Raw genomic sequence first — 72,089 nt, forward strand, 5'->3', positions numbered from 1 at the left:
CTAGTTATGCCAGCAGACTTCCTGTATGACTTTGAGCAAATTACCCAATTGCTTTGTGCCTCTCCTCCCACCCCCACCAGTGTGGTGGGAGGTAAACACCTACAGAATCAATCCACTTAAAGACAGTGCTGATTTCTATAAAGAGATGAATTGGGGAGGGACACTTAGGCTTCACCTACACTAGCAAGTTTTACAGCATAACTGTCAGCTAGGAGTGTGGGAGGAGAAGGGATCACACCTCTTGGCTGACATATCTATGCCTGCAAAACTATACTACCACAAGAGTGTTTTTTGGCAACCTAGCTAATGTTGTTCAGGGAGCTGGTTTCGCTATGCCAGCACAATTCTTTCCGTCAGCTTATGCTCTGCCAGCAGCTCTGTTGTGTAGACAAGCCATTAGAAAACCATTATTCCAAACGCCATAGAGTTAGCGCTAGATAGATATAGAATAAGGAATCTACCTTCTTTTTCTTGTTTACAAGTAGTTTACTGTAATTTTTAGACAGTAACTTGCAATTAGTTTGTTATAACTCAAAGTAATTTTATTGGTTATGTTCTACTGAATGTATTCATCCTATTTATATGCATGTATCATTTTTATATCTGAAGTTATAAATGTTGGCTCTGTGCTTGTATTTAAAGCGTTTGCAGTAGAAAGCACCCAAAGCAGTAGAAAGCACCCAAATCAACATAGGGGTTAGTCAAGTAAATGGGAGTACTTGGCTAACAATAGACCTTGATAGATGCCAATCCACATCTGAGCATTCCTGGGAACATTCCTGTAGAGAACTGAGTCATGCATGGACATATGACTCCAAAACTCCATCTTGTAGCTGTGATTCTACACAGGGGCAGAGAGGGGTTTCCAGCCACAAGACAGAAACTATATACGCCCATGGGATACCCCTTCATTTTGTCTTCTGCTGGCTCAAGAGACAGCCTCTCCACCCCAAACAGATGCCTGAAAGAAACTAGAACAAAAGGACAGTAAGTACAGGGGTGTGAGTGATTGCTGGACCCAGACTAGGAGGAAGTCCAGTCTGTAAAAGAAGCTTATTGGAACATCTCTGAGGGTGAACTGGATAGCTGGGTGTTGGAGACAGGAACACATCTTAAGTGGTTTTCAGTTAAGCCTGCAGCTTTTGGGGGTTGTGGTTCAGTTAGGTCTGTGGTTGTAGCAGGCCTGGCACAACCAGGCAAGGCCCTGAAGTCCCAAGCTGCCAGGAAAAACAGGCTCAGAGGTAGACCCAACACATCAGGTGGCAGTTCCCAAGGGGGATTTCTGTGACCTAACCCATTACAATTCTCATCAGCAAGCCAGCCCTTTGTGCTTCTGGCATGGATGACTAGGGCACAGATGATGGAAAGGATGACAGGTTTCACGGGTTACTATCGGACAATTGGGGTTTTCTGGGGCAAGTCTTGATTTCAGGTCTACAGCTACAGATTAAACCAATACTATGAACGAGAGGTTAACTGCTTAAACCAGGACACTGCTGTGAAGGTGACAGCAGCTCTAGCTTGTCTATTAAGAGTCATAGGGGAATTTAAATCTTTCCTCCTCTCTGACAAGTGTGAATTTACTACTGCAAATTAAGCAAATTCAGTGTTTTCCTGCAGCAAATACTTGCAGATAGAACTGCCTACAGTACAAATTTTCGAGACTAAGAAAAATAAGGAAAGGCTTCTTAAATACAAGCGTTTTGTAAATGAGTTAAAACTAGTAACCCTGCTCTCCTGCTGGTAATAGTTCACCTTTCCTGATCACTCTTGTTACAGTCTGTATGGTAACACCCATTGTTTCATGTTCTCTGTGTATATAAAATCTCCCCACTGTATTTTCCACTGAATGCATCCGATGAAGCAAGCTGTAGCTCACAAAAGCTTATGCTCAAATAAATTTGTTAGTCTCTAAGGTACCACAAGTACTCCTTTTCTTTTAAGTTAAAACTAGTAATCTTTCAGTAAACTGAAAATTATAAAACCAAGTGCAGTTTTAAACACCCAAAAGCACTTCAGAGTTAATCTCCTTTTGCCAAACACCACAGAGGACAATACTTCCAAATCAGGTTTTTCAGCTGTTACAAGTCAGTGTCCTCCTATGATGAGATATCGGAAATATGCAGCCCAGTTTCCAGTAGTCAGTCATTTTTTATGTCTCAACTTTTGGCAAACTACTTGGTTCAATGTAGGCAGAGGCTTCCTGGTACTAGGGGTGGGGGTTGTTTTGAATACATTTTCAGTGATGATTGCGAAGTCCTAGACTATAAATTTATTTATTTTAAAGAAAAGTTACGTTACGCAAATGAGAGTGGCTCTCTCAGCTAACAGGCATTAAACAAAATTGACATTATAGCAATATTACACTTATATGGAGAGGTTACTCACCTTGTATTAACTATTGTTTTTTTGAGATGTGTTATCCCTAATGCGTCCCAATGTCAAGTTTCACATACATTCACCCACCTACTGCCAGATAATTTCTGCCTAGGCGCATCCTTGTGCTCTGCCACCCCCTGTCCCCCACCAGACATAAGGGGTAGTTTCGGAAGGGATATTAAACCTCATGCTTAAGGACAAGCCAATCTGTAACTAATAGAAGTTAAGAAGTTTTCTTGAGGGGAACCTAATTCCACAATTGTCGACTGTAGGATTTCTTGCACTTTCTATTGTCACATCAGGTACTAGGCACTGCCCAAGACAGAACGTAGTCCTAGATGGGACCCCTGATGTGATCAGATATAGCAATTCCTCTGTATCCTGTACAGGAAGATTGTAGAAAGTTCATAAAAAAACCAAACTAGTTCACAGGGTGAAGTCAATATTTCTATTTCCAATACATGCAGATGACCTCTAAGCCCCTGAAGAAATGAGAGCCAGAAGAATGTTAAGTTTAATAACAAATATCAATACAGAAATAGTACAGGCCTTTCCAGTAGCAATTCCGAAGTTACCGAAAACTATAAAGGCTAAATGAGGGCAACCTCATTTTTTCCTCTCTAACCACCCTTGGAAAGGGTCTTTTTAAATGTAAAAAACTATGTATGCACAAAAACTTGGTATGTTTATTTAACAAAGTACCAAAAATAGAGCAGACAAATGCAAAACATGCTTCATTACAATGGCAGAACAATTAACTCAGACCTTAAAACAGGCAGCCTTATTAAAGGTAAAGCTTAATTTAACCTTCATGCCAAATCAATCTTTGAACTGTAGGAGTCGAACAGAAAACATTTTGTGGTTTAATACTACAAAGCAGACCATCAAGCACTAAGGTGACAAGCTCATCCATTCCAAAGGAGTGTGAAGTGCACAATAAAAAATTTGTTTTTTAAAAATGTATTGAACTGAAGTAACTGACTGCTTATGACCATGAGTAATAATTGTTACAGCTACAGCTCTTTAAAAGGAAAATTCTCACCCCATATAATAAAAACACAATTACATTTCTAAGAGCAGAATATCAGAACAAACATCAAATACATTAGAAATTCATTGCACAGAAAACGACAAGACAGTCACTGAAAAGACCTCAACTGAACATAGGTCTTCATACGTTTTTCTTCCATCACCTCCAAACCGAAAAACCAGAAGCAGCTGTGTGTAATGCACGAATCTATGCTGCTTGTGCATTGATGTATCTGCAAGGAATTGCTTTAGTGACCTTTCTCTGATCTCATAACCCCAGCCTAAGTATATGACCATTGGTGTGACTTGCTCATGTTTCCATTGACTCCAAGTTTGTTCATAGAACTAAAACTTAATACATAGGTGTGTTATGTGCTGTTCCTGGAGCCATCTATCCAATTTAAAAGGTATTTATAAGTTAAAATTCATGATGGTGAACCATGTTATTTTCACATCAATTTTAGTGGTTTAAAGTTTTCCTCAGGCACACTTGCAGAAGGGAAATCTTAGTTTAAATAATAAAATCCTATCCTCTGAACATCATTACTTCAGGAGAAGATAGGCACTTCATTACGATAGTGTAAGAACTGAAAAGGGAGATTTTCAAAATAATAAAAAGGATGCTAAATGTCCAATTCCCACTGAACGTCAGGGAGTTGGGCAACTAATTGCCTTTGGTGACCTGGAAAAAAAAAAGTCTCTCCCAAATGCATGTTGGCATTGTATAAAACAGTGGTAACTGCTTAAAAAATGCTGACTTTCTGTGAGCTCCCTTTCCAGGGAATAATGGAGTGTAAAGAAAGCATCTTTTCTTCCCTACAGAATCTCAAATTCCTTTTCATTTTTTGTTGCCTCATAAATAAGATGAGGTAACTGCCTTGGATTTACATCACTCTGGTAAATTTGTACATTATTTACAAGTTATTCTTCATAGTTTAAACTTCTCTTATTTAAGTCAGTTTTATATATTTGCATAATGCTTTCAGTAAAGAGAACCAGAATGGTCAACTTCCATACTCTTTAAAATATACTATACTGTGTCAGAGTATGTATCTGTTTCTCTAATCGGATGCAAAACTATGCCATAGAGTAATACGAAGATTGAGATTAGAAAAATAGTTCTTTCCTCAAAAGCATCTCTCCCACCTATTTTAACTCCTCAAGACTAGACTACAAGCTATATAGCAAACCACCGTATTAACATACGATCCCCAAAGCGGTGAATGGTTCATAATTAAACAAATGCATACTGCACAACCCGATTATTAAAACGATATTAGACAATCACCAAAAATGTATAAAGCAACATACAGACATTCCCTCAATTCTTTATACAAATTTTCCAAGTATAACACAGTGAAAAAAGTATTTATGTAAGAAATCACTCTCTTTGGAAAGAAGAAATCCAATGATTTGAGAGGGAGAAGCCAAGAGGCCATTTATATTGGCCCTTATTCACATTGGTCAGTAGTCATTTCTATTCTCTCTGAAACATTAGGGTCAGTGGAACTACTCAGCTCTGATTGATTTTTCTAAGCTCTCTCTCAGTTTATTTGAATACTTTCAGCTAAAATGACTGCACAAGCCTGCCACTATTTTTTTCAGTTTGCTCCCCCCCCAACAAAAATATTTCCTTTGAGTTAAATTTTGTTTTGAAAAAAAGTACTTTTCTTAAAAAGTCAATTTGAATAGAAAAAAAATCAAGAAGTTTTGTTTTGAAAATCTTGAAACCGATTTTTTTCGGACTGACAATTCCACACATTCAACACATTTGCAAAATATTTTGGTCAACGCCAATCTGCATTTTTCCATTAAAAATTTTCCCCCAGCTCTTCCCGCCACTGATGGTCATTTGAAGAGCTAGAGATAGCCTTTTCAGTGTCTTGCTTGTGGACATGGTAGGAACAGAAGTTTTTCCTATAATTTTTCATGGCAGCACATGGTATTCTATCGGTATATTTAAAAAAAACAAACCCACAAATAGATATTGGGACTGGAAGAGTGAGAGGTGTCCAGTGAAAAGGAGATGCTGAAGGTTTCATTCTTCTCACCAAAATTGTGTGTGGAAACTAAAGAAACTAACTCTGGCTGGATAATGTACCACACACCCAACTGCCTCTTCCTTACAGAAGTAAAGTAACCTCAAAGCAGGATCATCATCCACCTCTTCACCCAAACCTTCTTTTCATAGAAATTGATAAAGCCACCTAAAATCCCTAAGGCTGTTTCTTGTTGGAAAGGAAAAACAAATGTGTGCATCACCATAATCTTAAAATTTGTGAGATGCACTCAGATACGAGGCTGATGAGGACCACAGAAATCAAGGACAATATTTAAAAAAAAACAAACAAAAAAAACCCCACACAACACCTTTACAGTTAGTGGACTTGGCTATTTCTAAGCAGAAGCTTCTTCCCTTTTTGTTCTTCAAATGTTCCTGCCTTTCCCCTATATGCACTTCAAATAAGTCTGAGATTCTCAGGTGTTAGGAGGCAGTATGCTGCTCATGTTTTCCCTGGAGCTGGCTAAATATAAGACTTATTAACAGAACAAATGAAAGAAATGCATATGAGTCGAGCACATGGCTTGAAAAATCCACTTATCACTGCTGAGCCAAAAGCCATTGCTAGCCTGAGGGCCTAAACAATTTGTTAAATTTAATTTTTTGTTTAAAGTAAATTGTCACTAGCCTTTGTGCTTAAGATAACCTAGTAATGGAACTGAATGTGTTGACTTTTAGTCTGTAGAAAGACAACTTGTGTGCACGCTTTCTCCAGTAGTTGTGCGGCCCCCACAAATGAACAGTTTCATAGTTGTTACTCAGTTTCACTGCCACCCAGAGTTCTGGACCAGGAGGCAGGCCCTGGAGTTGCACAAAGAACCAACCACCTACCTGAGGAAGCAAAGACTATGAAACACAGACCTGTTTCCTCCTCACATCTCACAGAAGCCAGGAGGCTCTTTGAGTGTCAGTCTCTTCCCCTCCTCAACAATCAGGCAGCTCCAGAGAATGAGGAGATTAAGTTCTCTCCCTATGTTCCCATTAGCTATGATCTGGACTTAATACCAATTTTTCCCTGCATCTCACTAACTCCAACCATTTCCTTACCCAACCCCTAACTTTGGTACCAACCTTCAGCTGGCAGCTTTTAGTCCGCCAGCTACTCCAATGCAATTCTCAAGTCTTGCCCTAGCATGTATCTAATAATCAGCAAACAGCCAGAGAGAAATATTCTACATTTTCTGGCACAAAAGTGCAAAACTAACCAAGTTTTTACAATATTCTGAAGGCAAAATCTTTTGGTATTTGGTTTATTTGTTTTGTTTTAAATGATAGTGTATTTATCTGTTCTTCATTCTTTCTACAGAGTAGATCCCAGAGAGGCTCTTGTAAAACAGCTCTTACAAATCTGAAAATATGTGCTACAACCCACAATAATGCAGTTTATGACCTATAATTATTTCTACAACATCCAAATTTTTCTGCATACACATGACATTTCCAAACATTTTTTAAAATAGTTTAGACAGAAGTAGCTGAAAGGCAATTAATATAATAGAATTCCATTGCAAATAAGAATCAACTTCCAAGTCACAAAATATCAATAATAATACTTTACAGTGATTTTTTTAAACTAGTGTAATTCATTTTGTTCGTACGCATCAAGTACCAAGTAGAATGTTTAAAATGCTATTTTTTAAATTTGTAATTTTATCTTTCCTGATGTTCATATTTTTAACATTGATGATCCCAAACAATGAAAAATTTAGACCTATTACACATAGCAGCTCAGTACGTTGTAGAACAAAGTGTCAAATTCATTTTACTAAGGACTACAGATTCTACTTTATTAACACTCCCTGAGGCAATAAGCCACATTGTTTAGCTTGCCATCCAAACATTTGTATATATTTAATTTTATGTTTTGCAAAAAAAAAAAAAAAAAAAAATATGAAAGACATTTCCATTTGTTAGTTCATGTATCTACGGTTACGCTTGGACAATATTGCCCCAGTCCCTGAAGAAAAAAGTATCACATACGAAAGGAAAGTTTGTTTGACTCGCCCAAATAAAACAGGAATAAAACCCTCAGGAATAGAGCAGTTTTGAGATCATGGGTGTTGTGAAGACCTAGAATTCTATAGAAGTAGACATGCATGATATCAGACAGCTAAGGGTTAACAAGACCACAGAAGTAAATTGTAATGATCTTATTAAAACCAAAATTATTCCTTCCTGACGGCAACTGTTTGCTACAGACCAAAAAAATAAAAAGTCATCCTTGGTCCACGGAAACACACTGAGCAAGTACACAGCGTGTGTTTACATTTTCAATGGACTAAGGAGGATTTTCCTGTTACATTTCAGCTTCTCATTTCAAAACCCAACATATTATCAATGCACTTAACTTAAAGCTTTAGTTTTTAGAAACTTCATTTAGACTTTGTTTATAAAACAAACACACGCGCACACATCCTAGAGTGCAAAATGCTTATTAAATATTTCAACAGAACTCTACGTGTAGTTTTTAAAACATTCATCTTTTTGTTCTAGCAGTCAGCTTTCCCCCTATAATAGCATCCATTGCCGGCAACGGTTGCATCAAAACTGACTACGGTGTATAGTGAATCCAACAGTAGAAATCTGCGTACAGTTTTTTCTCCTTTCCAGAGTATAATGTTCATTTGTACAAGCTCATGGTTGGGCTTTGATACATGCACATGTAAGCATCACAAAGCAGTCTTCGTGCACATCCTTGAATTTTTCTGGAGTCCAGTGAATGTAGTTCTTCTAGAGACATTTTTAGGTACTCTCCAACTTCTGGGCATGGTGTAACTTGTGGAATGTTAAAACCATTCTGGCCTCCTTTTGTGGGGGAAGCAAGAAGAGAAACAAGATTAGGCTAGCATCTTAAACATCCATACTTCCTCTTTCATGCGTACATCTTTGAAACACATCTTGGAGATGTCTCAAATCCAAAGCTGTCACTGTGGGCTACTACATGGTGAACTTCTGTATTAAGTATTAACACTTCCAATGATTGCAACTGCCACAGTAGGCTTTTCTAACCCCATGGGAACCATTTGTAAGCTTATGGGAACTTTGTGAACAAATATAAATTATTTTGGTCTTATCTGTTTAAATGAAACAAGATTAGTGAATTAATTCCCATAGCTAGCATGAGGACTTGACAATGTGTCCGTCAAATAGCATTGCTGTACCACACAAAACCATCATCACCCCAATCTTAACTACTTGCCTAACTAACGGGGTGCTATCAGGTGTGCTGACGCATTCAATAGGAAAGTGCAGTAATAGTCAGAAAAATTACAACTTAATCATCAGATCTGCTGTGTGCATCCAGTCAGATGTGTATTTTACTGGACTTTTACTTTTGCAACTTTTTATTCCTGTTAGCAATACCGCTGTAGGAGAGAGAGAGCTGGAGTCTACTGTGGCTTGCCTATCATCACTGGAGCTACTTATAAACATTCTGCAGTTGGCATTGTATTAAACTATTAATGTGCGAACCACAAAAATATACAATGGTTCTTAGTCGAACTCCTGTTGTATCTATTACTATCTGCTTTTTTAAGGCACTAGCCACAAGTACTGAATGTACTGTCCTCCTCAATTCACCAGTGTTAATTCAGAGAATGTCAGTTAAAGAAAATGTTATCATAGGATAATGGTCTCCCACTGCTACCAAATCAGAGGACACTGATTTTGCAATAGAGAGAGATTTTATTTCTATTAGGCCAAAGACAGCTACTGTTTGAATTGTTTAAGCCTGAGATTTTGGAGAAGTGAGAATGACAGTTACACACGGTAGAGTTATTAAATAGCTACATTCCAGTGGACTTGAACTAAACAAAAACAGATTTCTGTGTCTTGGCATTTAAAACAAAAATTACTTTTCAAGCCTCATGACATATAAAAAGGTATGTGTTCTGGTACTGGAAAACTTTTAAAGTCACAGTATTTAAGAGCTAACATTGTTTAATGTGACAGTCTAACAGAAAAAATTAAGCAAAGATATACCATCCCGATCTGCCATGCTGTCAAAGAAGAGCCAGGCGGAGTCATCCCTCCCATATTTAACAAAAGCTACATAATGGCTTGTTTCTATGCAGAGAACAGCAAATAACTCCATCTTCTGGCAAGGGATACATCCATGTCTCCAATCCCAGTCTGGTAGATCTTTAGGAAGTGACACTGGATTGAATTTATGACTCTGTCTCTTGGGATGTAGGTGAACCTAGAATTAGGTCAATATTTCAGAAAGAGAAAAAACACAAAAAACAAACAAACAAACAAACAAAACCAACCCACCCAAAAAACTCCCAACCAAACCCACTTGAGGGCCAGACTCATGAAGACAATGTAGAAATTGGTCTTGTTTTTGGCTTAATTGGCTTGAGAGTTACTTGTTAGCTAGTTTTTGGCTTGTAGCTTTTTTTTTTTTTGATCAGCTCCGGAAAAGCCCGGGCTGATCAAAGTCAGGGGTGCACAGAGGGCCCACCACAGTCCAGACTGCCTGCAGGGGGGGGTTCTGGTCACAGTGTTGGGGTTCTTAGAGATTGGCTTGTTTTGAAATGGGATTAGCTTGATTTTTGGCTTATTGTGAGTGTTGGAGTGCTTATTTACCACGTGAAAGTTGGCAACTGTATTGGGGGGGGGCGGCACTCTTTTTAAAAGGCTGTGTGGATTTTAGTATTTATGAAAGGGCAGACTGACAGCACTAGAGAATGAAGTCTGTCTTAACCAAAGAACAGGTCTACATGGACAACAGCAGTGCAAGTTCCCCTATGCTGTCTCACCAAACGTAGCTCCAACCCGCCATGGAGAAGTCCACTTTAGAGATGAGAGGAGTTCAGTCTCCAAACCTATTCAAAGTCTTTGCGCCGCTCCTCCCGCAGACTTACAAAAATAATCATCACTATTGACACCTTTAGTGGAAACAGACATCTATCTGTCCACTGGAAACGATATCAAGACCAGATAATTTAACACGTCAAACAGTATGCCAAACCAGACAGCCAAACAGTAACAGTAACCAGACATGCCAAAACAGTAACCAGACAGTACTCTATCACTACTACCCGGAACTGAATTTGAACGAGCAACACAGGAAATGAGTAAAATGCTTTTACTATTAGGTGCACTCCTGTTGACCAAAGTTAAAGGATACCAAGCTCCTGTAACCTGGAATTACTGCATTCTCCTCACAGGTTCACAAGGTTGGACTGTGTAGTTACCAAAGGCTACAGTAAATGCTCAATTGATGTAATCAAGGGTGTGTTAATGAATTAAAATCAAGAGACTGATTTTGTTAATGAGGACTGCACCCTTCATGTTGTGCCCAATTGCTAATATCCCTGCTTCCACGTGTCAGTCTGTGCCTTCTGATACTACTATACTACACCAAGCTGCGAGTACACATTAGTTTAAAAGGACCACAGAATTTAAAAAAAAAAAAAAAAAGTACACTTACTTGTGTGTTGCAGGTTTTACAAAACTGCTTGATTTTTCCAGCAGAAATGTCAGTATCTTCATAACATTCTCTGCATTCATACATTGCAAGTCCTCCACATATACGGCACTGCCTAGGAGCTACATTGTGGTTTAAAAAAAAAAAAATGCTTTGTCTCAGATTTTTGTACAAAAGATCTATTTTGACCTAAAAATATAACCTACATTAAGCCATTTAACATCACTGCTGGCAATTAAAGACAAAAATAAAAAAATTCCATCGTTATTTTCTGTGGGCTTACTTTTGCTCTTCTACTAGTCTACAGCAGAGGGGCTGGGGGGAAAGAGCGACACACACACACACTTATTAGTCTTAAGCTCAAATACTGATGTAGAAAGTGTTTCCGTACGAGTTTACTGGATGTAACCGCACACATGCTTTTTTTTTTTTAAGCCTACTTCACAAGTTATTCTATATTTTCTTAATCTAGTGAGTGTTACACTAGTTAAAATAGCTTAGCATTTAAGCAGAATTTAAGTAAAGAACCACAAACAAACCCTTGACTCAACTACTTGAAAATCCATGATGGGTCATCTAAAAGCCACATTCCAGAAGATTAGGACTTAATAAAAAGTTGCTATTGTTAGATATTTGAAGTAATTTCAACCAATTTTAAACTAGAGATTTACCTACAGGTACAGTACTGAAACACAGATAAGTAGGTATTATATGTGTTTTTGTTCAAAAGTTGACTAGCAGTCCCAGAAATTAAGGTCATTCCAGCCTTTCCAATAAGTGGAATAAACACTACATCACAAATTACAGCTAAAAATACTAAAATTCCCAGTTTTTTCCCTTTCCTCTTTTCAATTTAAAAAAAAAAAAAAAGGTAAAATTGAACTGATTTTTGGCCCAGTTTGGTGAACCGACACCGACAAGGCAAGCTACAGAAAGAGAAGACTGAGGGCTAGTCTACGCTAGAAGCACTACATCAGTGCAGTTGCACGGATGCTGCTGTAGCGCATCTTGTGAAGACACTCCATGCTGATGGGAGAGAGCTCTGACTGGTAGAATTACTCCACCTTCACAAGAGGCAGAAGTGTGCCTGTTGCCGACAAAGCAATGGTGTGGACAGCACCTGGATCACTGTTACCTTGCGTTGCTTAGGGGTGTGTGTCTTTTTCTGAGCAATGTAAGTTAAATAGACTTAAGCGATAGCATAGACTGCCCTAAGTGTGAAATGAACTTTAGGTGTTTTAGGCACTAATCTGGTGGAGCTGGAGCACCGGCAGGTGAAACTTGACTGTCACTGGCTGTTCAAAGTCTTTAACTTAGCTGATCTCAGAGCTACTGCTTGCCTCTAGATGACCACTATTCACCCACAATTCTGATACATATCATACTTGTGCTGTAACACCTCCTACAGCTGCTAACATCTAATTATTCCTTAGAACTAGAAAAACAAAAGAATTCTAAAGAAACACTATTCACACAAGACCTGACAACGACTTGAATTAAGATTTAATTCTATCCCCGAAGTATAAAAAGAGAGAGGAAAGGAGTATATCCAGACACAAATCTACATTCTACAACGTCTTCAAGATGGAGCTTTGAATTATTGTGAAGAGGAGGAGCAATTACTCACCTGGAGTTCTTTGAGATGTGTCCCCCGTCGGTGGTCCACTTCAGGTACGCCCGCATCCTGCGCCCTTGAGCTGACATTTTTGGTAGTAGTGCCCCTTTTCCCATGCTCGTGACCCACACATGCTTGTGCCCCACACCAAGGCTATATGGAGCTGTGCAGGCAAACTGCCCTCAGTTCCTTCTCCACTGGAAAGTCCCACTGAGGGCCACATCTGGGTATGTAAATTGTATGGCGGGCCATGAACGTTCATGAAATTGGGGGTTGGGGTGCGGGAGGGGGTGAGAGCTCTGGCTGGGGGTGGGGCCAGAGATGAGGGGTTTGGGGTACAGGAGGGTGACTCCAGGCTGGGACCAAGAGGTTTGGAGGATGGGAGGGGGACTCACGGTTGGGGAAGGGGGTTGGGGTATGGAAGGAGGTCAGGGGTGCAGGCTCCAGGTAGCACTAACCTCAAGCAGCTCCCGGAAGCAGCGGTATGCGCCCCCTCCAGCTCCATACGTGCAGGTGCAGCAGAGGCCGGCAGCAATGTGTGCTGCCCCGTCTGCAGGCGCTGCTCCCTGTGGTTCCCGGCCAATGGGAGCTGCAGAGCCGGCACTTGGGGCGTGGACAGCATGCAGAGCCCTTTGGCTGCCCCTACGAATAGGAGCATGCTGCTGCTTCTGGGAGCCCCGCTCAACAGAGGGACTTTGAGGGCCGGATTAAAAGGTCTGATGGGCTGGAGGCAGCCCATAGTTTGCCCACCCCTGCACGATACTAAATCTCCTCTTATTAACACGAGCATAAATTTCTCAAGGACTCAAGAGCCATTCTACAATCCTTGAACTATAGAAAAATGCATCTGCCGAGTCTGCAAAGAGTGTGCAATCATCAAAGGGAAAGTCTTCAATGGTCATCTAGACCTCTCTCTTGGGAAGCCCAACAGCTGTAGCCAGGATGCTGTTCCATAACCATTGCAGTGGATATAAACCATGCTAATGTATCAGCACTATCAAAAGGAGGCCTGGAGTGATGTTTTTGCCAGCAGTTGACCCTCTTGTACAATGGCCTTAAATTGTTCATGATGTTCCTCTGGCAAGCGCTCAATAAACTAATTAAATCTGTTATAATTCAAATAGTTGTATTTGGCCGGGAGTGCCTGATGGTTTGCTATTCTGAAATTTCGCTGAAGAATAAAAATTTGTGACAAAAGCTCTGGTTTCTTGTCGTTCAGGGTGGACTCTGAGCTATGCTGTCTGCCCTGTTCATTAACAGCCTCCACTAGTAGGAAATTAGGAGCTGAGTGAGAAAACAGAAATGCTGATTTCTTTGCAGGAACCTAATATTTTTTATCTGGCCTTTTACAGGCGCGGAAGCTAGGATTTGCCAACAGTCTTAGTTGGCTCCATAACAGTTTAATTGACCAGAATGGTGATCCTTATAGATGTCAGAGTACTCAAAATATCTAGGAGTTTATGATGGAGCTCCTGCACCTCTAAGTGAATCTGAAGCGTGTCTGTGATTCATCTCAGTGATTCTTGGAACTGTCTGAAGTCATATGCCATAGAAGGTGGTGGAAACATCACGGCTGCATCCGGTGATGAGGCAGAAATTTTAGTGAGAGGAGTCAGCGCCTTATTCACCCTAGCTTCCTGCTCCTTAAAGGTCTCTTCCTGATATAGGTGGTTTTGGAAAATGGGCCCTTTTCCGCCCCTTCCTGTGGTGTGACAATTCATTGTAAATTTTGACAATAGAATGCACACAAAAGTCCCAGAAAGGCGACTGAGGGGGGGCCAAATGGTATAGGTGGAGGCATACATCTGTGTTCCAGTCACGTGGGTGTCACTTGAGGTCTATCCTTCTGTATTATATCAGTGTAGGAGGGAGAGCAATATGTCCCACGATAGACAGGGGAACCCTGCATGGATATTTGAGAATCTGAAGAATCCTCTTTCATACACTTCAATGGTGAAGAGGGGGGAAGGGAAGAGAGATCGTTGTTCAGCTTGTTCACGTATAGGAAGGGGAGTATGAAACTGTAAACAGAGGGGTCAGTGACCAAGTCTTGATGCTGACACCCCTCCAACCACCAACCTGTTAACAGAGGAGACTCTGGCTCCATAGATATTAGCAAGTCCTTAGGGTACCTAAATTCTTGCAATATCAGTGTTATTAAAGAAGGGATCAAGCAAGAACTTGTAGAAGATGGCTTCAGTACCAATGCAGCTGGTACCAAACATTTGGCATAGGAGTGAGCTGACTTCAATTCCATTAGTACCATACGTAGACAACAGTATTTGGTACTGTTGACTTTCATGCTACCAGTAGCCAGGGACAGGCTTAGAACTTTTACCAGTGTCTCTGCCATTCTGGGCATGAGTACCCGAACCCAGTATTGAGTCTGCCTTAGAAGGCTGACTCCTCTTCACCTTTTCAGTACCAGCATCACTCAGCCTGCATGGAGCTCCCCTTGGGACTTGAGGTCTCTGTCAACTTCTGTGTCAGTGACTAAGGGCAGGTCTACACTACGGCAGGGATCGACGCTCTGAGATCGATCCACCAGTGGTCAATTTAGCGGGTCTACTAAAGACCAACCAAATCAACCGCAGTTTGCTCTCCAGTCGATCCCTGTACTCTACCCCTGACGAGAAGAGTAAGGTAAGTCGAAGGGAGATTTTCTCCCATCGCTCCGCCGCAGTGTAGACCCCGTGGTAATTTGACCTAAGGTATGTCGACTCCAGCTACGTGAATACTGTAGCTGGAGTTGCATAGCGTAGGTCGACTTACCACGATAGTGTAGACATAGCCTGAGATTTTCTTGGAGATTTACTCCCACTTCCTTTTGCTTACAGGCAGATGTTGAGGCTACCTCTATAGAGGACGTTGGTACCCTAGTTGTACTTGGTACCAAGGTACAGTCGACCTCTCTACTGGTCTCCTGTGACCAATATCTTGATGTGGACAGGGCACTAGCAGTACTGGAAGATCTATGTACAGGGGATTCCTCAGCCCCTTGATCTGAAGCTGGGCATAAAGCTTTATCCATCATCAGAAGTTTGAACTGGATTTCCCTATTTTTTCAGAATCTGCCCTTGAAGGATCTGTATCTCCCAAACAGCAGAGGTTCTGGGAATGTCAACCACAGAAGGGAAATTGTCTCACAGAGGAGGCACCTTTTGAATCCTGGAGAATCTGGCACTCTTAACTGCCATCTGACTACATACAGTAATACATTTTTAAAACATTTTTACGAAGAGAAAACTGGGAACTGTTCCAACAACTATGCACATTATACGAGCCAGAAGAGTACCCAGAAGTTACCTACTATGGGACAGGCCCAACAAAGAAAACAACAGATCACCTTCAGCCCCCAACTAAAACCTCTCCAATGCATCATCAAGGATCTACAACCTATCCTGAAGGACAACCCATCACTCTCACAGATCTTGGGAGACAGCCCCCCAACCTGAAGCAAATACTCACCAGCAACCACACACACCACACAACAGAACCACTAACCCAGGAACCTATCCTTGCAACAAAGCCCATTGCAAACTGTGTCCACATATCTATTCAGGGGAGACCATCATAGGGCCTAATAACATCAGCCACACTATCAGAGGCTCGTTCACCTGCACATCTACCAATGTGATATATGCCATCATGTGCCAGCAATGCCCCTCTGTCATGTACATTGGCCAAACTGGACAGTCTCTACGTAAAAGAATAAATGGACACAAATCAGATGTCAAAAATTATAACATTCAAAAACCAGTCAGAGACCACTTCAATCTCTTTGGTCACTTGATTACAGACCTAAAAGTGGCAATTCTTCAATAAAAAAACTTCAAAAACAGACTCCAACGAGAGACTGCTGAATTGGAATTAATTTGCAAACTGGATACAATTAACTTAGGCTTGAATAAAGACTGGGAGTGGATGGGTCATTACACAAAGTAAAACTATTTCCTCATGTTTATTCTCCTCCCCCCCACCTCCACTGTTCCTCAGAAATTCTTGTCAACGGCTGGAAATGGCCCACCTTGATTATCACTACAAAAGGTTCCCCCCTCCCCCACCCACGCTCTCCTGCTGGTAATAGCTCACCTTAAGTGATCACTCTTGTTACAGTGTGTATGGTAACACCCATTGTTTCATGTTCTCTGTGTATATAAATCTCCCCACTGTATTTTCCACTGAATGCATCCGATGAAGTGAGCTGTAGCTCACAAAAGCTTATGCTCAAATAAATTGGTTAGTCTCTAAGGTGCCACAAGTCCTCCTTTTCTTTTTGTGGATACAGACTAACACAGCTGCTACTCTGAAACTGCACATTATAAGGTAACTAACTATATGCTAACTAAAGAATACTATAGCAAATAGGCACACAGTAGACTCCATCTCTGGCCAAAGATGGTGGAGAAGAAACTGAGGACATTTTCACCCACTCGGCTCTCTACAACTCCAGTGCAGGGCACGATAATTCATAGGGCACGTGTGTGTCAAATGGGCACCGCTACCAAAAATCTCCACTCAAAAAGGCACAGACACACCCCAAGTGGAGCACCCACAGGGATTGTCCAGCCATACCAAAAGGAGGACAGGAAAAACCGGATATGGTTTTAATCAGGCCGCAACTTTCTCATCAGATGTCTGGGAGTACCCAGCAAATAAAAGCATACAGTGCAGGTAACTATGTTCATACAATAACTACCCCGGGGGTTTCCGCTAGCCCTCCCCATTCTTTTCCTAGCCAGGTCCCCCAGCCAACCCACTGCGGGGTCCTTACCATCCAACCCCCCTTCGTAAGGTGGGCTATAAGAAAGGACGGGTTGGCTCCCAGCTGAGCCATTCATAGAAGCCCCAAACCCATCCCTCTGTCCTGTTCCATTAATTAATACTTCCTTTTAAAATCCTTTACCAGGCCATTTATCCAGTCACTGTACACCTTCCCTATGGACTACCTGCACTGGACATCTGAGCCACACTTACATAAATTGCAACGTATAGCTTAACTCCTTTCAGTCCACACCATAACAAAGCCCTCCTTGAAACTGCTGTAGGGAAAGCGAACCCCTTCCCCCCCAGCCCAGCCAATTTGGTGGTGAGGGAAAAATCCCTCGTCCCAAAATCCCCTAAAGGAGTGGCTAGCGTGTCCCCCACAGCAGGTCCTGACCAAACCTGATATTTTGCCACCTCAAGGGGAGGGAGTGTGGGTGCGGTCTCCCTCCTCTGCGGAAAAAGGGCTTACTCTCTTTCACCCCTCTCCACCTTTCTGGTCCCAGGGGTGGAGTCATCACCACAACACTGATCCACACCTCCTTTTGCAGCGGCTTCTGACCTCTCCTCCCGCACCCTACCTGTAAATCACTGTTCCCTTTCCCTCAGCAAGCCAGACAACAGTTCCCCCACTTAAAGGTGGGGTGTGGTCACACTGATCAAAAGGAAAAAAAGATTATTGGTTATGATCAAAAGTTCATTCCAAGCTCAGTCTATTTCACAGACTTCTACATTTTTAATATAATCTTGCATATGGCTACCAGGCTACTTACTTTTACAATACCTAGTAATTTATACTTACTGTCTTCAAGTAAGTCTGTTATATTTAATTCCAGAGATGGAAATATTTTGTTGAACATTTTGAAGTCTTTTCCAAATCGAGGCATCTGAATAATCAGACATGAGGGTGCCTACCAAAAATCCCAAAATAGAATGCAATTTAGATCTTCCAAATATACATTTTATAAAATTTTCATCTAGTATTATATTGGTTTATAGTTGCTAAATCATAATGTTTTTAAAGCTACATGTCTATATATTAACCAAAACAACAAATGAAAAAATAATTTAATGTTTACAACTATATCACTGTAATCTCATAAAAAACCTAAAATTAAGAAGAAAGGACTCCAACCTAATTCTTCATGTGCAGTAGGTACCAGCCATGTTTAAATGGTATATTAAAACATATACTAATTCCCCTCCCCTGAACAGACAGTATCTGCACAATTTTAACATAGGAAGGGATCAAAAGTCTTACTCCTCCGTAAAATTAAATGATTAACAAAAGAAAATTAACCTATTTAAATGTCAAAAACTTTGTTTTTAAATATACCAGAACATTAACCTTATTTCCAATCAGTTTGGTCAAAAGACAGAGACACACTAAACCATCTCAATGAGATTTTATAAAAGGTAATGTCTAGCATCATGTCATGCACTTTTTCCTACCAGTATTAGTAGACCACTCTTCTCATAAATATTGAATGTTCACCCAGTGATTAAGATATCACAAAATATACATTTCTCCTTTTTTAGGAAACAGAATATTTTCCACTGTGTATAAAGGTCACATCTGTATAAACAAACTAACAACTGTGACCAACCTCTGCAAACTTCAAGCTGCTGTTGATAAAAGACCATTCTAGTAACTGCTGAATTGTCGGGACTCCAACTTTCTCATTTTTCTCCATAAAAATTTGATAGAAGTAACAGTCTTGTACCTTTTGACCTGCTGACCTAAGAATACAGATAAAAAATATCTTGAAAATAAATGGAATATTTTTACAATGGTTAACATATACTTACATACAGCCAGTAAGCTAAAGGAAACACAAATAACTATTAAAAAAAGCTACAGTGAACAAAGTAAGATTTAAGATTAAGCAAGGAAGATTAAGATTAAGCAAGGAATATGGAGGTTGTTCTGACTGCCCCTTGGCAGAGAGTCAGAAGGAACCGCGTGGCGGTTGGGGTTGCATGGGCTTTTATGCCCTTGGGAGAGGTAGTGCATGAGGCATGCAAGACTCACAAATGACTCCTAATAGATACTGCTAGAAAAAACATTCTGAACTCCTACACATACAGTGCACGTGGACCATGAGGGGGATCCACATGTACAAATACTTGAATAAGAAAACCATTTCACACCATTCCCTTTACTTTTAAGTGTATTTTCATTTTTTATAACAACTTCATAATGCTATGCACTTTTCAGGTTGCCACAAATAAAAGCTTAAAGGGACATGGTCAAGTAGTGGATAAGCACAGGTAGAGTTAAGGAAAAGGGTGTTTTATAAAAAAACATTTAAAGGAATAGAAATATTTTGATTAATGTTTTAAAAATGCAGGACAATGCATTGCTGGAAACACCAACAGAAACACTTTCAAATGCATGAGTATCAGAAAACGAGACACACCAAGGCAATTTTCACTCTGAAAGCTGAGTGAAGGTGCAAGTAGTAAGATAGCAGAAAGACTGAAAATTACATCATAAGTCATATCATATTCTCCTGCAGTAAGTCTTCAAAAGGAGCTTAGTAAATTAAATGTTCATGTTGGACAGATTGACTGACTAACGCTCCCATCAGGGAAAAGGGGTATGAGAGAGTCCATCATTGGTCTCTAACCCCATAGATCACAGGGAAAGGACATTATTGAAGAGCTACTTCATCACACTGCTGGACTTTCTGCCTAGCCAGCATGGATTCCTGAGGACACACAGTCATTAAACTTCTTTGTCTGTGCAATAACTGCTACCTTAGAGCACAGATCAATGCTGTAATAAGCAGCATTAACTTCTTCCTGGATATAAGAAGGATTCTCAGACCACAAAACTCAAAGTTGCTGCTATCTTGCCTTGCCCTACCCCTTTCACGAACTGCCTCAGTGTTCCATCTTTATGGAAACAGGGACAAAAGGCATCTGTGAGGTGCTGCAGAAAAGATAGGTAAAAGGCAGGCATACAGCAGAGGCACTCTTCCTCACTTTCATTTAATTCTCCAGCCCATCCATCTGCTTGTGTGTGGAATACGGCGCTCCAGATTAGCATGTATTGCATTTTAATAAAGTCTGTCACTAGGAACTCTGATAAAGATTACCTCTGTCATAAACATAAAGGGGAGGCTAACCACCTTTAAATCTCTCCTGGCCAGAGGAAAAACGAGGGGGTGGGGGGGGAGGGACCAAAGGGTTCTGTCTCTGTTTTTTCTTTGCCCGGACCAGAGCAGGAATGCAAGTCAGAACTCCTGTAAAGGGCTAATAAGCAATCTAGTTAGATAGGCGTTAGATTCGGTTTTGTTTAAATGGCTGAGAAAATAAGTTGTGCTGAACGGAATGTATATTCCTGTTTTTGTGTCTTTTTGTAACTTAAGGTTTTGCCTAGAGGTATTCTTTATGTTTTGAATCTGATTATCCTGTAAGGTATTTACCATCCTGATTTTACAGAGGTGATTCTTTTACTTTTTCTTCAATTAAAATTCTTCTTTTAAAAACCTGATTGCTTTTTCATTGTTCTTAAGATCCAAGGGTTTGGGTCTGTGTTCACCTATGCAAACTGGTGAGGATTTTTATCAAGCCTTCCCCAAGAAAGGGGGTGTAGGGTTTGGGAGGATTTTGGGGGGGGGGAAGACGTTTCTAAGCGTGCTCTTTCCCTGTTATATATTTGTTAGACGCTTGGTGGTGGCAGCAATAAAGTCCAGGGGCAAAAGGTAAAATAGTTTGTACCTGTCATAAATATAAAGGGAAGGGTAAACCCCTTTGAAATCCCTCCTGGCCAGGGGAAAGCTCTTCTCACCTGTAAAGGGTTAAGAAGCTAAAGGTAACCTCGCTGGCACCTGACCAAAATGACCAATGAGGAGACAAGATACTTTCAAAAGCTGGGAGGAGGGAGAGGAACAAAGGGTCTATCTGTGTGCTGCTCTTTGCCAGGGACAGACCAGGAATGGAGTCTTAGAACTTTTAGTAAGTAATCTAGCTAGGTATGTGTTAGATTATGATTTCTTTAAATGGCTGAGAAAAGCATTGCGCTGAATAGAATAACTATTTCTGTCTGTGTATCTTTTTTGTAACTTAAGCTTTTGCCTAGAGGGGTTCTCTATGTTTTTGAATCTAATTACCCTGTAAGATATCTACCATCCTGATTTTACAGGGGGGATTTCTTTATTTCTATTTACTTCTATTTTTTATTAAAAGTCTTCTTGTAAAAAACTGACTGCTTTTTCATTGTTCTTAGATCCAAGGGTTTGGGTCTGTGGTCACCTATGCAAATTGGTGAGGCTTTTTATCCAACATTTCCCAGGAAAGGGGGGGTGCAAGTGTTGGGAGGATTGTTCATTGTTCTTAAGATCCAAGGGTCTGGGTCTGTAGTCACCTAGGCAAATTGGTGAGGCTTTTTACCAAACCTTGTCCAGGAAGTGGGGTGCAAGGTTTTGGGAAGTATTTTGGGGGGACAGACGCGTCCAAACAGCTCTTCCCCAGTAACCAGTAATTGTTTGGTGGTGGTAGCGGCCATTCCAAGGATAACGGGTGTAATATTTTGTACCTTGGGGAAGTTTTGACCTAAGCTGGTAAAGATAAGCTTAGGAGGTTTTTCATGCAGGTCCCCACATCTGTACCCTAGAGTTCAGAGTGGGGGAGGAACCTTGACATGGTGGCAGAGGTGGGATTAACCTGAAATCATTTGAGATCCAGTTGAGATTTTTTGAACTAGAAATACAGATTTTAAAAAGGAAAATTTTTTTTTCTTTGGAAAGAAAGTCCAGAAAGCAGCTTTGAAACTGAAAGCAGCTTGGTTTCTCTCTGCTTTGTGGCCAAGCAGAGACAAAAGGGGATTATCTTGTGAATTGCAGGGTTTTTTTGCCTGGAGGCAGGGTACTTAACTCCTGCAGGGAAATCTTCCAATCCAGAGGTTTTTTTTTTCTTTTCTTCCTAAAAGTAAATAGGGGGTGTGTGTTCTACCCATTTGCTTTTTCTTTGGGCTGGGTAAGCAGGTTTCCAAGCAGTTGGAGGTTTTTTGCTTTAATTTGGGCCCAGAGCAGAGACAAGGGAATTGTCTTTTTCTGTAGGCTGACAATCACTATCAGAGAATAGGTATTCTATTGCAGCACAGCAAAATTTTACAGCCAAGTTTTGTTTGTTTATTTCTAAACCTCAGGTGTAAAGTTAGTTAAAAACAGAGAGGTTAGAATGACCAAATCCTCAGCTCAACTACAGCTGGAATTAGCCAAATTTCAGGCTGAGGAAAGACAAAGGGAACATGAAAGACAGATAGAACTCATGCGGCTGGAGAAGGAGGTACAGGAGGCTGCCCACAAGAGGGAAATGGAGGCAAGGAAGCATGTGGAGGAGGAGAAGGAAAAAGAGAGGAAGCATGTGGAGGAGGAGAAGGAAAAAGAGAGGAAGCATGTGGAGGAGGTGGAGAGGATAAAGGCCCAGCAGAATATACCAACAAACCCTAGCAATCCTTCTCCAGGTACCACTTCCCATCCCAGAAAGTTCCCCACCTACAAGGCAGGTGATGATACTGAGGCCTTCTTAGAAAACTTTGAAAGGGCCTGCCTTGGGTACAACATCTCTACTGACCAATACATGGTAGAGCTGAGGCCGCAGCTCAGTGGACCCTTAGCTGAGGTGGCAGCTGAAATGCCTAAAGAACACATGAACAAGTATGAACTGTTTAAATCCAAGGCGAGAGTCAGAATGGGGATAACACCCGAGCAGTCTCGTCGGAGGTTCAGAGCCCTAAGGTGGAAACCAGACATGTCATTTACCCGACATGCCTACCACATTGTGAAACATTGGGATGCCTGGATATCAGGAGCAAGTGTTGAATCTCCAGTAAATTTGCCCTTCCTAATGCAAATGGAACAATTCTTAGAGGGTGTTCCTGAGGAAATAGAAAGATACATCCTAGACGGGAAGCCCAAAACTGTAATCGAGGCAGGAGAGATTGGAGCCAGATGGGTGGAGGTGGCAGAGAAGAAGAAAACTGGTCGCAGTTGGAGTGGAGACCAGAAGGGACCACCCCAGACCACACCCTATTACCGGGGGCCGCCCAAAGCCCCACCTACCTCCCAAAGAACCCTCCAGACCCCTTATCGTCCCACCACCCCGTTCTCCAGCAACCCTCCTCGCCCCAGTGACCCGTCAGCTGGACGATGTTTTAAGTGTAACGAGCTGGGGCATGTAAAGGCCAACTGCCCCAAGAACCCCAACAGATTACAGTTCATTGCACCAGAATCACACCAGAGGTCCACAGGCCCAGATACCTCCCAGATACCCTTGGAGCGGAGGGAAACTGTGAGTGTGGGCGGGAAGAAGGTCACCGCGTGGAGGGACACCGGAGCACAAGTGTCAGCTATCCATGCTTCCTTAGTGGACCCCAATTTAATCAACCCAGAGATCCAAGTGACGATTCAACCCTTCAAGTCCAACTCTTTCAATTTGCCTACAGCCAAGTTGCCTGTCCAGTACAAGGGCTGGTCAGGAATGTGGACTTTTGCAGTCTATGATGATTATCCCATCCCCATGCTGTTGGGGGAGGACTTGGCCAATCATGTGAAGCAGGCCAAGAGGGTGGGAATGGTCACCCGCAGCCAGGCTAAACAAGCCGTGAGGCCTAGCTCTGTTCCGGAAACTTCTATCAGGACCCAGTCAGAGGTGATGGACCCGGACCCCAGGCCAATGTCTGCAACAGCAGTAGTGGATCCAGTCCCAGAGACCCAGACGGAACCAGTCCTAGAACCGGAACCAGCCGAACAACCAACACCAGACCCCGTGTCAGCACTGAATCCAGTACTTGCAACCTCAACACCTGAAGGCCCCACCGAACCTGAACTGGCAGCAGCCGATAACCCTACACAAGAGGCTCAGCCGGAGCCTGAATCCCAACATAGTGCACCAGCGGAGAGCGGTTCACAGTCAACAGAAACAGCTCCATCCCCTATATCGCTTCCAGAGGGACCAAGCCTAGGTCCACAATCCCATGAGGAACTGATGTCCCCAGCATCAAGGGAACAGTTCCAGACCGAACAGGAAGCAGATGAAAGCCTCCAGAGAGCTTGGACGGCGGCACGGAGCAACCCACCGCCTCTCAGCTCTTCTAATCGATCCAGGTTTGTTGTAGAAAGAGGACTTTTATACAAGGAAACTCTTTCTGGTGGACACCAGGAAGACTGGCATCCTCAGAGACAGTTGGTAGTTCCAACTAAATACCGGGCCAAGCTCTTGAGCTTAGCCCATGATCACCCTAGTGGCCATGCTGGGGTGAACAGGACCAAAGACCGTTTGGGGGGGTCATTCCACTGGGAGGGAATGGGCAAGGATGTTTCTACCTATGTCCAGTCTTGTGAGGTGTGCCAAAGAGTGGGAAAACCCCAAGACCAGGTCAAAGCCCCTCTCCAGCCACTCCCCATCATTGAAGTTCCATTTCAGCGAGTAGCTGTGGATATTCTGGGTCCTTTTCCGAAAAAGACACCCAGAGGAAAGCAGTACATACTGACTTTCATGGATTTTGCCACCCGATGGCCGGAAGCAGTAGCTCTGAGCAACACCAGGGCTATAAGTGTGTGCCAGGCACTAGCAGACATTTTTGCCAGGGTAGGTTGGCCCTCCGACATCCTCACAGATGCAGGGACTAATTTCCTGGCAGGAACTATGAAAAACCTTTGGGAAGCTCATGGGGTAAATCACTTGGTTGCCACTCCTTACCACCATCAAACAAATGGCATGGTGGAGAAGTTTAATGGAACTTTGGGGGCCATGATACGTAAATTTGTAAATGAGCACTCCAATGATTGGGACCTAGTGTTGCAGCAGTTGCTCTTTGCCTACAGAGCTGTACCACATCCCAGTTTAGGGTTTTCCCCATTTGAACTTGTATATGGCCGTGAGGTTAAGGGGCCATTGCAGTTGGTGAAGCAGCAATGGGAGGGATTTACACCTTCTCCAGGAACTAACATTCTGGACTTTGTAACCAACCTACAAAACAGCCTCCGAACCTCTTTAGCCCTTGCTAGAGAAAACTTACAGGATGCTCAAAAAGAGCAAAAAGCCTGGTATGATAAACATGCCAGAGAGCGTTCCTTCAAAGTAGGAGACCAGGTCATGGTCTTTAAGGGCGCTCCAGGCCCATAAAATGGAAGCATCGTGGGAAGGGCCATTCACGGTCCAGGAGCGCCTGGGAGCTGTTAATTATCTCATAGCATTCCCCACCTCCAACCGGAAGCCTAAGGTGTACCATATTAATTCTCTAAAGCCCTTTTATTCCAGAGAATTAAAGGTTTGTCAGTTTACAGCCCAGGGAGGAGACGACGCTGAGTGGCCTGAAGGTGTTTACTACGAAGGGAAATGTGCTGGTGGTGTGGAAGAGGTGAACCTCTCCATGACCCTTGGGCGTATGCAGCGACAGCAGATCCAGGAGCTGTGCACTAGCTACGCGCCAACGTTCTCAGCCACCCCAGGACTGACTGAACGGGCATACCACTCCATTGACACAGGTAATGCTCACCCAATTAGGGTCCAACCTTACCGGGTGTCTCCTCAAGCTAAAACTGCTATAGAACGGGAGATCCAGGATATGTTACAGATGGGGGTAATCCGCCCCTCTGAAAGTGCATGGGCATCTCCAGTGGTTCTAGTTCCCAAACCAGATGGGGAAATACGTTTTTGCGTGGACTACCGTAAGCTAAATGCTGTAACTCGCCCAGACAACTATCCAATGCCACGCACAGATGAACTATTAGAGAAACTGGGACGGGCCCAGTTCATCTCTACCTTGGACTTAACCAAGGGGTACTGGCAGGTACCGCTAGATGAATCTGCCAAGGAAAGGTCAGCCTTCATCACACATCTCGGGCTGTATGAATTTAATGTACTCCCTTTCGGGCTGCGAAATGCACCCGCCACTTTCCAAAGACTTGTAGATGGTCTCCAAGCAGGATTAGGAGAATATGCAGTCGCCTACCTTGACGATGTGGCCATATTTTCGGATTCCTGGGCAGACCACCTGGAACATCTACAAAAAGTCCTTGAGCGCATAAGAGAGGCAGGACTAACTGTTAAGGCTAAGAAGTGTCAAATAGGCCTAAACAGAGTGACTTACCTTGGACACCAGGTGGGTCAAGGAACTATCAGCCCCCTACAGGCCAAAGTGGATGCTATCCAAAAGTGGCCTGTCCCAAAGTCAAAGAAACAGGTTCAATCCTTCTTAGGCTTGGCTGGTTATTACAGACGATTTGTACCGCACTACAGCCAAATCGCTGCCCCACTGACAGACCTAACCAAAAAGAAACAGCCAAATGCTGTTCAGTGGACCGGAAAGTGTCAGAAGGCCTTTAACAAGCTTAAAGCGACACTCATGTCTGACCCTGTACTAAGGGCCCCAGACTTTGACAAACCGTTCCTAGTAACCACAGATGCATCTGAGCGTGGTGTGGGAGCAGTTTTAATGCAGAAAGGACCTGATCAAGAATTCCACCCTGTAGTGTTTCTCAGCAAAAAACTGTCTGAGAGGGAAAGCAACTGGTCAGTCACTGAAAAAGAATGTTACGCCATTGTCTACGCTCTGGAAAAGCTACACCCATATGTTTGGGGACGGCGTTTCCACCTGCAAACCGACCATGCTGCACTGAAGTGGCTTCACACCGTCAAGGAAACTAACAAAAAACTTCTTCGGTGAAGTTTAGCTCTCCAAGATTTTGATTTCGACGTCCAACACATCTCAGGAGCTTCTAACAAAGTGGCTGATGCACTCTCCCGTGAAAGTTTCCCAGAATCAACTGGTTAAAATCGTCCTTGAGATGTGGAAAATATTGTTAGTCTTTATGTACTTGGTAGTATATTTAGAGATGCATGTGTCTTATTAACTCTGTTTTTCCTAGAGCTCCAGGAAGAAATCCCAGCCAGTGTTTCACCCTAGCTGAGATTTGGGGGGCGTGTCATAAATATAAAGGGAAGGGTAAACCCCTTTGAAATCCCTCCTGGCCAGGGGAAAGCTCTTCTCACCTGTAAAGGGTTAAGAAGCTAAAGGTAACCTCGCTGGCACCTGACCAAAATGACCAATGAGGAGACAAGATACTTTCAAAAGCTGGGAGGAGGGAGAGGAACAAAGGGTCTATCTGTGTGCTGCTCTTTGCCAGGGACAGACCAGGAATGGAGTCTTAGAACTTTTAGTAAGTAATCTAGCTAGGTATGTGTTAGATTATGATTTCTTTAAATGGCTGAGAAAAGCATTGTGCTGAATAGAATAACTATTTCTGTCTGTGTATCTTTTTTGTAACTTAAGCTTTTGCCTAGAGGGGTTCTCTATGTTTTTGAATCTAATTACCCTGTAAGATATCTACCATCCTGATTTTACAGGGGGGATTTCTTTATTTCTATTTACTTCTATTTTTTATTAAAAGTCTTCTTGTAAAAAACTGAATGCTTTTTCATTGTTCTCAGATCCAAGGGTTTGGGTCTGTGGTCACCTATGCAAATTGGTGAGGCTTTTTATCCAACATTTCCCAGGAAAGGGGGGGTGCAAGTGTTGGGAGGATTGTTCATTGTTCTTAAGATCCAAGGGTCTGGGTCTGTAGTCACCTAGGCAAATTGGTGAGGCTTTTTACCAAACCTTGTCCAGGAAGTGGGGTGCAAGGTTTTGGGAAGTATTTTGGGGGGACAGACGCGTCCAAACAGCTCTTCCCCAGTAACCAGTAATTGTTTGGTGGTGGTAGCGGCCATTCCAAGGATAACGGGTGTAATATTTTGTACCTTGGGGAAGTTTTGACCTAAGCTGGTAAAGATAAGCTTAGGAGGTTTTTCATGCAGGTCCCCACATCTGTACCCTAGAGTTCAGAGTGGGGGAGGAACCTTGACAGTACCTTGGGGAAGTTTCAACCTAAGCTGGTAAAGATAAGCTTAGGAGGTTTTTCATGCAGGTCCCCACATCTGTACCCTAGAGTTCAGAGTGGGGAAGGAACCTTGACAACCTCCTTTGAAAGCATGATTTTTGTCTTTTCAGTGTTCCTTTAAGAAAGCACAGCACTGGGTATCCTTGGGCTTAAAGCATTCTTAAAATTTTGTTCAACTATAAAAACTATATTACATCTATTTTAATGTGAATATCCGATATTCCCAAACTGTTAAATCTGGAACATCCACAATTTCTACAGATTGATTAGGCAAATCATCATAGTTTAACAGTGCGGAAATACTGCAGTATAGTGGGCCAGGATCTTGCATGTTACATTCTGAAAATATTCTCTATATGGACTCAGTTTTTCCTTATTTTTTGAGAGAGGAGGGGAGACAAAAGCCCATGAATCTGGGCTAGGGTAGAAATAGGAAGAAAGTAGAGAGTGTGCCAGCTCCGCAGCATGCTTCCTCTATCTTTTCCCACAACTTACAGAAGCTTCTCTGAAGAAGCTCCAAAGGAGAGGGCTAGGAGCTGACCACAATAGGTTTAATAATATCAACTCAAATCTGAAGGGCAACTCAGGAAAGTTTATTGCAGAGCTTATGGGGAGCAAGGGATTCCCAGTGAAAGAAGCCCTTGAGAAATTCCTGGCAACAAGGCTGCTGCAAGAGATGTATTGTCAAGGGGCCACAGAAAGGCAAGGGCTAGGCAACAGCATGGAAGCAATAGGCCCTCCATTGCATGCCCAAAGACATGCAGATTTAGGGGGCAAAATCTCTGCCAATTCTATGTGGGGGTGGGGGTGAATAAACCCCCAACATCCTATTCCCAAAGAATGAATATAAAACTCCGTGAGTTAGATTAGTTCTCTCGGCCTGCCTTAGAAAGAATAACTTGCATAGGCGAGAATGAGGCCCTACAATTTTATAAAGAATTATTTTTAATAAGGACTGCATGTGTTTAACTTTGAAAGAAATAAGGAATCAAAATCTTCATGCCTCCTCCACAGCAAACTATTACATTTTTCCTGAAAAGCCATAATATTTTATGTCAGATTCTACTGCTTAAGATTGCTTCAAAAAGTTGTTCCAAAAGTAACTGGCTACACAGTAAGGGCTAGATTCAGAATTGCTCTATGGGCCCTGTGGGTTAGCTATGCTGGTACAAAGGGGCCATAAAAGGTCAGGCACATAAGGCCAACATGTACAACAAACAGGGGCAGGAGACCTTTACACCATCCCCAGGGAACCAAAAACCTTGACACAAAGGGCTTTTAGGAGCAAGCCAGAGGCAGCAGTAGGCAAAGCCAAAGCAGCAATATGCTTTGCTGATACCCCCGTCGTGAGACGTAAGCTGGGCCCCTCTGGTTTCTGCCCCTGCTTCCCTCGCAAACCAGTCAGGAATGCCTCAGGTTGATGCAAACACCAGTGCTCTTTATTTACAGCTGTTTCCCACCACCGCCTTACTACTTACGTACAGGTTTTTCACAGTCAAACTTTGCCAGCAGCAGGCCCGGGCCCGGCCCTGCCCCACCCAGTCCCAGCCCCCACCCTTCCCTGTGCCTGCCTCTCTCCTCCCCTAGCTTTTATAGCCCCTAACTAATAAGGCTGGCAGCTGTTTCTCGTTGCCAGGCAGGCACAGGGCTCTTCAACCAGCCCCAATCCAACCCCCTTGATTGAGACTGGAGTGGCAGGGGGATGATTAAGCTCTCCTTACTCAGCACCCTGTCACATCCCCAAATGAGGCTGAAGGCAGTGTTAGCAAGGAGCATAATTTAGACCAGCTTTAAGGGTGGAAGCCCTTTTTTCAGCTCCTGCACTGGCACTAGCATCATTGGCAGAATAAATCTGGCTGTGAGAGTTCAACATGTACATTTTTATTGCTTAGTCAAAAGAGCATTTTACCTTATTTTTAACAGTGGCTCTACTCTTAAAATATGATGAAATAAAATATTCAAGAATTCTTCTGGATCTGGACAAAAATAAAAGTAATAGTAGCATGTTAAAGCACATACCATCTCCAAGACTGTTTTCTGTAATAAAATTAAGCAGCTTTATTCTAATTGGAACAAAAAAACCCAACAAAACATTCAATTTTAGTAGCTTCGTAATTATGTCAACTTATCAACTGCCACATTTGGGAGCACACAATCCTCAACTTCATCATCTACTAAGCACCGAACAGAACCATAAACAGATGAAGGCTAAATTCTGGATAACAAGACTTACAGATGAACAAAGATATCCTACTCCAAAGGGAATTATTTGACCCTGTGAAATTTTATCCTGAGAAGACGGAAAAAAGCTACCACCAGCAGAGGAAATAGAAAAGTAATTACAGTATCTGCTAATTGATGCAAGAAATATCTACAGTGGTAATCATTTTTACTTTGTTGGTGTGTCACAGCCTCCAATTTAATATTGATCAGACAGACAGAGACAGATATCTGCTATCCAGATCTCAATATCAAAAACAGTGGTCATGTCGTCTTATCACTCCTAATTGAAGGGATTATTAATTTGCTTCTAGCAGGACCTGCAAAGTGCATGCTACTTTCCCAACAGAAAAGAAGGAAATTAGCTGAATAGTTGAGCAGTGACTGGTCACATCTTGGTAATAAAATATTGTGATTGTTGGTTTTTTAATATATTTTACAGCTAATTAGTCTCAAACCTGTAAGTAAAAGTCAGCTAGTTTCCCTCACAACATAGGTGAGTCTTCAGGAAAGACCTGAAAGCAGAAAGGGGAAGGGCTTTATGGAGGAGCTCAAGATCATTCCATGAGGAAGGTGCTGGCCTTCCTAAAGAAAGTTCTTTTTCCAACCTCTCTCATGGTCTCTGGTTTTTTTTCATATCAGCCTTGGACCTCCTCTGGCTGGTGGAAGAAGTTTCCCCTTTGTAATACAGGGAAGGGGTTGGGGGGGGGGGAACCAAAAGCTTAGATTCTGCAGAAATTGCTAGTTTAGGCCTCCTCATCAGCAGTAGCTAGCAGGAGAGTAAATTCTTCAATCTCCATCCCTAAATCAAAGTTTTGATACTATAGTGATGGGTGCTACAGAAAAAAAAAATCTCTGTATATCTTAACATAGAATATGTAATTAATATATTTTTTCGGTCCCTTCTTATAGCAACTACTAGATATCTAGAAGCAAAAAAAAAAAAAAAAAAAAAACACCTCTACAATTACCTTTTTCCTCAGAAGTGAATCCTGATGCAGCTTCAACTTTTTCAAGTATTTTCCTCAATTTCATTATTTTCGTGGCACACACATATCCGTAACTACATTAAGAAATTGGTTTAATAAACTATTAGCTAACCCTTTTCATCAAGTCAGTAGAGAAGAGAGACTTAATAACCAGAAGCTAGAATACAGACTATTTGCTCAAAAAACTTTATTTCCCTTACTGACTTGTATAGTATCTGGTATACCCCTCATAAATCTAAATGCCAGACCTCTTGTATTCTGCAGCACAATGGACCAAGTTCTTGATCATTGCCACAGTTTTCTGTGACAGAGTGCTGCTGAATTCTGAGGTGCATGGACATTTCTGTGATAGCTTCATGTAAATTCAGAGTTTTATAAAACATGAAACAAATTAGTTTCTTGTGTTATTTATCGGAATACTAAATGTTACACACATTTCAGTTTTGGAATAGTTGTCAATTTAACTTGCACTACCCCACCATATTCAGTATTCACCAAATTTTATAATGACAGTACACAACAGCATTGCAGAAATTGTTCCAGTTAAGAGTATTTCACTTTTTCCTGAATGCAAAAAGCTGTGTTTGAAACATGGAGGTGGTTGAAGTTTTGTGAATTAGAGAGGAGACGTGTCTCCTCTTTCTATATTGTGGGAAGGTGTAGCGAAAAGCCTTGAAACACTGGGGGCAAGGGGAGACAAAAAACAAAAACAAACAAAAAGCTTTTAATTTTCTGTCCTAGCAATCATCTGAGATTTCTTTGGCTGGAGATAGATTGTGCAATCCATTCTCTGGCCATGGAATCACAAAATACACCAGTGGTGTGCACGTCTTCACTTCTAAGAGTTCAAAATCCAGCATTTTTCTTCAAAGGAAGAAAGCTAAAACTTTTACAAAGAAGCTATTAATGGTAAAACCAAAGTATAGCTTCAGAACTATAACCATTACTAATTAATTATGTTTTCTTAGACCCCAGTGATCTTTTTTTGAACTAAAGATGAATTTATAATCCCCACTGCATATTGCTATGTATGTCCTACTGTAACATTTCCTTTGTTCTATGAGCCTCAAACTTCTCATCTCTACTCATTACCTTTGAATTTCTCTTTTAATATAATTTGCTAAATGATTTATTTCAGTGTATGATATACCCACAAAGCAGAATTTTCTGAAACTTTTTAAAACCAGTTGTGATTGTTACTAATGACTAACGAGGAAGAGAAGAGTCCGTCTGAATCACACAATCCTAAACAGAAGAGAAACTGAGGCACAACTTTTCATGCCATAGTTATCAAGATGTTGGGTAGTTAGAACAATCTGTCTATCCAAGTCACCATTGGTGACTACTACCACTTATTTTGTGCCAACACATATGGTTTATCTAAAGCTAGAGACAAGTTTGTTTCCAGTTCCAGAAAATGGAAATGCCAATATAACTATGCCGTCGTACATTTTTTGTAAGATCATCTGCAGTTACACCAATTAGATTAAAAATCACCAGAGCAGTTTATCCTCGCTGCCTTACAACTTTTCATTCCCTTGACATACTATTGCACAGTTGGCTAGGTATTTATGAAATTTATACTAGACTGGAGACTCATTGGCCACTTCTGATACAATGTTTTCTGTGCAACTACTTACATCCGCAGAGGGTTTACAATCTCTGTCCTTAGCAGCTCTTGAGTTTCACTGTAATATTCTACATCATTCTTTTCTTTTGGTCTAAGTAAAACAGTATCCAAAACAGAGCTAAAAGAAAAAAGGCTGAAAGAGAAAAAAAAAATTATTTTCATTCTGTAAAATGCTGAGGAACATTACTAAGTCTCAAGACAAACCAATGAAGGCCAGAGGAGGAAGTAAAGAACAAAATCAAGCAAAAATAAATTACCCCACACCAAAGAAAATAAAGGTAGAAGACAAGAATAATGACTGGAAACCAGTCAAGAATTCAAATTAAACATTTCATGTTAGGAAGTTATTTAACCCATTCAGTGAATATCACAATGTATAGTCAGGAGCCAATCCGGCCCTGGTGGGTTCCATTCAATTGAAATGAATGTAATCCCTACACTGGCATAACATGTACAATAGTTATTCCACTATGTTCATCTCCAGTATGTAATCATATATATGTATTGTTCGTTGCACAGCAATAATGCAAAACATTCAATACAAATTAGTACTCTGCTACTCTATTATGTTTGTAACATTTCTCCTCACCCACATCTTTGAATTCAGTTGCATTTAAATTAAAAGAAATTAAAAAAAAATTTAAAAAAACCTTACCAGAATAAGGTGGAGTCTAAGTAACAGGAATTGTAATGACCCTGGATACCTTTCTTCTTTCCAATCATGGTCTCTAAACCTTCTTTTTCTGTTTTTGGAGGAGTGTTTTCTTCTACTACTTCACTTAAGTATCCTCCAAAGGCTGAAAATATTTTTTTAAAGTTACTTAAAAGCTTCAAAATTTCACCTCCATCAAGATTTTTCTACAAGTGTTTTGTAGACAACATATTTCTTACTTTAAAACCATTCTTTCCCTATACTAGAAAGGGAGACAAGGTTGGTGATGTAACATTCTATTGGACCAATTTGTCTTGAAGGAATGTACAAACTTTCAAGCAACGGAGAGCTGCTCTTCAGGTCCTGGAAGGAAGCAGTGTGGCATTTATTGTACTATTTATTCTCAGTGAGTGAAACACATTCTGCAGCGATGGCGCACAAGTCCTTAAAGCCCCACTGATGTCCCACATTACCACACTTGGATTGAGCCCACTACACTGGAATAGAGTTTCATCTAGTGTGCATAAATGAATTTCATCCTAATTTTTACATGTTCTATTTAAACCATCTTAAAACGTACGAATGTTTAGAAACTCTATTTCTCTTTGCCAAAACACATCTAGCACAAGATCATCAAGACAGTCTGAATATTTTGCATCCAGAGAATATGCCTCCACCACGTACACAAGCACTCTTTTCCATTTAATAAGTTGTTAGTATTTACATGCTGATTTTTTCCCCTCTCAAAATAAGCTGTATTGAAGGAGAATGGAAGCGGACTTACAGGATCTGAACCAGATCATATATTGCTGGAGTTGCAAATGTAATTGGCTCAACCTGCATCAAGGGAGATTTAGGAAAAAGGTTCTAGCTATAGAGATAGTTAAGCATCGAAACAGGCTTCCAATGAAAGTTATGGAATCCCCATAATTGAAGGTTTTAAGAACAGGTTAGACAAACACTTGTCAGGGTGTCCTGCCTCAGCACAGAGGACTGGACTAGATAACCTCTCGACGTCCCTTCCAACTCTACATTTCTATAAAACTCGCAGCAAGATTGCTGCTGCCATCAGTAAAGTGAGAAATGCCAAGTGTAATTAAAAACTTCAATTTCCAATACATTTCACAATTTACACACTGATCTTTATCATATGATATATAAGACTGCAATAGGAAAAAGCTTCAACTTTCTTAAAAGTAGTGGTAGAACATTGACGGAATAATTCACAGAAAAATGTTAAATTGTGTTCTGTGCATAGTACTCTCACCAACTACTAATCAGATTAAGTAGTGTTTGTACAGCCTTTTAAATGGTATGTATTTCTAGCTGACTACTGCATGAAGAACCAAAATCAGAAACAATGTTACTTCCACATTAGTAAATAATTGTGAAGGACATGTTCAATACCTAGAGAGTTGCAGCGTTCAATCTGGTTGGGAACAGGCTGCAGTGACGCAAACCTAGAATCTGGCCTGCAGCTCTTGAGTTTAACAAAGAGAGCCTTTTTGGGGGCACAGGTGAAGTATCTAGTTCCTTTAAATGTTCCATCTGTACAGCTGGCGCATTCATCTTCCTGAAAATGAAACAGAGGGGGTTTACCACTTTTTTTTAAAAAAATGGAAAAAATGCATGCAGAACTACTGTCCTAGAAGTCCAATTCCTAGGATTCTGGTGATTTAGGTGTTTGACAAGATATCTATGATAAAGACACCTCTATTCAAGTTTTCTACTCTGCGATGCAAGATTGATTTAGAGCTGCAAGTTGGTATATATGGCTTCAGTTCAGGAGTGATTTATTTTTTAGTTTAATGATAAGACCAGCAAAGCCACATTTCTCTGCCCTTCAACCCCTCTGCAATCAAGTAAGTTTACGGTATTCTCTATGCAGTATTTTTCACCACCATAAATAATTATCGTTTGAATTTTTTCATTGCAGGCTGGGGGGAAATATACCAGTGCAGCTTCTGTAACCGTGTGAGCATGAAGGAAGTCTGAATGTTTGAAGTATAATTCTAACAGGGAACAGAATGATTAAGACTGGAAGATAGCTATTTCAAGGATGCTGTCAAAGGTATTAATGACTATTAAACAGATGTTAGACCTATTGCAGAAGTGTACTATGTGCAAGTCCAAAGGCCAAGTTTAGCCCATGGAGTCACAAAACACAGCCTGCAGATCATTTGTGACTGCAAATATAGGATGAAGGACAGAGTTAATCAGCTACAGTGGTTTTTTTGGTGACAAATCAAAATGCACCCATGTCCTCATCTGCCTCCTCTTTAAGAGGGAAAACATGTTTACCATACGTATACTGCTAGGATTTTAATACATACTTGTGTAAAATTCAATAGAAAATTATTCTTAAGAGGCATCATATTACGTGCACAGAAAATAATTTAGTTGCTGCACAGTCACAACCAGGTCTACGACTACCATAAAAATATCAAAATCATAACACAAATCTGCATAATTCTGCTGCAACTGTGGCTTTATTTGAAATTTGTGTAATTGGCCTTGTAAGTAGAACTCGTTGGGAATTTTCGGCAAAATGGTTTGTCAATGACAATGCTAATTCATCAAAACTGAAAGGGGAGGGGAAAAAACAAAAACTTTTTCCAGTAACTTTTGTCAGGAAAGATTTCTTGGGACACTCAAATGGAACATGAAAGACTCATGGACTGGAACCTGGGCTCACACATCCCAATGAATACTCTAATCACTTGGCTATAGAGTCTCTCTCTAGCCCAATAAATATTACTCATATGAAGTGAAGACACTCCAACAGGAGAGACCGAGAGAAACCCACCCCAAAATAACCAGTTGCCTTGTGGTTAGAGCACTCTTCATCTGGCAGTGCAAGGATTTGATCCCAGGTCTCCCATATCCCAGGTGAATGCTAGTATATAGTGGTTAGGGCTATTCTGGGGTGGGTGTGTCTCTCTTTTCTCTCCCTTCCTCCCTCCAAAGAAAAATTTGAAAAGTCCCAGTTTTGTTCCAAAGCAGAGCAGGACTTGGAAAACCATTTTCTGCTCTGCTCTACCTATTAAGTATGACTTAAATTCACTGCTAAATTCAAGTCTCTGAATATAACTATTAGTTACCGTGGAACTATGGTGGCAATCATTGTGCTAATATTCTACCATCTGGTAACAGCCTTCACATTCTGAAGACTATTACAGACAATATTTTATGTAGGTTGTATTCCCTGCCTTTTTAAAGAGAAAATGATGGATGTCCAGTAATTCACAAATTCTGATGGAGCAGCCTATATAAACTAAGAAACAAATAAAAGGAATTTAAGGCTCTTCTACACTACAAAAATGTCTAACTACAACAGTTTTATCTGTAGTACAGAAAGATCCCAACCATCTCATAACTTGGTGATGAAACAGGGCTTTAATGGAGTTATAAAATGATTAAGTCCTATTCAAAAATTTAAACTATGCTGCACTCAGATCATGTGACAACTATATTTCAGCCAAGCCAAATTACTGGTATTTTGTAGAGTACATGGGCTCTGGTCCTCAGTTACAAAACTATTACTTAAATTGCAAGACAGACAGAAAATAGAACTGTAAACAATACGACTGTGCAGTTTGTATTATTTACCAGTTCCAATCCAGCCAATACTTCATTTACTCCTGGGGGCTGACCGATCCAGCGGATTACTCCATAGAAAGGAGGATTCTCTTTAACTTCAGCCAGTGAACCTGCCTCAAGACCATGCAAGTTATTGACAGGCACTACTGTTGATGGACTTTCCTGGGTGGCAGCAGTGTTCAAATCCCCAATAACTGATTGAACAGACAGAGAGAGAGGGCTATGTCCAATAGTACCATTAGTATGAGATGTTTTTGTCAGGCTAAAAGGTAGAGAGTGAAATCTATTTTCGTTAGATAAACAGTTTGTTGGAGGCGGCTGTAGTGGTGGTGAAGAATGACCGAATCCAGAAGATGGGTCGGCAAGTGATTTTGCAGGGTCTTCAGCAACTGTTAACAAAGAAACAAGGGACAAATTAAGTAGCTCACTCGCTTCCCAAAGAAAGGCTCTGTAGGTCAAAAACAGTATCTTACTGTAGCTGTGGATAGAAAATGCTGTTATGATTGGTCCCTGTGTGGGTGCACCAGAAGGTATTCCCTACCACTGCAAGCGGAAACTAGTCACAAATTGTAGAGATACCAGGAATCGCTGTGTAGTGAGGCGGTGTGGTTCCCTGCCACCCTGGAGAGGGACGAGCCCCTCCAGACACCACAGTGAGCGGAGCCAGGGAGCTCTGAGCCCGCCCCCAAGAGTCAGGCGTTGCCCTGGAAGTATAAAGGCCCAACCTCAGGGCTCACTAGGGAAGCAGACGCTGGGAAGGCCAGACGCCTCCGGCCTAGCTCACAATTGGGAAAGCCCAGCGGCCTGTGGAAAACCCGAGGACTGGCCCGACCTGCCCCGCGCCAGCTACCCAGAGGAGTTGCCCCGTGCCAGCTATCCCAAGGAATCCATGGTGCTGGACCCCAATGAGGACACCACCCTGACCCAGGTACCTCAAGAGGGGGAGTCTGGGAATAGCCTGGGGGCAGCCAACTCTAGTCGGGTTCTCGCAGTGCTGCAGCCAATGTCAGTGTGTTGCGGCCAGGATCCCCACTGAGTCAGTAGCGGGTCTTCTGCTGCTGCTAGGGCCCCGGGCTGGGATGCAGTGGAGTGGGAGGGTCTGCATCCCCCTGCCACCCAACTTGTGGGTGGCAGTCTCTCCCTCTCCCAGGCCCATTGGAACCTAGGGCTTGGGCCTGTTATTATATACTGTTACTGCTCAGCCCCTGCCTGAGGGCCTGACTCACCATTGCCCCAGCCTGACCTAGGCTCACTGTGTTTATCTGTACCTTCACTAAGGCCATAGAGGAAGACTCCCTCAGCCAGACTAATTCCCCGCAAGAGCCCAAAGGTAGTGAGGCGGTGTGGTTCCTGGCCGCCTGGAGAGAGACGAGCCCCAGCTAGCCTCTCTACACGCTGCCTCCAAACACTACTGGAAGTATGAGACACCCGGGCGAGTAGCTAGGGCTAGACCTGTGCTCACTTCCACAGCAGCCAACAGAACTGCTAGGCTCAGAGAAGGGAATTATGCCATGTTGTGCTACTGTATATGGTGCTGTAAGCACATTTTCCCAGTATGCCAAAAAGCTCCAAGAATGGTGTGTCCCAGATGCATGTCTTCTGCTGGGGAAGAGAGTGTCTATCCCTCTTCCTCCTGCACAAGCTAGTATTCAAAATTACACAACTCTGCTGAAGGCCTAAATTATTTCATTTCATTTAAAATGAAAAGGGCAGCTAATATGCTAGTGGAGCAACATTTCCTGACATCACAAAACACGGTTCCTTTTGCTTCTAGATTTTTCCTGTATTTAGTCAAGTTTGCCAAACTAAGTAAATAGTTTATTACCTCACATCTCTTCCTAATGGACAATAATCCATTTCACAAAGTTATCACCCTAAATCAGGCATAATATTTGCAGTGTTTGGTGAGGAGACTCCACAGCATAATGCACCAAAGAGCACAGATTTTCTAAGTCAAGGTAGGGTACATTAGCAGGCAACTATAGGAAGACTTAGTCTAAAGATAAATATAGAGTAGAATTTTCTTACACTGCCAATCTTTATAGCTGTGTCCAGGTGTCACAAATTTTAAGAAATATGCTATGTGGAATGGCCAAAAAAACAGTTGTCTTAATATACATGTCAACAGGAATCATGGAATGACTTGACAGCTGGCAGTTAGTAACTAGTGTAGTATGTTTCACATTTGCTTGTTATTAACTATAGGTTATAAATATCTGATTTAGGACATCATTTATCCCCTGGGCATATCGTAAGAGTATATTTTGGTTCACGCAGAGATAGGATCTGTCATCTAGTGCTTATGCAGGATAAAGTAACCGACTTGCTACCTGAAGAAACGTAAATAAATCATGAGTAATTCAGTGCTAGATAAATGAGGTCACAAGCAGATGGACTAGTTTGATACTATTTATAAGCGTCTTACGTCTGGTCTCAACTCCCTAGCTGGTCTACGATGCACAACTGGCATTCACAGAGCAAGTAGCAACTTATTCTTTTCTTATCAGCCTTTCATGTGACAGTATTTAAAAATTCCAAAAACACAAAATTAACTCCTTCATGCTTGTTACTTTCCAGGAAATGATAAGTTCTTACTCACTTTAAATCAGAGAAATTCTCTCTCAAACTGATTTTACACTGAAATAATGCATTTATTATTTGCTAGGCAGCCAGGAATGATCTTAACTCAGTTTCATTTTTAAATTTATTGACTTCAGTGCCTGTTACTGCTGTATGTGCTTTCATTGTAAACCCATGTTTTTAGCAGTCCCCCTCCCCAGTTTCAGCCATAAGAACTCCTTGCCAGATGACACACACCTGTTATGACCCTAGAAGCAATTTCTGGGGATAGTATAAACCTCTGTCTTTTGTTAGACAAGAGCAGAAACTATCAAGATTTACTGATCCTACATGCTTTAGGTATTTCCTTAAAATCAAGTGTGCAGTTTCAAGAAACTTTAGAGATACAAAAATGCAAGTACCATTTTGTTTTATCAAACATTGCTAGCTGATTTTGTTATAACTCTGAACAACTGGTGTACTGAATATGGCAATATTATGATCCACTTAAAACTGGAGAGTTAAATAAACTACAGAAGGATGAGTCAGATAAAACTCCTTTATGTACCAGGAGGAGGTTTGATGGTATCATCCACATTCAGTGATGTGCCTCAACAATGTCATGTGTAACACATATAACTCGCCCCCATTTACATACAATGAGTTTGTTACATACCTACCTACCACAGAGTTGAAAAGCTGCAATCTTCAAGTTAAGATTAAAGTGTATATAATACCTCTCAGGCAGTGGTGGGCAACCTGCAGCCTGTCAGTGTAATCTGCTGGAGGGCCACCAGACAGTTTGTCTACATTTGCACGGCTGCCTGCAGCTAGCTCCCAGCGGCCCCGGTTAGCCGTTCCCGGCAAATGGGAACTGCAGGAAGGGACGCGGACCACAGGGATGTGCTGGCCACCGCTTCCCAAGGTCCCACTTGCCGGGACGGTCAATGTTAAACTGTTTCGCAGCCCACCAGTGGATTACCCTGACGGGCTGCATGTGGCCTACGGGCCGCAGGTTGTCCACCACTGGTTAAAGGGGTATTCATCAATGTTTGGCATGATCAAACACAGAACACCTATTTCAAACAGTTTGATTCCCCCCTCCCTGCCCAAGTAACACTCACTTTCCACAGTGCTAATGAACATTTCATTATAGCCTTATGTGAAACAGCATGCATTTGTATAAAAGGGTAACTTATCCCTCATTACCTTCGTCAATATACCATGTGTTTTTTGATTTAGTTTGTGGTTGAGAATCAACTGGAGAGCCATTTAATGTGTAAAAAAATTCAGATCTGTTTCTATTTCCAGGCTCGGAGGTAGATCCTAGAAGAAACACCATTAATAAAAATCCTGCTTTGTGCTCATTTCATTACATATCTTGTACACAAGCAATCCTGCCTCCCACTTTCCAGGGGCAGCGAGTACTCCTGCAGCAAAGACAACAAAGTTCAAAGCCTGCACTGAGGTAACATTGCTCCTAAAACTATTTTAGTTGTCCAAGCTGAAGTTTCATATATATTTATTTAACTGGTTAGCCTTTAAATAAAAATTAATTATTCAATTAACTAGTTCAGAGTAGAAGAGCAAACTAAGGTCCAATTCCACACTGAATTCCATGCAGGTAGATCCCTGTGCCCACAGAGTTACACAAACCTCAATGGACATCCACTTAATGTAGGACTGGAGCCGGGGAGTGGGGGTGGGGATATTTTTTGCAAAATATTCACTTTGCAGATGGTAATTTTACAACTTGGCTTGGCAAAAAACTGATTTTATTTAAAAAGTTACTGCAATTTTGATAATGTTTATTTTTAATCATTTTAATTTTAATTGTTTTTTACAGTTGTGCAAAATTATGGAGGGGGTTCAGAATTATTTAATGAAGGTAGACATTGAGATTCAAAATGTTAGAGCTTTAACATTGTTAAAAGACAAACTATAATATAATGTGTCAAAATATACACAGTAAATATTCCTAACCAAAACAACAAATTCTCGAGTAGCATTTTTCTTACTTTTGCCTATCTGCAATCGCCAATCATCAACAGAAGGTTTGCTTTTTTTTTGGGGGGGGGGGGGGGGGAGAGGGGGAGAAGGGGAAGAGAGAAGCCAGAGAGAAATTGACATATACCGAAAAGTCTAATCTTTCCAAACCTATTTACAACCAACTAAGTGAACCTCCAGGAAAACTGAAAGAAAAAAAAAAAAAAACACACAACCATATTCAGCTTTGTATTCTGCTTCTATGCAATGTATTTTTTTGTATTTCCCTGCCAGTGTTTTTTCCTACAGCCATTTTCATGGAAACAGTTGCTGCTATTCCTCACCTGAAGTCTTTATTATGATTTCACAAAGGACTGACTTCAAATGCCAAGGAAGAGCAGATGAACAAATAAATAAATAAATTAAAAATGCTCCCATTTCCTACAAACATCCCTAAAAATAAAGTAAGAAGGACTGTTTTTAAGAAGTAAAATTACTCTCAAGTACCTGTGACCTTTTGCTTACTATGATTGAATAAGCTTTTGTCACCACCACCTCTTGAGGCAAAGGCAAGTTTGGGAAGTCTCCTGTCCTGTGATACAGTCTCTAGAATAGGCATAGAGGTAGAATTTTAGTTTTTTCACATAGGTGCAAGCATAACGGAGGTTATAAAACTATGCTTATAAGGCAAAAAGTAAGTATAAAACCTTTAAAACCATAGTACAATAAAACACAGTAAATGTCCCTCTACTACCACTACCAAGAATCAGTAAAATAAAACGATCATCAACATTTCTCTTATTAAAAACTTAAGGCCAAAGATTTCAAGCCTGGGTATACAAGGTCAGAGTCTTAACACGTGGCCCGATTTTCGAGACTACTGGGCACATGCAGCTCCTGTTGATTTAAATGGTCTCTGTGGGTGACCATCACCTTATAGAAAGTGGGGGTTGGATGAGGGGAAAATCAGACTGATTTCATGATGAGTTACCTAAGTATGGCTTTTGTAGCCTAAGTTTAGGCACCCAGATTTGAAAATTTTGGCCTATCAGTTCTCACAATAATTGGATGGGATTTTGAGGTAGGTACCTGAAAGTATTCCCCACTTAGTTTTCGAAGTGGACCAGATTTCAAGTCAATGGTACCTTTTTAAAAAGCACACTTACAAATGTTCCACATAAATATATTCTTGAGGAAGCAGACCTACAATATATTTTTTTTAATATCAGGCCTTTTATGACTACATCTTGGAATAGGTCTGATGTCATGATGAAGGTGTAAGAAACACTTTAATTTCATTGTAAGGTTCTCCCCCCATTTCATTAACTATATTTTATGTACTGTTCCACGAGACATCCTTTAACATTTCAGACAAGCAAAAAGATAAAAATTTGCATTTTGTAACATGTCAATTTTATGTTTACTGCAAGAAGTTGAAGCATGAAGAACCAAAATGTGTTTCAGAACTATTCATGGGATTTTTCACGAGATTATGAATGAAATTTTAATGAACAGTTCCCTGCTACTGGAAAATCTACAATGTACACTGCAAAATGAAACTAAATAATAGAACCTTGCAAGATGACAATATAGAAGACAAGACCCCCAAAACAAGCATAACTTTAAATGAACTTATGCCACAATCTAGCTGCCTCAGTTTTCCAAAATTATATCAATTATACGTTTGTTAGGCTGTGGTTTATCTTTGTATGTTGTAATGTCTCATATTCTGCATGTGGTCAAAAACCCACTTATTAATTGCAAGCCAATGAAGAACTCTTCCTCCCCTCACCCCCAAGTATAAGATGTTCTCCCCCCCCTTTACAGAAAGAATTGACAAAAAATTAAGAGAATAAAAACAAAAAAATAAAACAGGTCATGCAACAATTTAAATATAATGTTGATTGCATTTCCGCCTATTTTATGCGCAATGCGCTAAATGTAGTTCATTGAAAACAGCAAGTTATCATGCAAGCAGAAAATCATTTCTTCTGCATAACATCAGAAGATTTGGAACATGCAACATATCTTTTAGAGTTCAAATAAAAAAACCCTCATGTTTCTGAATAGCAGTTCATTTACATTTTAGCAGCATAACCCCTTAGGAGTAGTACATTTAAACACACTTCAGTGACTTCTGCTGGAGTACATTAGCTTATCTCTGCCCAGCCATCCAAAACAACATCCCCTGAAGATACTTGGGATTTTTTTGGAAGGATTTACCATTTTACCATGATAAAGTGTATAGTCCTCTTAAGTTCCAACAACTTACCATGACACAGTTGACAATAAAACTGTATTTAAAATATAAAAAAAGACTATAGTCATTCTTTTTGAACTGTTAGGCCCCAAGTAAGCAAGGCATTTAAACATATGCTTAACTTTAACCATGCAAGTAACTCCATTAAAATAAACTAAACTAGACTACACACCTACTTAAAGATAGGCAGGGATATGCTTAAATACTTTTGCTATATTTGGGCATTACACAGCAACTTAGCAAAACTGAGCGGAACAAAACCTAATTTTTGGATGACTAAAAGGTATACTCAGTTGTATTTATTAAGTAAAAGACCACAAATTGTTTCTGTACTTTGAAGTCTACATTTTAAAAGCAGAAAAACTAGATTCACTGAGTTCAGGTTTTGTGATATTAAAATTCCTATTCAAAAGCATAAATATGAATGTCGCTAGTAGAAACAACTAAGACAGACCCACAATTTTGAATACTTATGACTTATCAACACTGCTGCAACAAACGTTCTTTACGGATAATATGTGGGAGTCCTTAAGAAACCTATTTTCTGGAGGAAAAACTAAACAGAATCCAGTGCACCCCAAGTACTGCAAACTAAACAAACGAGTAGGAGATGTACATAATGCTTCCATGAGTGGCATTATGTGCCTGTGCTATTTCACACCACTCCTCAGCATGAATGTACTCTTGAAGAACGGTTAGAGTGGGGAGAAGGTTGTAGTTACAGACCCCAGCAGTGTAATACCACAACTATGCTAGGCCCCACCCCCCAAAATATATATTTTTTTATAAATATATATAAATAATACTAAAAGTAACGAATTTTAGTTAGGTGTTTACATATTCTAGATCAGAATTTTGATTACCACAGAGCACAGCATTTTGACCAGAGCTAGAAAAATCGCAATTTGAAAACTGAATTTTAGTACACCATTTGTGAAGTATCCACACAAAAAAGGGTTGTAGTTATTGCAGGTTAGTTTGTTGAACCGATGTGAACAACAAACTGCATGCATTCCACAGTTTTAACTTGGATGTTTCAGAAATTAATACTATGGGTATTTGCTATTTGCATTGTGTGATACTGGTAAATCACATGGTAATATTTGCATTGTACTGGATGACCTAAGCTTCGTACTACACAAGAAATTACTTTCTTGTTCCAGATATTCACAATTGCTCAACACAATCTGATGGATGATTAATAAGAATCTTTTCAAGAATGGGTGCATTGCCACCACCAGTACTCAAAATATTTATCCACAAGTATTCATTAGACAATCTGCTTCCCATCAAAAATCCTCTCCACTTGAATGGTTATTGCATAAACAGAAGGGGTTGCAGATACCAGGAAAGCTAATCAGTGGGGTATATTTAAAAATGTTAATGTACTTATTTTGCAATTATATACTTTGCACTGATTTACATATTAACTAGCCAGTTGTTTTTCAAATCCACAAAGCATACCTGGGATAACATCATTGATATGCAAGAGAAGTGTACTTTCTACACTTGCAAAACTGCAAAGTTGTCTTCCATTGTATCTTCCATCCCAGTTCCCAATAGGATTATCCTAAAAATAAAAAATTAAAGATCTCAAAGTATTATCCAAAAGAAGTATTTACAGAATTTAAAAAAAAAAAAAAAACACACACATTTGAGAGTTTAGATACAGGTTTAGCCATATGTGGCACAAAGTGGAAAAATGCAAAGTTTGAAAAATAAATTTTTGCTTAGCAACAAAATTTCAAGTATAGAATTTAAAAAAAAGAAAATCCATAGTACACCATTCTCAGAATCCATAAATGTTGGCAACAGATAATGTTCTGCTACAATATTTTAACATGCAATAGACATGTGATCATTAATTAACAGAAGTGCCTTAAAGATAATAAAAATGTGAAAATTGTTCTTGATTTAATACTGGTCATTAATATAGAAATGCCAAAACTGATGCAATTCTTCATGCAATGGCACAATAGGTTTTTGCACCATGGAAGACTCTTATTCTTCTTTTAATAAGAGTTAAAATATTCCACTTACTTATAACATGTATGGGCTTAAAAAAAAAAAATCTTACAAGCAATATAAAAAAAGAAAAAAAGATTACCTCTTCCAGTCCACCTCACAAATATTTCCTGTTTGCATGAATGTGCCATCTACTAAGTTCTCTTTCTGTACTAATAATTAGGTTAGCTAACAAGCACTGGAGCTGTTCAAACTGCTGCTGCCGCTGCAATCAGGAAAGGAAGCACAGGCCAAAACATTTTGCAGGTTCTATCAAAAGCATGGGTATTGTTTATTTTAAGCAAATTTTTCAGAAATTGCTAAGAATAAGTTAAACAAAATGAACATGACAACTAAATTTAGAGAAAAGATTTAGTATTTTATAGATAGGTAAAGTATCGTTCTTCAAAACCTCAGTGTTCTTGCAAATACAGACCAAAAAAAAAAAAAAGATATGCAGTTATGCAAACAAACTGGTTATACCAAAATAAAATCCAAAACAAAAGAGGAAAAAGTAATTCAGTGTATTTCCCCTAAAGGCAAAATAAATGTAAAAATCATACTCACAAGCCAAACCATTAGTTCAATAATACCAAGCCTCATGTGATACCTAGCAAAGCAAGTAACGCAGTGGAAGCAACTTAATCAGACTATTCTGCCTAAAAACTTTTGAGTCAAATACTATATTGTTACCTCATGCCAAAAATAGCTGCTGAATGCCATCTATATATGTCAGTGTTGATTTTCCACTTTCCTGTCATTAGCCTCCATCGAAGTAACTTGTAGATACCTGTTTATCTTCTAATTGCATGTACTTTCACTAACACATACGCAAAAGTTATTAAAATCAGATTTTCTTACCATGTCCACTCCAACAACGTATCCTAAACTTTCGTTTCCTGGTAAGACATCACAGAATATAACTGTCCCATACTCTATACCTTCTCCTATCTTCAGAGAAACCCTGGAGTTGATCTCCAAAGGTGGAAGTTCTACCTGCATCGTGTCAACTGGAGCTGCATAATCACTCTCTAGTTCACTGTCATCATCTTCCACCAACTCTAGTTTGTCCAAGGCAACAAAAACTCCACAATCCTCATCGCATCTGAAAAACTGTTTTCCTTGGTACAGTCCATCAGTAAAGCCTTGACCACGACCTTCTTCCTGGATTTTGGAAAGAGAAACCAAAACATTAAAAATACTAATATTTTTGTAGGAATTATAATTCATCATTTTGGAGAAATTCCAGTAAACAATTAGGACCTGATTCAGCAAGGTATTTTAGGAGGTGAGTAACTAAAAGCACCTGAGCAGTCATATTGGCTTAAGTTCCAGGGCTATTCATATGCTTAAAAAAGTTAGCTATGTGCTTAAATACTTTGCTGAATTGGAGCCTCATTTAATAAAAATAATAAAAACCACCCATAAGTTGTCCTTGTTGCTAGCTGACTTTAATGTGCTGGAAGTAACAAGGCTGAAAATAGATGCTTTGTATAATTCTGTATTCAATTTTAAGTAATTGCAGGGCATCCAGACCTTCTGGATGGATGTCATATTTTACAAATTGAACTATGTGACAAATTTTGTTTGAGCTAATGTATCAAGCATGCAAAAAAAAAAAAACAACTTACCAGTAGTTCTACTCCAAAAAATATCCCTGGTAATAATCTGTCTTGTGACAAGGGTCCCCGGAAGCGAACAACTCCAGGAAATTTATCATCTCCCGACCTCAGCTGTACTCTCACAGGTGAGCCAACATCTATGTGCAGGCCTTTACTTAATCGGCTTTTGCTTTTAAATAGGCTGTATCTTTCCTCACAGCTGGTAATAGCCAAAAGCAACTCAGCTAGTTTCTCATTTATTTCAATAACATCTTTCTCATCCACAAACAGGACTGGATACGGTTGTTCCAGAACCTTTAAACCAATCTGCATTTTCTTGCCTTTAGATGGGATATTTCTGCCGTGTCCCACAGAAGAACGATCTTGAATAAACTGGCTTATACTACCCTTGGGTACTTTCAAAAGCTTTTGATTTTGTTTGTCTAAAACACTGCATTCCTGGAGAAGCAAATAAAAGATACGCTCTTCCCAATAGGATGAACTGGCTTTTTCTTGACTCCATAAGCCTGAATTCATTGTGATTAAAACTTTATAACCAAGCAGTTATATTCAAGAAAGATGATCTGGTGACATAGTTGTACAGGAGTTACAAAGGAAAATTCCTAGAGGATCCAACGTTTGTTTAACGATTCTGTGTCGTTAAGGGCTAAATCCAGAAGAGAAAGCCTAGGATAAACAAAAAACAAACATAACATTAAGTTTGAGAATCACAGTTAAAATTAAGCACAATAAGAATTCATTTTAAAATGCAATCATTTTTCACATACAGTAAAACAAAAGTAGCTGGGTGACATTGAAGATAGCTGAAAACAGACATTTTTGCAGAATATGTTGTGATTGTTCAAAACATTAGAGAAGGGTAACTAGAATGTAAAGGAACTATAAAATTTAAATTCAATAAAATGCAACAACCACATATAAGTTAAAAGGAAAAGAGTCTTTAAATTTTAAGTGACCAGAAAAAGGCCAAACCAAACATATAGTGACCTTTTGAGAAGAGACTCTCCACAACAAACGATCCTTCATGCATTTTAGTGACTGTCCATTTCTGATACAGCAAAAGTATTTCTGTGTTATATTAGGTAAACTACTGAGCATGTATGAAACTTCTTCTGAACCTACCACGTTTAGAAATTATAAAGTGTATTTATTACTATGAAATGCTATGTCAAAGACATAGAGCTAAGTAGTATTTTCATGAAATGAACAAAACTAGAACTTGAAAAGTACAATTTGTGAAGGATACTATGTCTAATACACGATTTTTTTAAATCAAAGCTAATGTTTATAAACTAGGTCAATTTAGTATTCAACAGTGTATCACTTTTCTTAAAAAAAATTTAAAATATATCAGCCTCAACACCCTATGGGATGGAATGAAACTGACTACAGAGAAAGGTTACACAAACACACCTTACTTTTTATTGTACAGCCATGTTTTTGGGTTCTCAAGATCAACACCTGAGCAACAACTCTGAGGATCATGAGGACTAATCAACAAGTGGATCATACTTTTCAGTAACAAATATCTAGAAAAGGCCATCCTGGTGCCTAAAAGTGCACTGTACTGCTGTTTAGTAATCCAGAATGAAATATTGGCCTTGGTAGTATCTCATTTCCAATGCCGGCAGAACAGAGGCAACTCTCTCAGCTACAGGGGTTGGAAGGGCAATAAGGGAGTAATTCATCCATTTATAGTGGCTGATTTAGACAGAAAGCAACCCTCTGAAAGAGGCCTATTCCTTGCTTATATTTAGGGAAGCCTACTACAGTACAGTCCCCATATAGGAAGGGGTGCACTTGCTAGAAGAACTGTTTCTCTGCCACCTTATGCACACACAAAAATTTGCTGGGAAGAAGGAAATAAGTTTAACTGGTCTTGAAGACACAAGGTTTAAGACTCAATTTCCTGTGATGTGCAAAAGAAGTAAGAGTAATGAAGAGAAGACTTACAGCGGAACAATGAAGACTTACAGCAGAAGGAAGGTCAGGTCTTCTCCAAGAAGCAAGAGAAAGCTGAAAGTTTAGTTATTTGAGCTAGTTCGCTAATGAATAGTTCGTGAAATGTGAGAAACATTGAAAGATGTTTTATAATGGGATCTGCCATAAGACACCACATCAGACAGAACTCATTGCAATACTTATTTTTAAACAGACTATATCTGATTCTATCCATTCCATTTAAAACCTATCCTTAACATTTAACTTTGTTGCTTATATTTTAACACGTGCCAGAGAGAACAAGATTGAAAGAAGAGGTCATCTCATTTAAATGCTCTGGTAAACTGGAAGCCATAGGATGTATAAATTAAACTTTAAATAAGTAATGTTCCAAAACACTTAACTGCAGATTATCTATCAGGAGATAGAGTAAAAGAGCTTTCTACAAATTGTACTATACCACTTGATGATTTTTCCTTTAAATAATCACTGGAAATAGATCACAATTTATTTATATTCAGAAAGTAAAAGTTACCATAGGCTAAATATATATTCTCCAGCTGAAATTTTTGATGTCTATAACTTTGCTGAATTTTGGTTAGTGGATGACTATTTCACTGATGATTTAGTCATCTACCCTCTAATTCTGGTGATTTTTTTTTTGGTTCACATCTTCTCTCCTATTGCATTCAGCCAGCCCCACTCCCCAATCTATTAATATTCCTGTCACTCAGTTTGATCCCACATTTGGAATCTATCCAGAAGCCGCTGAAGTGGCTATAGCTTTTCATTTATAACGAACACTCATGCTGATTTCACCACCACCCCCGCCCAAAACAAAAGGTACATTTTTCTCATGCTTCAGAACAAACCAAAAGTTATGCTATGACACAGCAGCAGAAGGTTAATGGAAACATCTAAAGTAACCAAACATTTTCTAATCACTAGGCTTTCACAGATTTCTGCACTGAAAAACAATACCTTCTTCTGATGCTCTTTTACAATAACACAGCCATTCAGCTCCTGAATACACTACTTGTTTCATCTTTATTAATGGGGCACATGCATATCAACGTCATTAACATTCTGTATCACTGCAGCAACTGGTAGCACCAATGCATTTAAAAGTCTGTTTGCATTTCCAGAATAAGTCACATAGTTGAGGTACAACATCTGGACAGTTTCACATCTCACTGAGCTGAAGGCTGGTAGAGGCTGTCAATCTGTTTTCAAATTAAAATAGAAATACACTATTTATTCAATTTTTGTTTTGGAAATTAGCCAATGAGAAAATAGAATCGATAGTCTGTTTGCCGTTTTTCTTGCCAAACACCAGTAAACTTTATTGAAGCTGATTAAGAACTGACAGGATACACTAATAGCGTTTGCACACGTGACACATTAGATCAAATACAAATCATTACAAGTAACCCCAGATATTAAAATCTGAAATTTGATGCATTCATAGTTACTTCCATAAACTTATTTCTATGCACTGATGCCACACAAACTTTTATTTGCAACTCAGAGAGTCAGAAGCCCCGTTCTCCATCATTCAGTCTTATGTCCTGATCCTGCAAAGACTAATGCACATGCTTAACTTTCCATACTGAGTGGCTTCACTGAAATCAGTGAGCTACCCACATTGTGTAAAGTTAACCACAAACATCAGTTGCTGCAGAATCGGGGATTTAACCATTTCAAATATCATAGGTCTAAAACTTAGACTTCACTTAAATATGAAAACACATGAAAACGAAGATGTGTAAACAGAAATGTTTAAAGCAGTCTGCACAAAAATTTAGAAGGAAAGATGAAGCTCTATTTAATTAGGGCTCCTTTGTAACTATTACATGAACTATAGCTTACTAACTGGGCCAGTTCTGCGATGTCATAATCTGATTTGATCAAGAGCATTTAATTCAACTGGAAACGTGTAACAGTTTTAATTAGATTATATAATGGCATCCTTAATACAATCTATGGTCAGTCACTCAGCATTTACATAAACCTTACGAAGTTCTATTCACTATAGCAAGCAAATTTTTTTAAAATTATTAAATGGCAAAAAAAATTAAATTAGCTCAAATACATTTACCCACTGATTGCTTGTGTCTATCCAGAACAGAGTTCAGCGAATCTCAAACTTCTGAAAACCAGGAAATACATAGTTAAGGTAAACACCCACTCAACCTTAATTCAGTCCCACTGGAGCTGGCAAAAGCCACTGGGATTTGTCTGCATGCACTCCAGTTGCATTCAGCATTTTAGGTATATCGGTACTGAATGGTGGAGGCAGTAGATTGGACAGGTTGGTAGATGTGTTTGTGATATGAGAAACATCACAGCTTTGGCTGTGATATGAGGAGACGTCAGTCTGACTCTCTCAATGCCTGTGATCAAAGGAAAAGGGTGAATGGGTACTCTGAGGTTCCACTCTGCATCATTTCAATACAGCATTGTATAGGTTATGTCAATAACAGGGCACTGGTGGTTTCTTGCTATGAGTAAGGCTAAGATTTTCTTAGGGTTATTTTTAGTAAAAAGTCACAGACAGGTCACAAGCAGTAAACAAAAATTCATAGAAACCCGTGATCTGTCCCTGACTTTTACTAAAAAAAACTGACAAAATGGGGAGGGAGGAGTGTTTAGCACTCACTGCTGCTGGGGCGCCAGGGTCCCCCCACACTGCCCGCGGCAACTGAGAGCTGCGGAAGGTGGGGGGAGCCATAGTGGCTAGGGCTGAAGTGGAAAATGTCACCGAGATCTCTGGAAATCACAGATTCTGTGACCTCCATGACAAAAATCTTAGCCTTAGCTATGAGTAGGGCCCTACAAAATTCATGATCCATTTTGGTCAATTTCACAGTCCAAGGATTTTAAAAATTGCAAATTTCATGACTTCAGCTATTTAAATCTGAAATTTCATGGTGTAGTAATGGTAGGGGTTCTGACCCAAAAGAGTTGCCGGAGGGGAGGGGGTCGTAAGTTTCTTTGGGGGGAGGGAGGGTGTCGCAGTATTGCCACCCTTACTTCTGCGCTGCCTTTAGAGCTGGGTGGCCAGAGAGCGGCAGCTGTTGGCTGGGTGCCAAGCTCTGGAGACAGCCCCGCACCAGCGCTGAAGTAAGGATGGCATGGTATGGTATTGCTACCCTTACTTCTATGCTGCTGCTAGTGGGGGGCTGTCTTCAGAGCTGGGCACCTGGCCAACAACCGCCGCTCTCTGGCCACCCAGCTCTAAAGGCAGCGCGGAAGTAAGCGTGGCAATACAGTGATTCCCCCCCCCCTAAAATAACCTTGCGACACCCCTGCAACTCTTTTGGGTCAGAACCCCCAATCTGAGAAACACTGGTCTCCCCCGTGAAATCTGTATTGTATAAGGTAAATGCACACAAAAGGCCAGATTTCACCGGGGGCGAAGGGGGGATGACCATCAGATTTCACAGTCCATGATGCATTTTTCATGGCCATGAATTTGGTAGGGCCCTATCTATGAGTATTGTCAGTAGTGAGAGCAGTCTGCAGATTTAATAATAGGTAGGAGAAAACATAAGGTTTAGTTCATCTCCTGTGTGCAACAATGAAGGGTTTATAAAACCGTGAAAAGCGGTTGTTAAATTTTACAAGGGTGGTAATCTATCAGGGGAGTACGCTCACTGTTGTAAGTGTAGGACAGGTGCTGGTAGTGCCTCTGCATTGCAACGAAAAGGCAGATTTCAAGCATGTGTGTTTTGGGGCATCACTTGAGGAGGGCAGAGTTAAGGTTGAGCAGACATTTACCTTAACTTTCTATTTCCTGTATTTCTGTTTCCAAGAGCTTGAATTTTGCTGAACCTGACATTCTGAAAGGTCATGAGCTATCGCTGGGCAACCTTAACTCTGAGTTAAAGTTTTTGCCATTTAATTTCCTTCTGTTTTTTTTTCTCTGTTTTGTTATTTTAAGAAAGAGAGACATGTTTTCTGGTAGGAGACTGTGGTCATTTAGACAGTTGTTGTTCTCACCCAGCTTTACAGCGGATGTACTACTGAAGTACCTAGCTTTTATATAGTGCTTTTCATCAGTAGAGCTTAAAGAACTTTACATTGTTATCCCCATTTTGCAGCTCACATGGAAGAGCAAGGAGAGGGGCTCAGCAGACCAAGAGAAGCAAGGTTTCCCTGATCCCACACAGCAGAGGTAGGACTCGCCCGGATCCCAGCACATACCTGGTAGGGTAGAATTTGGGGCTAACAGGCCCACCCAACCCTATACCTCCATCTCTCACTCCACCAATCCCTATTTCCTCCCTCTACTTGAGCCCCAACCCTCTCTTCCTTTCCCTACCACCCATTGCCATTTATCCCTCTCTCCATAACACCCCATCCTCCAATGTAGATTTAAACCTCTCCACCCCACTCCCCATCTACTCTTCCACCCCATTCACCATCCCCTCAAAGCAAGCATTCACATGTATAATTTATTTTCTCTTCAAACAGTTGAAGTGTTCTCTGAATTATCTTCCATACTCAGATTCTCTCTCTCTCTCAAACCCAATGTACACCTTGAAGAGGTGGATTCACCCCTATGTTTACACAGCTCATTCTCAGATTTCTGACAAGGATCAGTGGGTTTCAAACTTACAAGCTGCTAGAATCTGTGAACTTTATGAAATACTGGATTTTTTCCAGGGGATTGGGGCTGTATCTCAGGAATCCCTTACTCAAATTAACCCGTATTAGCATCACAAACCCTATCCTACACTCACAGGGACTGTCTCGAAATTTGCATTGTCTCATGGAAGCATGCTGACGCTCCACTAAAATTATGTGATGTTCTCAGCTGAAAGACCATACCTCCTGCATATGAATACAGCCTGAAACAATAACTCCACTGTGAGCTGCTCCACTGATGTCAGTGGGTGTCTCATCCCCCTTCCTCAGTGCTAGAGAGCCTATGATATTTGCATGTGTAATTTACTACATTACATAGCAATGCCGTGATGAATATTAAGCCCTGCGTATGACAGAGTACTTAACAATACTGTCACAGTCCCGTATGACAAACTGAAGAACTTTTTCTATCCAGCTAGGTTCTTATCACAAAGATGGCCATGGTATATCTGAGCCTATCTTACTACCAAAATGGGTTGAGGGGTAAGAGAGACAACATCTTTGGAACAGGAGTAAAGACCTGGATCAAGTGACTGAAACTTTGTAAGTGTGGCTAAGGGGGTGAACCTTTGCACATCTTTAAGCCTACACATCTGTAGTTTAGCCCAGTCAGAAGTTCCCTAAATTCCTCCCCCACATCCCCTCACCCTTTGAGTCACTAGCATATACTGTTACATCTCACTGTGTAAAAGGTTTGTTCTGAAATTTGAGACTTTGTTTCTGCCTTGTGATAGCATTACTTGGAGTAAGCAGTGTGGTTTGTATCTCCTATCACGTTTCAGCATGAATATACACAAATCTATTGCCTTGATTCAGATTATAGAACAAGTGGGGAAAACTGGATCAACTTGTTTCAAATTGTCTCTTGTAGAATCCTCAGTTTAAATATCATGTTTTGAATAACCCCATGTACAGAGCAAACAATCAAAATTGTCAAACAGTAAAAAATGTTTTTAAGTGGAAGAAGCTATAGTAGTTGAGTGGGCAAATGTAATAGCATCCAAGGGAGGCCAAAGCTGCATGTTTGCTATACTAAGTGAAATAAAAATAAAAATATGCATTGCTAAGTGAAAACATGCATCTTAACACAGAGCAATGAATTATTGGAATTTTTAAATGTATTTTTACTATTTGGATTTTACTATTTAACTTTTTTTTAAGCAATACTGTAAAATATGAAAAATATTTTTCAGTTTTAAAAAGAATGTTTTGGTAATATAATTTGTTTAAAAGAAAAAAGCACTACATTGGAGCTGTTTGGTATACTATGTACGTAGACTTGATTTGGGGATGACATTTGTGTGTCAGTATGTGCCAGTTGTCTCCAATTCAGAGGGGTTGTGCATTGTGTTCATATTTTGAGATGAAAGATGAAAACACTATTTTCAGTCAGATTTAATGTTCTTGCCTTACGAGTTAATATATACTTCCTTATACTTGTTATGAATTTTTATTATCTGAACAGCATAAAATATGCTTAAACATTTCCTTGCTTTTAAATGCTTATTTAAAAAAAACAACAGATTTTTATTTTTCATTAACCTAGACTTTTTCTCTTAAACTTTTGGGCACGTGTGTAAGTGAAGATACGGTTTAAACTTTTAAATAAATGGGATGACTGGTGACCAGATTATTACATTAAAGCTGTGAGCTGAACTGGCCAAAAAAAAATCAGTGCCCCCTGCACAGCCCTTATCTATTTCAGTGTGCCCCTGACAAAAACCAGAGATCACTATGTTACTAAATCCTTAATCCTACCTACAGTCACGTCTGACAGTATGAACCTCTCACCCAACTGACTTCAGTGTTCTGCGTGAGTTCCCGGAGCCAGCTGCAGGATCAGGGCTTAACTCAGGTAGGCAGCACAGGCTACCTACCTGCCAGCTGCACGCTGGTTGAAAAGGCGAAACCAAACCCCTCACTGTGCGAAGTCCTAGGAGAGGAAAGGTCACACACGCGCAGAACTGGAACCCACGTCTCGCTATGCGGCGCTCCTGCCAACGTCTAACCCCGCAGGCCCGCCGAGGCGACCCAACCTCCCCGGCCGGTACGCGCCCGGGACAAGGGGGCAGGGGAGGCTGACGGCGCTCAGCACTTACCCTGTGCCGGCCCGCTGCTAGCCCGCCGAGCGCGGCCCCGGGGTGGGGCCCGTGTTGTCGCCTCACGTACAGAGCGGCACGGTCCGCGGCCAGCAGCCCTCGCCGACTTCGAGGGACCGGGACCGGGACCAGCCCCACGCCCAGGGCAGCGGGAGGCAGCCCCGGCGCGCAGCGCGACCGCCCCGGACCCCTCACTCACCTCTTCATCCTCGGACCAGCGAGCCGCCTCGTTGCTGCTGCCCAGGCAGCCCCTCCTGACAGGGCCCGGAGCCGCCGGCGCGGGGACTTTCCCCGCCCGCTCACACCCCCGTGGGGCTCATCAGAGCGACGCAGCCCGTAACCCACCCACTCAGCGGCCCGGCCTGTGAAACCTACCCTGCTATACAAACAGCACCGCCCCCTGCCATCTGCCGGAGCCAACTACAAGGCCCGGAGCCGGCCACTCTCCCTCCTATTGGGCTGACACTCACAGCCTGCCCCTACGCGGGGATTTCCACTCCATCATGCTTGGCAGAGCCGCAGATGAAGGCGGGAACAGACGTGTGGGAGGAGGCAAACCGATGGGATTGATTGGCTAAATCCTTTAATCCCGACCGGCCCGCAGATTGGCTACACAGAGGGGGTGGAGGGAACATAAGAGGAGCAGAGGTTTGATTGGTTGAGCCATCAGACTCGCTGTCTAGCGATTGGTAGAGTTTAACCAGGTGGGCTGTAGGACAAGTTGATTGGCTGAATCTTTCAGCAACTGGCTTGCTATTGGCTGCAGTGGGGGAGCGAAGGCGGGGCTCAGGAGCGGGCAGTAGCCCTGTCCTAAGGGGGTAGTAGAGTGAGCAGTGAGCAGTGGCAGGGGGGAGGGGCCCACACCCAGCAGTACTCCTCATGCAGTGAGCCCAGGCCTGGGGTCTGCCCTGACACCCGCCCAGCAGCACTACCCTGCCCTGGGCCCTTGAGCTGCCCCTGTCCCTGGTGCATTCAGTTAGGCAAAATGGTGAGAAAACCTGGATTTGTGCTGGAAATGGCCCAACCTGATGATCACTTTAGATAAGCTATTACCAGCAGGACAGTGGGGTGGGAGGAGGTATTGTTTCATATTCTCTGTGTATATATAAAGTCTGCTGCAGTTTCCACGGTATGCATCCGATGAAGTGAGCTGTAGCTCATGAAAGCTCATGCTCAAATAAATTGGTTAGTCTCTAAGGTGCCACAAGTACTCCTTTTCTTTTTGCGAATACAGACTAACACGGCTGTTACTCTGAAACCAAGGATTTAATGTGACCCTGTAACTGGCCCAGTTTTGAACATGGTTTGGCATACAGAGGACTCAGGCAGCTTAGTGCCATGGCAAACCTTTACATTTTGTATTAAAGATGGTGGTCTAGGGGAAGAGCAGTTAAAACATTTGAAATATAAAGTATCAAATAAGGCTTTCATTTTAACAGCCCTTGTTCCCTTTCCTTTTAGCTAGAGAGGTTTCTTTTTGTTTGTTTGAAGAAAGAACCTCCCATTCCCTTGTTGGACAGTCTCTGAGATGGTATTAAAAATGGTAAAACCATGGGCAGCACGTAAACGACTGGCTGGGGGAGGCTAGGCCCCAGCTCCGCCTCTTCCACTCAAGGCCCCGCGCCTTCTGCACCACCACCCCCTGGAGCCCAGAGCCACGGCTACTGGCCCCCCACCCTAGCCCTGGAAGGACGAGTGGCACGGCTCCTGAAACAGGGCCACTGCCTGGGTGACTGGAGCTGCACGCAGAGTGGGAAGCAGGGGTCGGGGAGCAGAGCATGGTTGGGGCTACACTTGGCTGTTTGGGGAAGCATAGCTTCCCCCAGTCTATAGTACCTGCCGCCCATAGGTAAAACCCATCCTTTCAGGGGAAAGATTAGAAGTTAGTTGAGATCGGCTGAAGCTGCAGTTGTTGCTGTTGTTAAAGGCCAATTCCATTTCCTAAAAGACAAAAACACATGAAACAGGAATGAAAAGTAAAGCAAGGATAGAAAATGCTGGATTTCCTTCCACAGTCTCTTCTTTTACAGACCCCAAAAGGGAGTGATGGGAAAAATAACCAATCCTCTTATTTCAGAATAGGAGCTGTGTTAGTCTGTATCCACAAAAAGAACTGGAGTACTTGTGGCACCTTAGAGACTAACAAATTTATTAGAGCATAAACTTTTGTGGGCTATAGCCCACTTCATCAGGTGCATAGAATGGAACATATAGTAAGAAGACATATATCTACACATACAGAGAAGGTGGAAGTTGCCATACAAACTGTAAGAGGCTAATTAATTAAGATGAGCTATTATCAGCAGGAGAAAAAAAATCTTTGTAGTGATATCCACCACTTAGACCTAATTTCCAATATACCAATTGTGGTCCCACATTTTTCCTGTTTATCAGGCACAATCTTTGAATTTTATCAGTAGGGCTTTTTGTTTGTACTAATCAATCTATTGCCCTTTTGCATCTTTTACCATCATTATTTATTGTTATAGGTTATTGTGGCACTTTATGAACTGTCATTCATTTTTCACAGTTGAGCTTACAATTTAGGTAAATTTGTAGGCCCAATTATCACAACACCCCCTAGATGTGCACTGAGCCCATGTATCCTTGGCAACAGCAACATCTGCCCTGGGCCCCTAAGACATGCAGTAACCCCATGTAAACCCACAAACCACTACACAGAGCTGTTTAGCTCTACAAGGACCCCACATGCATCTGTACAAACTGCTAATAATCTGAGATGCCCCCATCAGATATCCAACAACCTGATGTACCATTGCATTCATGCCTAAATGAACAAGACACTTGCAAACTCACTCTCCCCTTAGACATGCATGACATAATGTGCCCCCAAGCACACCAGCTCCAGGCTTCTTAACATGATACCACCAGCTCTGGCAAAACTATGTGTTAAAAAATCATGAGATTGGCTTAACAATAATGAGCTGTTTTGTTCTGGATTTTTTTTAAACACAACATAGTTTGGAGATTTTTTTATATTTCTGATTTCAGCACTTTTTTTAATGAAAACAGAGATTCTCACTAAATTACAGGAACCTGAGGATTGAAGAAAAACACCAAATATTGCAAGATCTGTGATAAAATTGCTACATCTTCACCTTAGACATGCAGTGAGCTGTAGCTGTGCAGGTAACCTGCAGTGACTTGTCTTGTACAAGTACATACTCACCCTTTAGATGTATAATGACCTGACATGTCTGTCCAAAACATGGTCCATTAGATATGGAATAGCCCCATCATGCCTACATATTCACCCTCCCTCAGATGTGCATTCACTCAACATGCCCAGGTCCTCACAACCCACACCTTAGATATGTAATGAACTTATGTGCAGTGCACATATGGCCCAATCAGTGATGCAGATACAATCACTAACTGTTAGATGTGCAAATACCCAGTTTGATGACCACGCTTCTTTAAATGTGAAAGCGTCCAATTCCACATAAAAGAAACAGTAAGTGCAAATTTAACATATTTCAGTATGGTTACCTGATATCCATGCATGATGCTGTATCAGACATTCACTTACCTCATTTGCACATTCAAAGACAAGTTAGACTGCATTTATCCAAACTGGAGGCGGTGCACAATGTTCATTTACACTTTGATAGAAGAAGAAGGAAGTTTATTTTTATTAATTAACTAGACAATATGCTGCAATGCACAAAATATCAGTTGCTACATCAGTTTTATGTAGTAGGAAAAAGCGAAGGGTGTATTGTTAAATCATTCATTATCCTTGTGAAGAATCCAATTAATATTGTATGCTAGATTACCTACAGTCAGCATAACTGGGGATTTAAGAGCCTGAATCGAAGATCATTGGAAAGACTCCTGTTGAATGAGTGAGCTTTGAATTGGGCCCTGACAAAATATTTTGGCAGGATAACACTTTAATTATACAGCATATGTGTGGTCAATACATTATTTGGCACCTGTACATTAGTTAAATAAATCCACTTGATATCTTGTAATTTTTTCTTCTGGTAAGTAAATTCACGGCCACTCTTGCATCAGTTAGCACATTTGCTACTTCAAAGACATACAGCACTTTTAAAAAGAAGTCTTGAGCAGAATTTTCAATGCTTTATAACAAAAAGGTTTTCCAGTCAAAATTTTTCCATGTTAACAGTTAACTGCATGCTTTCAATTAACCACTAATGTTCCCTTTAGAAGTCAATGCCAGTCAGTCATTATAATAATACTATTATAAACCTATTTAAATTAATACAAATATGAAATAAAACTTTTCCGCAATCTATAGCATTGTCAGTCAGAACTCACAGGATAATTATTTTAAAGAGTGCTTCATGGGATATTCAGTAGCGAAGACTTTGTGGCACAGTTACTTACACACATCTTTGTGTGAACATTAAACTTCCTCTAATCTTAATATCCAGTTTAAAAATGCTTCAGACTCTTAGGAAAGTGAAAAGTAGTAGTACAAAATAAGATTACCATATACATGAATGTATTAAAATCCAAACTTAGCAGCTGTTTAACTGACCCTCTTTTTATTTATGTGTGTGTGTGTGTATATCTATATATAAGCAAATATTTTCTCTCATTCATTATTTATTTTGGGTTTCTGGACCATGGCATTTATTTTTAGGCAGATTTATGGTTCATCCTTTTAGGCATATAAGACTGTTTTTAACCAGTGACTTAAATAATTGTTTTCCTTTAAATCATATAAAACATTTGCCCTTTCTGAAGCTTGTGCTTCCAGCAGTGAGCTCCCAATAAGCATAGAAAGCTGTAATTAAAGACTGTATCATAATGCACGTGCAGAAGGAATTCAAATTAAGATTTCACAGGGAACCTTAAATCTGGTATTTCCTAATTTTTCAGAGCTTGACTTTGCATCCTTAATGTTCTTTTAATGTGTTTTTTTAATGTAATTTAGCAATTGTTGCAACACAGCATTAATTTAAAAAATCCTTGGGGCTTTCCTAGTTTATGCCGAGTACTTACTGTACTGGTCCTCACAGGTCTCCAGAACCCAGTAGATGCAAAATTAACACACAAGCAACAAAAAGCTCAGCTGCAGCCAGAATCACGACTTGAGAACATAACTGTGGTAAACGTTATGGACTGAAAAATGCCCACCTTCAGGTAAAATGGAGAGAGGGCACAAGTAAGGACCCTCGGTTATTGTGATGATGTGTGAGATGGACTAAATTCAGTCTGAATGTCAGAATCCAAGGTGAGTTGGGTTGACTGCTTGTAAGGAAAAATATGTTTTCCTTACAAACGGATAAAATTTGTTATGTAATTAGTGAGACACAATGAATATACAACCTCACCACAGTATCATTTTACACAATCACTTTTTAGAGTAAAATTGCACTTTAAAGTCATATTTACTTTATCAAAAATAGACAGTGCTGAAAAAATAATAAGATTTGTGCAGTATGTTTCCTTCATTTTGCAAGCTAAAAGCACATAATAACACCAAGTTATACTCTGTTAATGCTCAAGATGGCTATCTATACAAAGCAACAGCATTTTCCTTCATTATTAGGGCTCCCTTTGTGTTGCTATAGAATGCATCACTATGTCCATTATAAATCCTATTATCCCAAATTTCATGGGGTTTATAACTTGCCAATAAATACATTATACTGGGAATTTGGCATATAAATCTTAATCCGAGTATATCTTAATCACATTTGAAAATAAAATTGGATTGTTTGTTAAAGTTATAAGAATGAACCATCTAAAATATTAGGAGTGATTGCCTTTCCCATCTGTACTTCAGTAATTCAAAAACAAATTGAATATTTTGAAAATAAATTTGTAGTCCAACTACATTATGGACTGATCCTTTCAGGTATTTTGGGAGGGAAATGACTACATTATTTCATTTAGCAAATCTACTTTCTGTATATAGAATAGCCTCACTACTCAAGCTAAATTTAATGACTTCTATCACACAGATTTAAAGATCATAAATTTTAGCTGTACTTTTATGAAAAAATCACAGAAGGAACAAGGCGCCTGATTGTTATTTTACAGAACATTAAGGCCCCTTTATATCACTCTGGCAGAGTAAGTGGGCCTTAAAGTGAGTACATTATTAAATTAATCCCACTTTAAAGGCCCCACCTTTGTTTTAACATTGACACAAGCACACACTTTCCATCAAGGTGTGTAAATAAATTTTATGAATCACATTCTTGATGAAAGGAAGCAGACTACACTGTTTCTTTTACAATATTAACTGAGGCAAAACAAATCTCAGTTTCAAATTAAACAATATTATACATTTAAACATTATACAAGTTAATATGAAGTCATTTTTTGTTCTGTATTGGCATTGTAGTTTGACACACACTTGTCACAATTTAATCAATGTACAGCAGCTGAACTTTTCTGTTTCGTCAGATACCTTGCTGCATTTAAAAAAAAACCAAAAAGGCAGATTTCTGGGGGAAACATGTAAGGTGACAGTACCACACTATTTAGATATCAGTAATGTGATTTTAAAAGGGCTTCAGATAAATGTGTTGGGCATTTCTGCCTCTTCTTGATTTTTCTGTCACTCAGTGTCGAATGAATCATGATATTGATAAACAAGGATTAGTTACACAGTTTGAGCCATAAAAGAAAAAAAAACAATGGACACTCAAGTCATGTTTGCTAAGAAAGGGAACGGAGTGAGTACTGTTTGGTAATACAAATATCACAGCCATGAATTGACTGAGACATGGACATGGCTCCAGTAAACAGGATAATTAACATGTCAGGATCCTCAAAATATTAGCACAATGTTAACTTGCTATGCTCATTACAGGAAGATAACATTTTCAGAAAACTAGTGTCTTCACAAAATGTACAAGCTGCTTGTCTGAGACTTGTCTGAGACAAGCTGGCACCCACTACACTGTGTATTCTATATTTAAATATTTTTATGAATTTGAATCTGAATGGACAAATGTCAGATGGCCAAATAAGATTTTTGTTCTTACTATCCCCAGTGGACAATAGCAGAATATGGAACAGATTTTTTTTTTAAGAGTGAGGGCAATTTTCCATTGAAACAACTTACTAAGGGTTGGGATGGATTCTCCATCACTGGAAAGTTTAAATCAAGACTAGATTTTTTCTCAAAAATATGCCTTAATTCAAACAGGATTAGTTCAGGGAAGCCCTGTGGTCTGTGTTACACTAGAGGTCAGACTACATGACCACAGTGGGCCTTTGGGCCTTATAATCTATGAATAACATGATCTCTAATGTGCACATGCTTGAATACAGCAGTCAACATAGCAGCTGATACCCCCAAGCCTCCCTCACTGGAACTGTCAGGTTTTTCTCCCTAAAATGAATACCACATTCCTTCCAGCAAGCTGAACTGCGCGATACAGTCTTGACATCTCCTAGGGACACTATTTTTATGTGCTGAAAGTCATATGGACATAGGACTAGAAACATACCATTTGTCCAATAATACAATATAACATCACAATTATTTCTATAGCCCTAGGTACACCTGTATCATCTTTTAGTAGTGTGCACTAATCGGTATATGCCAGACAAATGAAGTGAATGGAAGTATTTCATACAAAATGCATGATGAATGAGCCAGTGCATGTGGATCCAGGCATCAATCACTACTAACTTTCCATAATTTTTAAGGAGTCAGCTAAATTAACCTTTTAGAAAATCTTTTCTTCCCTCAGAATGTGTGCTACCACTATCAAAATTGCACTATTGTTCTGCATGTGAAAAATCAAAACCAATGTTTCACCAGAACACTCAATGTACCACTCAATACAGGTTGCAAGAATTATATTTTTTTTACAATAAGAAAAGGGTTCCTCCCGCCCCCACACGCTCCTCGTACTCCCAAACAGCTAAACTTGCTTAAACTTTAAAAAAAATTCACATTTAGAGAGAACCTGTATAATCTATTTTTGTGCTCTTAAATCCATTTCTCATGCTTCATTTGATTATTTAAATGAAACTGGGGATATAAAGAGACATATTATTACATATTTATTCTGTTGATATTCAGAGTTTCATTGATATGCCAATTTTATTGTTGTTAATTTTATGAGATTGCTAATTATCATTTTGACAGGTTTTAGTAATCAAGTCAAAGTTTGAAAAATTATTTTTAGAGTCAATGAACAATGCTGGTAATAACAATGTGCTTATATTTCTGCAGGGTATTATATTTGGAGTTCCTTCTCTTGAAATAACTGAGCACATAGGTCTTAAAATGCTGAAAGAGATTCTTTGCCACTTTTCTTTAGCAAGACCAAAGAGTATTCAGACCCTTGAGGACCATAAAATAATATGGCTAAACATAAACTGGCAGATTTAAAATTTGAAATTCTCATATAGCTGTATATTATCATCATGAGTGAAAAAATCTTGTCTCCATTGAAGTCAAGGATTTCACCCATGGTTGTCTGTTCACAATGTAAGCAAATACATACCCATCTAACTTTAAAAGAGTTAGACTTGTGACAGAAACCAAGACAATCCAAGTTAAAGTTGGCATTATCTGTAACTTGCAGTGTTGTTAAAAAAAAAATTTTTAAAAAAGAGTATAACAATGGGAACGGGATTAGGTTTATCCTGCTTGTAAACTATATGAAAAACGACTTAAGGCAGATAGCCATTTTCATTTTGAGGTAACCACCCACTAAAGCAACAAACCAGCTGAATGAGGAAGTCAGATTTAAGCAAGACTTCCTCCTTCCTTTTTGTAAAAATAAAGAACTTGTCTGCTGCAAGACAACAGACATGTTTTTCTGTGTTCTGAAAATAAAAAGCAAGGCTCCCATTGCAATCTCATCACCCTTGAAAACTCTTCAGAAGCTCAAAGGTCTGTATTTTGTGTGTTATATTTTATAATATTAATAAGCATTCAATTAAATAACTTTGAATGGTATTTTTCAGTATAAATATTACCATGGAACAACCTGTTCAAAGCAACAGACTCTCTTTGTGCATGATAGTGCAGATTTCACTTCATTGTGCTTTTAGATGTTAAGGTAAATAGCAGTTTAATAATTAGTTAAAATAATTCAGATTAATTTTTGTATGTTACAATGATAGACTATTCCTTCATATATATATATATATATATATATATATATATATATATATATATATATATATATATATATATATGTAGTACTATACTTCTGAATACAATGAACAATGAAGTTTGGGCCTATTTAATCACCAGGGTGGCACCTTTAGAACCATTATATTTATGAGCATGTCAGCATTTCCATTATACAATTATATTTTCAGAGGTTTATATCTTGAACATAAATATCACTCTGCTGTAGCTCATCAAAACTTGCAGCTCAGGAGGAATATCTAGTTTAAATTTGATCAGCCATTTTTTAGTTTACAGGTGTTTAAGGTAAGTTTTATAATTTAATCTGCTTTTTTGTGATTCTTATTGTCACATTCCCATTTTTAAAAAGTAAGGTTTTTCAAGTATATAGTCTATAAAATGAACTTGTTTCTCTGGGATTTCAATGTAATAAATCAAACTGGTTGACTAACTGAACATTAAATAACTGGCTATTCTGAATGTGCAATGAGCAGTGGTTCACAAAGACTGAAAGAGCAGTGAAAACATTCATAGAACATAAGAATAGCCATACTGATCAGACCATTGATCCACCTAGCCCAATATCCTGTCTTCCAACAGTGGCCAATGCCAGGTGCTTCAGAGGGAATGAACAGAACAGACAGTCGTTGAGTGATTCATCCCCTGTCATTCAGTCCCAGCTTTTGGCAATCAGAGGCTAGGTACATTCGTAGCATGAGGTTGCATCCCTGCCCATCTTGGCTAATAGCCATTGATGGACCTATCCTCCATGAATTTATTTAGTTATTTTTTGAACCCTGTTATAGTTTTGGCCTTCACAACATCTGCTGGCAAGGAGTTCCACAGGTTGATTGTGCATTGTGTGAAGAAGAACTTGCTTTTGTTTGTTTTAAACCTGCTGTCTATTAATTGGGTGAGTCCTGGTTCTTGTGTTATGTGAAGGGGTAAATAAATTTTCTATATTCACTTTCTCCACACCATTCATGACTTTATAGTCATCTATCATATGCCCTCTTAGTTGTCTCTTTTCCAAGCTGAAAAGTCCCAGTCTTTTCAATCTCTCCTCATATGGAAGCTGTTCTACCCCCTTAATCATTTTTGTTGCCCTCCTCTGAACCTTTTGCAATTCTAATATATCTTTTTTGAGATGGGGTGACCCGAACTGCATGCAGTGTTCAAGGTGTGGCCATACCATGGATTTATATAGTGGCATTATGATATTTCTGTCTTTCCTTTCCTACAGGTTCCTAACATTCTGTTAGCTTTTTTGATTACCGCTGTACATTGAGCAGATGTTTTCAGTGTACTATTCACAGTGACTCCAATATCTCTTTCTTGGGTGATAACAGCTAATTTAGACCCAATCATTTTGTATGTATAGTTGAGATTATGTTTTCCAATGTGCATTACTTTGCATTTATCAACATTGAATTTCGTCTGCCATTTTGTCACCCAGTCACCCAGTGTTGTAAGATATCTTTGTAACTCTTCTCAGTTTGCTTTGGACTTAACTATATTGAGTAATTTTGTATCATCTGCAGATTTTGTCACCTCACTGTTTATCCCTTTTTTCAGATCATTTATGAATATGTTGAACAGCACTGGTCCCCATGCAGAATCCTGGGAGACACCACTATTTACCTCTCTCCATTCTGAAAACTGGCCATTTAGTCCTATCCTTTGTTTTCTGTGTTTTAACCAGTTACTGATCCATGAAAGGACCTTCCCTCTTATCTGCTTACTTTGCTTAATAGCCTTTGGTGAGGGACCTCGTCAAAGGTTTTCTGAAATCCAAGTATACTATATCCACCTGATCATCCTTGTCCATGTTTGTTGACCCCCCTCAGAGAATTCTAATAGTTTGGTGAGGCATGATTTCCCTTTACAAAAGCCGTGTTGACTGTTCCCCAACAAATCATGTTCATCTATGTATCTGATAATTCTGTTCTTTACTATACTTTCAACCAGTTTGCCCAGTACTGAAGTCAGGCTTACCAACCTGTAATTGCCAGGATCCTCTCTAGAGCCTTTTTAAAAAATTGGCATCACATTAGCTATCCTCCAGTCATCTGGTACAGAAGCTGATTTAAATGATAGGTTACATACTACAGTTAGTAGTTCTGCAATTTCATATTTGAACTTCAGAACCCTTGGGTGAATACCATCTGGTCCTGGTGACTTATTGCTGTTTAATTTATACATTTGTTCCAAAATCTCCTCTGTTGACATCTCAATCTGGGACAGTTCCTCAGATTTATCACTTAAAAATAATGGCTTCGTTGTGGGAATCTCTCTTATGCTCTCTGTAGTGAAGACCAATGCAAAGAATTCATTTAGCTTCTCTACCATGGCCTTATCTTCCTTGGGTGCTCCTTTAGCATTTCAATCATCCAGTGGCCCCACTGGTTGTTTGGCAGGCTTCCTGCTTCTGATGTACTTAAAAAAAAATTGCTGTTAGTTTTTGAGTCTTTGGCTAGTTGCTCTTCAAATTCTGTTTGACCTGCCTAATTATACCTTTACACTTGACTTGTCAGAGTTTGTGCTCCTTTCTTTTTTTCCTCGGTAGGATTTTACTTACAGTTTTTAAAAGATGCCTTTTTGCCTCTAACCACTTCTTTTATACTTTGTTATTTAGCGCTGCTGGCACTTTTTTTTGTCCTCTTACAATGGTTTTTAACTTGGGGTTTACATTTAGTTTGAGCCTCTATTATGGTGTTTTTTAAAAGTTTCCATGAAGTTCGCAGGTATTTCACTTTTGTGACTGCACCTCTCACTGCATCAGGGGCTTGATCCAAACCTTTTTTAAGCCAATGGACTTGGAATCAGGTCCCTGCCAAGGAGAAGGGAGAGTTTTGTGGAATGCTGCTTGCCCAAGCCAGGGAGCAGAGGCAGCTCTCCCTCCGCACTTTCAGTAGAGCTGGGGAAGCTGCATTCTCTTCAATTCTGCTCCGCCTTACTGTCAGGGCGGGGTTAAAGTAAGTGCTTTTGCAACCTTGTAAATGTCTACTGACACAATAGACTGCAAGAGAGGCCATGAAGGAATTCCCCCACCTCTAAGTACAACATTGCATGATTGTACACAAAGATCCCTAAATGATGCAGAAGTGAGAACCAAGCAGTCTTGAGTAGCTCCCACTTCCTAAACATACTGCACCAGTTCACTCTTAATAACATCTTTCACTAATATTTTGTTTTACTGCAGGAATGGGAGCTGTGACTTTTTAAAGTAACCTATATTATTTGTCTTTCCGTCTTTTTTAGCCAAACTGTGAGCAAAAAAGTTCATCTCACATAACTGATCAAACACCAATCATTGACAAAGTTGTTACAAGTTTTTAAAACTCTTTCTTCACAATGCTATTATAAATAGTTATTTATATTATAGTAGTGCCTATAGGTCCCAGTTAGGGAGCTGTATTGCAGTACTGCCATATGGGAGCTAAGGCCCTATTATAATAAGCTCTATACAAACGTATAGTTTAAAACACACACACAAACAAAACCCAAGCCCCACCCCAGAGAGTTTACAAATCTAGACTGTGACAAGACTCAGCAAGTAGCTGAAACAGACAAGCAATGGGGACAGGAGGAACATGCTATTACATAATAAATAGAAAACTTAGTAATTTCACCTGCCTAGCTATTGACAGATTCAGGGGTTCATCTCCAATGCAGCAGGAGGGGTAACTTCCAATTCAGGTCGACATTCACATGGACTGACTGAGCTAAAAACCAGCAGTGTTGCTGTGGTGGCAAGGCAGGAGTTTGCCCAGATACCTAAGCTTTCAGATGTGATTCAATGTATTTGGGCAGCTAGCCTGAGCTATTGCCTATGCAGCTAGGACTATTAAATCTTGGGGGGGTAAACTCTCCAGCAGTTTGGCTCTTTCACTTAAGGGCTTCCAGAATTTGTTCCCGTCAACAACTAATCTGTGGCCAAGTCCAGAAAACTTTGAGGCAAAATACAAGAGGTGAAAGCCTGGCCCCAACGGCAAACATCCCATTGACATCCGATTCAGGATTTCACCTTAAATACACATTTTATTTGGCACAAGAATTTTATTTGGCATTGTCAAAGTTCCTCCCCCACTCTGAACTCTAGGGTACAGATGTGGGGACCTGCATGAAAAAAACCTCCTAAGCTTATCTTTACCAGCTTAGGTCAAAACTTCTCCAAGGTACAAAATATTCCCCCCGTTGTCCTTGGACTGGCTGCTACCACCACCAAACTAATACTGGTTACTGGGGAAGAGCTGTTTGGACGCGTCTTTCCCCCCAAAATACTTCCCAAAACCCTGCACCCCACTTCCTGGACAAGGTTTGGTAAAAAGCCTCACCAATTTGCCTAGGTGACTACAGACCCAGACCCTTGGATCTTAAGAACAATGAACAATCCTCCCAACACTTGCACCCCCCCTTTCCTGGGAAATGTTGGATAAAAAGCCTCACCAATTTGCATAGGTGAACACAGACACAAACCCTTGGATCTGAGAACAATGAAAAAGCATTCAGTTTTTTACAAGAAGACTTTTAATAAAAAATAGAAGTAAATAGAAATAAAGAAATCCCCCCTGTAAAATCAGGATGGTAGATATCTTACAGGGTAATTAGATTCAAAAACATAGAGAACCCCTCTAGGCAAAACCTTAAGTTACAAAAAAGATACACAGACAGAAATAGTTATTCTATTCAGCACAATGCTTTTCTCAGCCATTTAAAGAAATCATAATCTAACACATACCTAGCTAGATTACTTACTAAAAGTTCTAAGACTCCATTCCTGGTCTATCCCCGGCCAAGACGACTACAGACAGACACAGACACTTTGTTTCTCTCCCTCCTCCCAGCTTTTGAAAGTATCTTGTCTCCTCATTGGTCATTTTGGTCAGGTGCCAGCGAGGTTACCTTTAGCTTCTTAACCCTTTACAGGTGAGAGGAGCTTTCCCCTGGCCAGGAGGGATTTCAAAGGGGTTTACCCTTCCCTTTATATTTATGACAGGCATAAATTCTTGCTTTTGTCTGTCTGATCTTAATTCCTGACAAAATGACCATGTAGGTACCAGAAATCTTACTGGCAGCTGCAGCATTCCTTTATTGCTATCCCTTATGGATATTTGTATACAATGTCTGTTTCTTTAACTTTGTCAAAGCACATAGGTGTTGAGGAATTCGCAGCTCTGTAAGCTGCGGCCCACTGACTTTTTATTTATCTCAGTGGGAGTCAGATCAAGCCCTAACTCAGTGAAATAAACAATATCTAGAATAGACTTTGGGAGACTTTTAAAGCTCTTAATATGTCTGATGATGAGAAGTGCATGATTTTGTATTCCTCCTGCGACAGCTTTGCAATGGACAGAGACCAGCACCACACCGCAGAAGGAGGTCAGCGGGAGTGGGTAACAGACATATCTACGTATTCTGCAGCCGCTCAGTCAGATGAAGAACAAAATGAAACCGAAGCTGAAATTTCATTTCAAGTGAACAATGACAACCCAGAAACTGCTGCTCTCTCAGGTTAGGCCCCACCATTCATTCTACTTATTTTTCATGGAGCTATCAGTGCTATGTGTCTCATGAGTTACAAACAGTGTACTTAATTCACTCCTGCATTACTCCAGTTTTACATTGGCATCATTCTACTGAACTTGGAGCTACACAGGAGTAAAGCAACGGCAAATCAGGCGCTTTCTCTCTCTCTCTCTCTCTCTCTCTGAGAAACACAAACTTTTCCTTTCAAAAGTCTTCTTCAAAAACTTACTCCGTTCTAAGCTACACAGGAGTGATCAAAGTTAGTTACCATCTGGTGACTCTTAGGTGGCCGAAATGAAATAAATTAGTGCTCTCAGTTTAGTTCTCACATACACCACAAAAATGTGCCATCACATTGCACAGAGACCAAGGAGAGAACAGGAATGAAAAGTGAATGACCACTTCCATTCCAGTGGTAGTCTCTTCAGGCCAGGGTGAAGGCTCGCTGTGGTATGGTGTGTGGGAAGTTTTGCACTGAACTTGTCCAATGGGTAAGCACTCCAATGCTGTCAATTGTGCAAATACATTTACTGGTAATTTTTTAAAGGTATGGGTTTTATTTAAAGGAAAACTGACTATTCATGTTTCTTTCTGTAATGCTGTTATGAACAGCACACCTTTCTTAAAACCATACATTTAGGAAAGACTGGGCCAAACCCTGAGGAAGTGAAACTCGTTTTAATGGTATTTTAACCTAAATAGCAGGTTAAAACAAATCCAGCTATGTAAGGGCCTTTCTGGGCACCTACAATTTTAATGTGAAAAATATAAATGTTTAGTGATTTCCTTCTTATCCATTTGTGGCAATGCATTTCCATTGTTTGCAATGCTGAATAATTTGCTCATAATGATCTAGGTTGTCTAGACAAATAATTTCAGTGATGGAAAGTCAAGATATGCCCATACAAAACAGCAGTTGTAGTGGTGTCCCACGTTGTCCACACTGCTGTGCTGTAGTTCACCTGAGCAAAATTATCAGGACTGGATTCCAAAGACAGAGAAGTATCTTTCATTGCTAAAATCTAGTCCCAATTTCCCTGCAAGTTAACTTCCCAGCCTATTATACCCCATTT

At 40.3% G+C, this 72,089-nt stretch overlaps 2 protein-coding genes across 5 annotated transcripts in view; one reads left to right on the forward strand and one right to left on the reverse strand.

The window, feature by feature from the left end:
• Nucleotides 1–3,045: 3,045 nt before the first annotated feature.
• Nucleotides 3,046–56,765, reverse strand: CYLD (CYLD lysine 63 deubiquitinase). Of its 4 annotated transcripts, none has more exons than XM_048870825.2 (17): nt 56,584–56,764; nt 47,704–48,360; nt 47,069–47,236; nt 45,533–45,638; nt 42,316–42,414; nt 41,032–41,148; nt 37,273–37,652; nt 35,071–35,236; nt 33,667–33,808; nt 33,022–33,144; nt 31,364–31,455; nt 30,082–30,148; nt 18,888–19,020; nt 18,083–18,191; nt 10,905–11,023; nt 9,452–9,668; nt 3,046–8,275 (listed from the first exon to the last, which is right to left on the reverse strand). In XM_048870825.2, exons 2-17 carry the CDS (start codon nt 48,208–48,210, stop codon nt 8,091–8,093), a joined length of 2,730 nt encoding a protein of 909 aa, XP_048726782.1. In that variant the 5' UTR covers nt 48,211–48,360; nt 56,584–56,764; the 3' UTR covers nt 3,046–8,090. The 4 variants fall into 4 exon arrangements, with proteins under 4 accessions (XP_048726782.1, XP_048726780.1, XP_048726781.1 ...); XM_048870823.2 differs by having other exon boundaries at nt 46,934–47,236; XM_048870824.2 differs by lacking the exon at nt 56,584–56,764 and adding an exon at nt 56,385–56,556 and having other exon boundaries at nt 46,934–47,236.
• An 8,360-nt stretch (nt 56,766–65,125) lies between these two features.
• SNX20 (sorting nexin 20) overlaps nt 65,126–72,089 on the forward strand; it is a 13,137-nt gene continuing 6,173 nt past the window's right edge. The window contains exons 1-2 of the mRNA XM_048816451.2: nt 65,126–65,244; nt 70,829–71,001. Of these exons, the coding sequence (XP_048672408.1) occupies nt 70,836–71,001 (166 nt within the window). The 5' untranslated portion in view covers nt 65,126–65,244; nt 70,829–70,835. The remainder of the gene's footprint in view (nt 65,245–70,828; nt 71,002–72,089) is intronic.

This window comes from Caretta caretta, chromosome 12, assembly GCF_965140235.1.
Source record: "Caretta caretta isolate rCarCar2 chromosome 12, rCarCar1.hap1, whole genome shotgun sequence".
Lineage (NCBI taxonomy): Eukaryota > Metazoa > Chordata > Testudines > Cheloniidae > Caretta > Caretta caretta.

Excerpts from the sequence above, each read along its gene's own strand:
- CYLD (XM_048870823.2), bottom strand. The coding sequence starts at position 48,210 with ATGAATTCAGGCTTATGGAGTCAAGAAAAAGCCAGTTCATCCTATTGG. Across the intron at positions 45,639-46,933 it reads ACGTTGTTGGAGTGGACATG|GATAATCCTATTGGGAACTG; the intron begins GTAAGAAAATCT and ends TTTTATTTTTAG. Across the intron at positions 18,192-18,887 it reads GCAGCTTGAAGTTTGCAGAG|GCACCCTCATGTCTGATTAT; the intron begins GTTGGTCACAGT and ends GATTTTTGGTAG.